The sequence below is a fragment of the Musa acuminata genome, chromosome BXJ1-8 (genome assembly GCF_036884655.1).
Source record: "Musa acuminata AAA Group cultivar baxijiao chromosome BXJ1-8, Cavendish_Baxijiao_AAA, whole genome shotgun sequence".
NCBI lineage: Eukaryota > Viridiplantae > Streptophyta > Magnoliopsida > Zingiberales > Musaceae > Musa > Musa acuminata.
The window spans coordinates 31,764,940-31,837,028 of NC_088334.1; the positions used below are offsets into that span (position 1 = coordinate 31,764,940).

Genomic DNA, 72,089 nt, shown 5'->3' on the forward strand with positions numbered 1-72,089 from the left:
AGTTAAAGCTGATTCTCAGTTGAGGATAAGGTGGTATAAGATGGTTCCAATATATCCAACAAGACTCCAACTGTGCAAATAAGAAAATCGGAGTAATTATCAACCTGAGGTGTAGGAAAATAATCATGCAATATGGTACAGCTTAAAAGGGTTCAGGACTTTAGGCAGGCCTAATTTTAGCTCGATTTTCTAATTTTGTAGATTAAAATTAGATTACCATTATATATACAATGTAATTGGTGTACATGTAGGATTTAATTTTAAAATATTCTCGTGACTTTTTCATTATACTTTTATTGATCAGTTTAAGAGAGTCAAATAAGACGGACACTGATTACACATTTGCAAGGTTTTAGCTGGCGAGAATGATTAGTTGTTTTTTTCCTATTATTGTTTAAGGTTCTAAAGGATCTTTCCTAGTTAGGTAAGAATTTATGCTGGTCTTCGAAATCAACAAATTGTCAACGGTGTTCTTTGTGTTGGTTGATATACATTTTTCTGTTGTTTTTTGCATTCTTCCAAAGAACTTTATTTTTTTCCTTTTCACTTTTGGACATTCCACCAATAACTGTGTCTAATTACTGTCTTTTGGTCACTTGTTAGGTTTTTTTCTCAGTTAACTAGCCGCATATATGATAGCATCAAAAGAGATTTCTTTACTGTCTGTCATTGCAACACATCATAAAACACTGATTTATTAATAATTTGTAAGATTTGATTGTTGATAGACCTGTTTGTTTGTCATGTTGACTTTCCTGCAGTTTGAACAATATCATTTGCCATCTTCTAAGATTTTGATTTCATCCTTATATTGATTGGCTTTAAGTCCTAGACGACCTTGCTCAGCTGTATTTGTTGAATTAGGATCAATAAAGTACTTGAAATTTGTATCTTCATAAAATTTTAGCATGTCTGTCATTTGATCTGAGGCCCATTAGCTGCCTTAGATTACTTAAAATTCTTCCATGTTCCAACCATTTACCCCCCCTAATTCAATCAATATTTATACATATCTACAAATTTTAGGGAAACACTTCTATCTTGTCCATGACTATGTTATCATGCCCGGGTATTACTGTGGTGGTTCATATGGATGTCTCATGTGTATGGTTGTGTATCTATGTTTAAATGTGTGGGAAAAATCTAATCATGCAAACTTGTTAGTCTTTGTCCCTTCGAAGATGTCCTGCATGCTCTGCTGTGATGATTAATACTATACTAGATGAGTATGAACATAACCAAGAAGCTTTGTAGATCTATGATGCTTTTTACTTGCTAAGTTGGCTTGTGGTACATGAGATGTGAAAAATTAAAACTAATGAAGAGGTTTTGATGCTTGACTGGGAAGAGTATATATTATCCCGTCTTCTAAGAGTGTTACTGCTGAAGCTTAGAAGGAAATGAACTTTTACTCATGCAATGCCTGATAAAATTTGTCCAAACCAATCCATTTCATCCATATATACCATGATTTTACCACTGGTCTTCTGATTCTGCAGTGCCTATGAAAAAAGTTCAAACAGATTAATAATCTTGAATTCTTTTTACCTGATATCTAAAATCCTTGTGGTCAAAATTGGTTGAACCTCTCCCTAGTGTTTTCTTACGTCTCTCAGATTATAGACATATATCATGTCATTACTATTTTTGCAATATTAACATTTTTAATGTTTATTTCTGTTTCATGATTTAATCAAGTCTTACTTACCAGTTTCTGCAGTGAGATTTAAATTGTTGTTTGTCTTTCACAGGCTTTCGATGAGGCTATCTCGGAGTTGGACACTCTGAGTGAGGAATCTTACAAGGATAGCACATTGATCATGCAGCTGCTTCGTGACAACTTGACCTTGTGGACCTCCGATATCACTGTCAGTTCTTCTCCTTACTGAGTTTCTTGATTTGCAATTGATCTTGTGATTGTTCAAACACCCTTACAAATGTTTTGGTCGACAGGAGGATGCTGGAGACGAGATCAAAGAACCCTTGGTGCGTGAATCTGGAGGACAGTAAAACTAATCACAAAGCCTGCTTGTGATGGACATTGCCTTGTATTTTTCTTTTGTGGTTTCTTGGTGTGTTTGAAGGTTTCAGGTCTTTCTCCTCGATGCTGTTGTTGGTAGCGAACCTTTTTAGTTTATTTGACCTACAATTTAACGTCTTTTGGAAGATCCAATGTGCTTATACTTGTATCAGGTAAGCTTTTAGCTTTCATGATATCTTTTATATTGGCCTTTTTTTTTGTGTTTTATTCATTTATTATATCTCAAATCCAACATTTGAAGAGCACAATTAGGATCAGTGACAGAAACAGAGCGGGAATATCTCAAATCCATCATCTGTCTTTGTCGGTGGTGTACCAAAATGTCCTCGCTGTCGGCCCTCTACCTCTAAGGTTGGTCGTATGGTGATTTCTCAGCCAATCACTTCGGTGCTTGCATCTTTTGGTTTGTCGGTCTCTTTTGTTCCACCATCGATCTTGTTGAGTTTTCCTCTTGTCTGTTGGTGTCTTCTGTTATAGCATCTTTTTCTTTGTCGATCCAATTACGTTCTGCTCTAAAGGTCGGTCTTTTGCTCGCCTCCCCTGTTTTGCTGAACTCCTATATATCCTTTATTGATCCTTCAGCAATCGATGGGGCTTCATGACGATATGTGACTATCACCGAGGATGGGTTTGCACGACATGTGGTGACGTTGACGAACAACTCTATGTCGATTCTTCTTCCTCCACTTGCACCGATATCAAATTGATTCGTCACTTTTGCCTTGGTCATGCGGATTCTTTCATCGATTAGGATTTCCTCTATAGATATTTCTTCAGGAGGTGTCGTCAATTCAATCGCTTCTTTTGTGCTTGTTGATGTTGTTGCCATTAGTGCTATTGGGTTGATGCATCCTCTACCAACAGCGAGAGGCGTGGTGGCTACTTCTTCCTCGATTGTGCATGTTGCCACGGACATAGTTGGGGTGGGCCTTCCTGCCCCACCGACTACTTTGCCTTCTCTCGTCGTCGTCGTACTCCCATCTTAGGCTGACTTCGATGGTCAGCTTGCATGCTAGTGGTCTCGGGTAGCCTGCACTCCGGTAGCTTTCAAATTTTGATGTTGGTGTCTTCTTCTTCCCTACTGTTGTTGTTTCCATGTCAATGTTTCTTCTATCTAGTCAAAGACTCGTGGATAGCACTCACATTCAAGGTTTCTTGATGTATCAAGAGTTGTCACTGACTCTTTTCCCCCTTGCTGCCACAAGGAGCTCTCTCTTCTCTTAGGCTTCAAAATCCGAGAGGTGCTTTTTATACCATGAATCATCCTTCTTCTCTAGTGATGGTACTCTTAGAATATCAGCCACTATGGAGGATATTTCATGGGGTGAGGAGCACTTGAAAAACTCTTTCATTGGCTACTTTGTGAGCTCTCCCCTATTATTCTTTATTAGTAAGAATAGAGTCTCTATTATGTTGAAACCTACAAGATCCATTAATATATTATCTTTGGATGTGGAGTTTTTTGATCTTTTGATTTAGCGTAAGTGGTGATTTAACTGGAGTATTGTAATATGAGCCATAGTTTATTCAGAACAAGCTCCTCATATTTCATCCTTAGGAAATATGACTTCTAGTTAAAAAAAAAATTGACTTCTTTGTTGTTCTTATCTATAATTTATCTTTATTTACGTGGACACCAAAGTTTATCACCTCTATTGCCATTGGTATTGGGAAACCTCTATTTATGGACCATTTGATTAGTAGAAAAGAATGTAATGAGTTTGCATTGAGTTATTTGCTTCCACTGAACTCCCTGATGTTCTTCAAATTGCTCTCAATGATGCTAAAGACTATGTCACTAGGTTGAAATATGATTGAAAGCCAGTGAGATGCTCATACTATCCTATTTTCGATCACGCAATAAGAAATTGCTTTAAACATGTATCAACTACCAAATGGAATCCTAAGAAGACTAAGGAAATTGTACCCTCAAAGATTAAGGATATTACTCCTTCTAAGTCTAATGTGGCTTCTTATTTTCGTATGACTCAAACTTTATTCCTTGCAAATCTCATGTGCAGTTTACAATGATTAAGAAGCCTTTGCTCAAAATCATGAAATCTTATACAAATAATGTAGCATGATTTACCTAAAAGGCCTGTACCTCTTTATGAGAAATCTATATTGGAACCTCAATCTAATAAGTTTGATGTTCTTAATGAGGATAAGGATGACGATGCCAATGATGTAGAGGAAAATGAACTTGACAATACTATTTTGGCTAACTTATAACTAAGTGTTGAAAGATAACGAGCCTATAAGAGACTTGTAGATATTATTGGGTTAGATTTTTTCTCTCTTTCTTTATAATTAATATCGATATATGGAATGTTGAGGGTCTTAATGTCCCTTTTAAACATGTTATCGTAAGATTTCTTTACACTCTTACTACTTAGATTGTCTTTTTATTTTGGAGTCTTAGGTTCAGGATTTTAATGTTTATTCTATAACCTCTCGCATTTTTAAAGATAAGCAAATCTATACCAAATCAGGCACTAGCACTTATGCCCTGCATTTGGTGTTTATTGAACTCTACTATTGTTGATCTGGTGGTTCACTCTATGATTGATCAAGTTATATTATATGAAATGTTGTATTTCAAGCATTTGGTCAAATCTTTAAATTGTTTGCGACTTTAATATAGTCTTTTACACCCCATGAAAAGACCTTCAAGTATGACTCAAAATTTTGATTCTTTATATAAGCTCTCCTTATCTAATTTTAAATGGAAGGGGCATCATCTTACTTGCTCCAACTCCTCCAATGACCACCACCACCATTGTTTCCCAGCCAGTACCCTCCGCACCCCACCCCCCCCGCCTCATCCCACCTTCCACTGTAGTCATCCTTCCGAGCCTTTATCGGAGACGACGCTGCCAGCATCCTGTTTCGCTGCAGCCCCGCTTCCCGGCCATAGTCCACCGTCACCCGTCGCCTCCCACCCTAGCCACCACCGCTACTAGGAGATGATGCTGTCAGTGTCCCATCCCGTTGTAGCCCCGCTTCCCGATCAGAGTCCACTGTTGCCCGTCGCCTCCCACTCGAGCCACCACCACTGTCAGCCTTCTCCTTAACCGCTCATGATCCTTCGACATCGCCAATGGCTCCTTTTATGGTGCGATAGAAACAAAGCACCTCTATTTCCCCTCTCCACCACCGTAACTCCCTGGCCAACGACAACCGTCGCTCGCCTCCCAACCACGACCCTCGCTGCCTCCTTCTCCACTGCCACCTGCCTCCCCTTGGTTCGTAGTCATAGTCGCTCAACCTTCCCTCCTCGCGGTGACCGAAATAGGGCAACCTTGCATCTTCTGCCGCAGCCGTTGATCACCATATTTTCTCGGCCAGCAACCACCGTCGCCGCTGCTCCTAGCCAACGACCAACCCCTCTTGTTCCGCTGCAACCGCCCTCCAGCAACGCAAGCAACAAGTCCTTGTTTTGCCCTACCTCAACCCCAATAGTGCATGCACCACTAATTCCTCTTCTCAACCCCGGTCGCTTCAACACCACCTCCCCCCCGCCGCTGCTCCCGACAAGTGACCAACCCTCCTCATTCCACTGCAACTGCCCTCCAGCAGCGCATGCAGCAATTGCAGCAAGTCCTTATGCTGCCTTGCCTCAACCCCAGTAGTGCACGCACCATAGATTCCTCTTCTCAAACCTAGTCGCTTTAATGTCGCCTCCCTCTTGCTCAGCATCTTCTACTGCAGCCGTAGGTTGCCATCACTACAGCCTCAACCTGACTGCTCAGCGATTACTCCCTTGGGTCATAGCAATTGCAACCACACCGACACAATCACCTTCCAGCCCTCGATGCTCTCACCCCATGCAGTGACAAAAATAGGGCAACAACTCTTCCTCCTAGCAACAACCGTAGCACTGCCCTCGGTGTTGGCTTTCTCGATAGCTTTGTGTTGACAGTGCTGATGCCCTTAACCAGACATCAGAAATAAGAACTGGGGATTACAGATTTGCAGTCTTACACAATGGCTACCGATAACTCAATGAAATCACAAATGGAAGCATTAAAAATTAGAATTGAGAACCGACTGCAAGAAACACTTAATGGTTTCAAAAAGAGTCTATTGGAGAGTCTCAACAAATTTTAACAAGATGGAGGCTCAAGTTCTACATTAAATCGATCTGGAGATACAATAAAAGAGCCCCAAGAAAGTGACACAAACTACCCATGCATTAAGGTAGAATTTTCTAGATGGAAAGATGGGGATCCTGTTGGGAAATCTTGGGGGCGACATCACATGCGCAGCGGAAGAACAAGAAAACAAAATCCCCGATTCCCAAAGAGATGTTCGTCGTCGTGCGAAGATTGGTGCGCAAAATCCGCGAAACTTAAAACTGCGTATAGAGTAGATTGTGTTACCTAGGGAGATCGTATATCCCTGTTTCCTTGCAGATCTTTAGGAGAGGGTGAAGGAGGTCAAGCGTCCTCCTCTCTAGCGGTGATCCACACAGCAAGGTTGCGACGACGCTCCTCAAACTCCAGGCCTGCTTTGAGATGGAGAGGGAGAGGAGAATAGGAAAGGCAAGCAAATGCTCTAGCCTATGAGGCTCTGAATCCCTCCTATTTATAGAGGTCCCCTATCAAACCCTAATGGGTCCTCCCCTAGTGGGTATTGGATCTGCATCCAATAAGACAAGGGCTCCATCGGATATCTCATATCCGAACCTCTACTCATCGCAATGCCTACCATATGTGTGTGACCCTCTAGGCCCAATATCGAGCTGGCCGTGAGTCATACCTATCAGAACTCCTTCTAACTCAGTGAATTATTATCTCTATAATAATTCACTTGACTCATCGACTACGGACGTACTAGGCCACTACGCCGTAGTCCCCAGACGATACAGGGGAATTCAATCCATTGGACCTGTCTGTCCTCAGTTATCATGTACCTATAGTCCCTCATCCATCTAATATCCCAGAGACCGTATATCGAGCATGGTGTTGTCAGACCCATACGGTTTCTACTCGAGTCTCGCTCTAATCGGATTCTCCTGGAGAACTCTTTCTCTCTCAACCCGAATGACCCTAACTAGGGATTTGTCTTAGCAAGAATACATGAGATATTCCTCTTATGATGCCGAGAGTAGATGATCCTCTATCGACACTCAATAGCCCTCATAAGGTCGACTACCACTCCCAATGACCAGCTGTACTAGATCTGGGACAGCCAAACCTATAAATCTGGTATCAAAGAGTGGAGCACTCATATAGGACATCCTTGGTGTCTCAAGTCTAAGGGCCAGATGCACCACTAGGACTACGGAATCGCTGTATGACAATAAGGCATCATCAACCATCCAGTATTCCATAAGCGGATCAATCAGTGAACTCATTCTCTAATGAGCACCTGTACTGTATCCCTAGTGTCCCTACACGAGCAGCTAAGAGACCAGCTGCATCCATCATATGGACGGGTATACAGCACACCAGTCTGTCCGGTTATCACGATGTCCCTCTCGAGTAACCTGTGACCGGGATTATTTAGGATTTGTGTTTAAAGGTGAATCGATTTCATTATCGTGATCTCATCACGATCCGATTCCCATTGCACAAATCCAAGGACATCACAATATATATATATGCACATATGCAATAGTTTTAAAGTGATATATGCCAAAATGTAATAAGCAAAAAGATTCTGTATCAAGTCACACGTGCCATCACTCACGTGATTAGCTTGCTGGGCACCTATGACTAGCAATCTCCCACTTGACCTAAAGCCAATCACCTATGTGTCTGATCCCCATTAGACCCCTGTGACGCTCAAAGACAATCTAAGACAACGACTTTGTTAGTGGATTTGCAATGTTATCTTCGGACGGAACTCTTTCCACTACTATATCTCCTCGGGTTACGATCTCTCTAATAAGTTGGAACCTCCTCAGAACACTTCTGATGAGACCCGGGTTCCCTTATTTGAGTAATCGTCCCGTTGTTGTCGCAATATAAGGAGATCGGCTCCTCGCTACCCGGCACGACTCCTAAATCTGTGGTGAACTTCTTCACCCAGACTCCCTCCTTTGCTGCATCTGATGCAACAATGTACTCCGCCTTTGTGGTCGAGTCAGCAGTAGTATATTGCTTGGAACTCTTCTAGCACACTGCTCCTCCATTCAAGGTGTACACATACCCTGAATTCGACTTGCTATTATCGACATCAAACTGAAAACTTGAGTCCGTGTAGCCTTCAACCTTAAGGCTATTACCTCCATATACTAGTAAAAGATCCTTAGTCCTTCTCAAGTACTTAAGGATACACTTTATTGCTTTCTAGTGCTCCAAGCCTGGATCCACCTGATACTTACTCGTGACACTCAGAGCATGCGTTATATTAGGCCTAGTACATAGCATGACATACATGATAGACCATATTGCTGAGGCATAAGGTATCATATCCATGTTCGCCCTTTCTTCTGGAGTCTTTGGGGACATACTCGTAGAAAATGATATCCCATATCTCATCGGTATGAGACCTCTCTTGAAATTTTCCATGCCAAACCTTTTGACAATGGTTTCTACGTACTTGGACTGGGACAAGCCAAGCATCCTCTTGGATCTATCTCTATATATTCTAATCCCCAAGATATAGGATGCTTCCCCTAAGTCTTTCATGGAGAAGTGTCTAGATAACCAAGCCTTTACTGTGGATAGTATTCCTACGTCATTCCCAATGATCAGGATGTCATCCACATATAACACCAAAAAGGTGATAGCGCTCCCACTTACCTTCCTATACATACAAGGCTCATCTTCGTTCTTAACGAAGTCATAAGATCTGATTGCCTCATCAAATCTTATGTTCCAACTTCTGGAAGCTTACTTTAGTCCAAAATGGATCTAAGCAACCTACACACCTTATTTGGGCAGTTCTTGGACACGAATCCCTCAAGTTGCATCATATACATCTCCTCCTTGAGGTTCCCATTGAGGAATGCGGTTTTCACATCTATCTGCCAGATCTCATAATCATAGTGTGCTGCAATAGCCAATAGAATTCTGATGGAATTTTAGCATTGCTACGGGTGAGAAGGTTTCGTCGTAGTCAACACCTTGCCTTTGATGATACCCCTTAGCCACTAGCCTTGCTTTTTAGGTCTCTACCTTTCCATCTACTTCGATCTTTTCCTTAAAGATCCACTTGCAATCAATGGGTACAATACCTTCGGGCGCATCAACTAGGTTCCAAACATTGTTGGAGTACATAGAATCCATCTCAGAATTCATGGCTTCTTGCCACTTCCCGGAGTCTATACTCATAATAGCCTCCTCGTAGGTCTGAGGATTAATATCCTCAACATCCTCTCCTCTAATATGTCCCACATATCTCTTAGGAGGATGAGATACTCTATCAGACCTATGTAAAGTTGAAACTTGTATATTAGGTACTTGAACAGACTCGGGCTGTAGAGTGGTGCTTGAGCTTGGTTCTCCAACCTCGCTCAACTCTATCATTCTCCCACTGTCTCCCCCAAGAATGTGTTCCTTCTCAAGGAACACTGCTCTCTTAGCTACAAAGACCTTTTGGTCCTCGAGATGATAGAAATAATACCCACAAGTTTTCTTGGGGTATCCCACAAATTTACATCGCTCTGTCCTTAATTCTAACTTATCGGGGTTGTGTCTTTTAACATGGGTAGGGCAGCCCCAAATCTTAACAACCTTAAGATCAGGCTTCTTCCCTTTCCATATCTCATATGGTATAGACACTACCGACTTAGTTGGAACTCTGTTCAGAAGGTAAGCTGCGGTCTCTAGGGCATATCCCTAGAATAAGATGGGTAGGTCAGCAAAACTCATCTTGGACAATACCATATCTAATAGCATACGATTCCTCCTTCTAGAGACACCATTGAGCTAAGGTGTATAAGGAGGTGTTCATTGGGATAATATCCCATGGTCCTTTAAGAACTGAGTAAACTATGTACTCAAGTACTCACCTCCTCGATCTGATCGAAGAGTTTTAATACTCTTTCCAGTCTGGTTCTCCACCTTATTCTTATACTCCCTGAATTTCTCAAAAGCCTCGGACTTGTACTTCATTAAGTACACATATCCATACCTTGAGAAATCATCAATAAAGGTAATGAAGTAGGAGTAACCACCAATGACATGAGTTGACATGGGTCCACATACATCACTATGTATGAGTTTAAACAACTCAGTAGCTCTCTCTCCAATTCCACTAAATGGAGAGTTGGTCAGTTTTCCACGAAGGCAAGGCTCACCAATTGCATATAACTCATAGTCGAATGGATCTAGATATCCATCATTTAGCAACTTTTGAATCATTCCCTTATGGATGTGACTTAGTCTACAATGCCATAGGTATGCACTGTTCACCTCATCTCGTTTCCTCTTAGACACTTACATTCATGATATGTGGAGTAGTGTCTAGCATAAACAAACCTTTACAATATTTCTCTTGCCAATCTCCCCTCGACTTTGCTAGAATTTACAATAAATTGTAGATGTGATAAGCAATACTGGTATCCAATACCAATGCACTATCATAAAAATCTAACAATTGGAGATTGATCATTATTGTACCTGAAGCTTCTCCAAGCTTCTATTTCGCCCTCTCTACAAGGTACTCTTTGTAGTTCCTCTTCTAGTGCCCATCTTTACCACAGTGGAAGCACTAGCCTTTGTCCTTTGTTGGGTCTTTCTTAACAACCTTTGCTTTACCTGGTTTGCCCTTGCCCTTTCCCTTATTAAGGGACCTTTCTCCTTTCATTTTCTTTTTGTAACATCCCTCAATTTCTGAATTTTTGTATAAGTTTCTAATTGTAATGTAAGTATCTATTTTAAATTTGATAAAAAGTCAAAGTATGAATCTGAGAACTTATTCATAAGAGTTGGAGGATTTGTTAAAAAAAAAAATCTGAGGACCTATATATAACCCCGGAGGACCTAATCGTAAATATAATAAATACAAGGACTAAACTGTAAAATGCACAAAATGACAAATCCCACCGTTTAAGCCTCTCTGCCTTCATTCTTAAGGAAGCAGAGAAGGCAGCTGCATGGATGATCAGGGAAAGAAAGAAAGAAAGAAGAAGAAGAAGAAGAAGTAGAAGAAAAGAAGAAGAAGAAAAGAAGAAGAAGAAAAAATTGGGGCTTTAAGGTTTCTTGATCAAATCTTCTCATTTAGGGTCAAAATTCTCAAAGGCTAGTGTTCTAACCCCATCCTACAGAAGTATTAGTCTATGTTCCTATATTGATTCTGAGAGATTTATGTTTAGAACCTGATATTTCTCTCTTTGGACATAAAACCAATGATCTGAAATTTTTTCGGTAAACTGACCCCTATACACTCTTTCAGCTATAATTTTTAGCACCAAATGTGGATTCAGGCAAGACCTAGCTCGTTTGAAATTAGACTCTTATATCTTTCTTTTGACACTGATTTTGTAGATTTTGGACACCGAATACTTACCCAAACGTCTGTTTCAAATGAGCCTATAGATGCTGCAGAACAGGGATCAAAATTTCTGACCTTTCGATACTAAAATACCTATAAGTCCTTGTTGGAAATTCTGATTTGTACCAAACTGATTTTGTTCGAAACTAGACTTGTAGACCTTTCTTTTGACATATATATTGAAAAATTTGGAATTCAAATGCCTACCCTATTATCTGTTGAATCTGACCCTATGAATTCTGTAAAACAGTGATTTTGTTTTTGACCTTGTGTTACCAAATCAAAGGTAACTCCTTGTTGGAAACCATGATTTGTACGAAACTTGTTTCAACAGAAAATAGATTGATATATCTTTCAGCAGTAGCTTTCCTAAGGGTATTGGAGCATAATTGATAATCTAAAATAATTGTCCAATGTGCCTCTTGATTTCTGCCAGAAATCGAACTTTGATCGATTTCGCATCTCTTGTTTTCATTTGCTTGGGAATAGATTTCATTCAATTCCCTTCACTCAATTGAGGCTTATATTAATGCTTGAATTCTCATTTGCTCTTGTCTATAAACTATTTCCATTCTTGAACATATTGTGTAACTTTTATGCTATATCACACTGACTCGTAAAGGCACATGTACGTTTTGTTGTTCCGCGTGTGCTTCCGATATGTGCTATTTATTGTTCATACTGCCTTTTGTACTCTAGTGTTTATGGGATTATCTGGACCTTTGCCAGAAATGGTAAAGGGTATTTGCATAGAGCCTGAGATGCTCTGCCGGCCCCCCTCTGACTTCACCTAGACGTGGGTGGATGGAGCTCTCAGACGTGGGAGACTTCTGTCTGGTGGTCATTCAGAAATGGATGATTCACATTCTATCTGCGGTCCCACTACACCTTCTGTATGTTTCATATGATATCCAGAGCTTTAGTTATATGTTTCTGTACATGCTTTGGATAAGAATTATATGAATGCAATGTCAAATATGACGTTTGAGCTTCTGTTTGGTATTTGTTATTGATATGCTCCGAAATGTTCCATACGCCGTTGATATGCTTTGGAACATTTTATACGCCATTGATAAGCTCCGAAACGTTTCATTTGTTATTGTTATACTCTGAAACGTTTCATTCGTTGTTGATATGCTCCGAAAGATTTCATCTGTTATTGGCATGCTCCGAAATGTTCCTTATGCCGTTGATATGCTCCGGAACATTTTATACTCTATTGATATGCTCCAATTACTCTATGATCTGTCTGTTAAGAACCAAAAATGTTGATTGAAATGATATGTGTGATTCTACACCTAATGAGATTAGGTTTATGGATTCTTATATTCTGCCTTTCATTATGAAACCTTATTTGTTTGGAAATTTCCCTCTTTTACCATGGATATGTTAGTCACTTGCTGAGCTCTATATGCTCACCCCATTGCTATATAAATTTTTCAGGATAGCCTGTCGCTCGCTTAAATGATTAAGATTGGGCTGTGGCAGTGGAGAGCTAAAAGACTTTGGGCAGATCTTTAATAGTATATATGTTTTTGTTGTATAAGTACACTCTGCATCTAATGAAATGTTGACGATGAATCAAACCTTGTGGATTTTGTATAAGTTTAAAAGACTCCTTTTTATGTCTAGGATTTTGGAATGTTAAGTTTAATTCATGTAATGATATGAACTTATGGTAAATGTTGGTTTTGTGACTGTATAGACTCACATACTGGTGAATTTATGTTGTGGTTATTATTTTGGTGAGTTGGGTTCAGATTTTATGAATCATCGAACGATATGTTGTATGTTTATGAACTGCATAGGGTTATAAATTTGTAGATTATAGAGGTGAAATTTTGATCTGAATGTTTTCTTAGTGACCTCAAATGTGTGATTGGATCCTGGATGGATTGGTTTTTGATGAAAATTTTAAAATCATGGATATTTTTTTGAGGGGCGTGACAGAGGTAGTATCAGAGCATGGTTTGAGGATCACTAAAATATTTGATATGTTGACGTGCAAAATATATTGAGATCAAGTGAACTATAGTGATTGGTGGAAATTTTCTTTGATGCATTTTAGGAATATAGGATGATGAGGCAATTTGGTCCTTCTATTTCAATTATTTTTTTATTAATTAAGTGGGATGAAAGGGTTGATTGGGGATATCAAATTAGAGTCGCACAGCAAAAGCGTTGTGAACCTAATTTCGTTGGTGGCAGAAAAATGGATGTTGCGAATGGAAAAGATATTCGATGTACAAAATTATTTCAATGATTAAAATATTTCTTTTGCCACCTTATATTGGAAGTAGAGGCTGATTATTAATGGCAACAATGAAAAGAATTTTTGAAGATCAGTGGCAAGAATGATAAGGACAAGTTTACCAATAAAACTATGATTGGAAATGAATCAAAAAGTAATAACAAGTGGGTCAAGAAATTTGGATTTGAAAAGGGAAGTCACCACAAAAGACTCAATAATGTGTGAATTATAAGTTAAATTATGAAATAAGTTTATGTTTGTGGGTGACTAGAGTCTATTTTGCTTGTGGAAAGTTGGATCATGAAATAAAAGACTGCCCATTGAACAAGAAGAAAGAGTCACTGCCTCATAAATCATCAGCCCATGTCAGAGTGTATGCTATCACTGAATATGATTCTAAAACTTCTGAATCAGTGGTCAAAGGTATTATGCATGTTTATGAAAGAATGCGAATATTTGTTTGACCATGGGTCCTACCTACGATTTGATTCGTAACATGTTGCTTATCACTTGGGCATTCAACCTAAACCACTGCATTATGTGATATATATAAAATATGATCATTGGAGGTTCTTTGATAATGAACTTGAATCTGGTCCTCTTGTCTGATTTTTATTGGAGAACTTGAACTTTTGCTGATTTAGTTCTCCTAGAGATTTGAAACTTTGATATTATACTTGGTATGGATTGACTATCTTCTTATCATACCAGTATGGATTGGTATATAACAAATGATCACTTTTTGTATATTTGATCAATCGATCTTTTATTTTGAAAGTATTGGACATGATTTATCTTTTTGCCTAATATATCCCAGGATGACTTGCTTGGATTACCTCTAAACGTGACTTTGCTTTTGATTTGGTCCTTGGGACAATCCCAATATCTAAGCCTCCCTACAGAATGGCACCACTCAAGCTAGAGGAATTAGAAAAGCAACTACAAGGACTATTAAATAAGGATTTTATTTGGCTTAATATTTCATCACGGGGTGCTCCGGTGTTAGTTAAAAAGATAGAGGGAACATTGAGGCTTTGTATTGATTATGGACAGTTGAATCAGGTGACCATAAAAAATAAGTATCCTATACCCAGAATTGATGATTTGTTTGATCAACTATAGGGTGCACGAGTATTCTCTAAGATTAACCTGAGGTAAGGTTACTATCAGTTGAAGATCAAGGAGGAGGATATTCCAAAAACAGTTTTCAAAACTCGATATGGTCACTATGAATTCTTGGTGATGTCTTTTGGTTTGACTAATGCCCCTGCAGCTTTTATGGAACTAATGAATAGGATATTCCAACCGCTCTTGGATGGCTATGTAATTGTATTTATTGATGACATATTGGTGTATTCAAGGAGTAATCAGGAGCATGAGAAACACTTGAGAAATGTATTGTCCATACTAAGAGAAAAGAAGTTGTATGCAAAGTTCAGCAAATGTGAATTGTGGTTGAATGAAGTTGCTTTCTTAGGCTATGTGATTTCAGGGAAGGGTATATCTGTTGATCCAAAGAAAATAGAAGTTGTAGTTGAATGGGAAGTACCAATAAATGTAATAGAAATTAGAAGCTTCTTGGGCATGGCAGGTTATTACAGGAGATTTGTGGAGGGATTTTCTTGAATCGCTCAACCTCTCACCAAACTCACTAAAAAGAATGTGAAATTTGTATGGGGTGATGATTGTGAGCAAAGTTTTCAAGAGTTAAAAAGAAGATTGACTAGTGCCCCTATTCTCACTATTCCAAGTGGTAGTGAGGAATTTGTAGTTTATACTGATGCTTCAAGAAAGGGCCTTGGATGTGTTTTGATGCAGGAAGGGAGAGTAATTGCTTATGCTTCTAAGCAACTAAAAGGTTATGAATTGAATTATCCAACTCATGATTTGGAATTGGCAGCAATTATTTTTGCTCTAAAGATTTGGAGACATTATTTGTATGGCCGACAATTTGAAATCTTTACTGATCACAAGAGTTTAAAATATATTTTCACTCAGAAAGAGTTAAACATGAGGCAGCGAAGATGGATAGAACTTCTGAAGGATTATGATTGTGCCATCCGTTATCACCCGGGCAAAGCCAATGTTGTTGCTGATGCACTTAGTAGAAAATCTACAAGTTTTATGGCTAGTCTGGTTGTGAAGCAATGGAAGTTATTAGAAGAAAATTCTGATTTGAAAGCTTTGGGGAAAGAGCAAGGCTCGATGATATTGATGGCCTCCATTCAAGTGTAATCTGATCTTATTCAACAAATTAAGGAAGGACAATTACGAGATCCACGTTTAATCTACTTGAGGAATGAAGTAGAAAAGGGATTGAAGCCAAAATTTCAAGTTTCAAAGGATGGCCTATTGAGATTTGGGGAGAGGGTATGTGTGCCAAATGAGCCAGATATCAAGAATCAAATCCTAAAGGAAAGTCATACTTCAAAGTACACCATGCATCCAGGGAGCACTAAGATATATAGGGATATCCAAAGTCATTATTGGTGGGAAGGCATGAAGAAGGAAATTGCAATGTATGTTTCAAAATGCTTGACTTGTCAGTAAATCAAAGTAGAACACCAAAGACCTGGAGGGTTGTTGCAACCTTTAGATATTCCTGAATGGAAATGGGAATGTATTACCATGGATTTTGTTTCGGGACTACCCAGAACCTATAGGAAGCATGACGTTATTTGGGTTATCATTGATAGGTTAACAAAATCTGCGCATTTCCTACCGATTAATATAACTTATTCGCTTGACAGACTTGCAGATTTATATGTCAATGAAATAGTAAGACTTCATGGTATTCCAAAGGAGATCGTCTCTGATAGAGACTCCAGATTTCTCTCTAGATTCTGGAGAAGATTGCAGGAGATGGGCACTAAAGTTAAGTTTAGTACTGCATATCATCCTCAGACTGATGGTCAGTCAGAAAGAACAATTCAAACACTTGAGGATCTGCTTAGAGCCTATGTTATGGATTGGAAGGGTGAATGGGATAAAGATATTTCACTTATTGAGTTCACTTATAATAATAGTTATCATTCAAGTATTCAAATGGCTCCTTACGAAGCTTTATATGGGCGAAGATGCATAACACCTATATGTTGGGAGGAAGTTGGTGACAGAAAGATGTTAGCACCAGACAAAGTGCAAGATACTACTGAGAAAATTCAAGTTATAAGGAAAAGTTTAAAAACTGCTCAAAGTCGTCAAAAGAGTTATGCTGATAATAGAAGGCGAGATATCGAGTTCGAAATTGGAGATTTTGTGTTTTTAAAGGTTTCCCCTTCCAAAGGCATTATAAGGTTTGGGAAGAAAGGAAAGTTAAGCCCGAGGTTTATTGGACCTTTTGAGGTTCTTGAGAGGGTTGGTTCTGTCACTTATAAGATTGCCCTGCCACCATCCTTGGGCCACATCCATAATATATTCCATGTTTCGATGATTAGAAAGTATATATATGACCCTTCTCACATTATTAAGTATGAGCTGATGGAGATCGATAAAGATTTATCTTATGTGGAAGAGCCTATTCAGATTGTTGATAAGAAAGAAAAAATCCTAAGGAATCGGGTCATCCCACTGGTTCAAGTAATTTGGAGACATCATTTTGGAGAGGAAACAACTTGGGAGCTAGAGGAGGAAATGAAAAAGGTTTATCCCCATCTCTTCATCAAAAGAGCTATAATAAATTTAGAGGACTAAATTTTTCTTTTAAGGGGGGGAGAGTGTAACATCCCTCAATTTCTGAATTTTCGTATAAGTTTCTAATTGTAATGTAAATATCTATTTTAAATTTGATAAAAAGTCAAAGTATGAATCTGAGAACTTATTCATAAGAGTTGGAGGATTTGTTAAAAAAAAAATCTGAGGACCTATATGTAAACCCTAAGGACCTAATCGTAAATATAATAAATATAAGGACTAAACTGCAAAATGCACAAAATGACAAATTCCACCATTTAAGCCTCTCTGCCTTCGTTCTTAAGGAAGCAGAGAAGGCAGCTGCGTGGATGATAAGGGAAAGAAAGAAAGAAAGAAGAAGAAGAAGAAGAAGAAAAGAAGAAGAAGAAAAGAAGAAGAAGAAAAAATTGGGGCTTTAAGGTTTCTTGCTCAAATCTTCTCATTTAGGGTCAAAATTCTCAAAGGCAAGTGTTCTAACCCCATCCTACAGAAGTATTAGTCTATATTCCTATATTGATTCTGAGAGATTTATGTTTAGAACCTGATATTTCTCTCTTTGGACATAAAACCAATGATCTGAAATTTTTTTGGTAAACTGACCCCTATATATTGTTTCAGCTATAATTTTTAGCACCAAACGTGGATTCAGGCAAGACCTAGCTCGTTTGAAATTAGACTCTTATATCTTTCTTTTGACACTGATGTTGTAGATTTTGGACACCGAATACTTACCCAAACGTCTGTTTCAAATGAGCCTATAGATGCTGCAGAACAGGGATCAAAATTTCTGACATTTCGATACTAAAATACCTATAAGTCCCTGTTGGAATTTCTGATTTATACCAAACTGATTTTGTTCGAAACTAGACTTGTAGACCTTTCTTTTGACATATAGATTGAAAAATTTGGAATTCAAATGCCTACCCTATTATCTGTTGAATCCGACCCTATGAATTTTGTAAAACAGTGATTTTGTTTTTGACCTTGTGTTACCAAATCAAAGGTAACTCCTTGTTGGAAACCATGATTTGTACGAAACTTGTTTCAACAGAAAATAGATTGATATATTTTTCAGCAGTAGCTTTCCTAAGGGTATTGGAGCATAACTGATAATCTGAAATAATTGTCCAATGTGCCTCTTGATTTCTGCCAGAAATCGAACTTTGATCGATTTCGCATCTCTAGTTTTCATTCGCTTGGGAATATATTTCATTCAGTTCCCTTCACTCAATTGAGGCTTATATTAATGCTTGAATTCTCATTTGCTCTTGTCTATAAACTATTTCCATTCGTGAACATATTGTGTAACTTTTATGCTATATCACACTGACTCGTAAAGGCACATATACGTTTTGTTGTTCCGCGTGTGCTTCCGATATGTGCTATTTATTGTTCATACTGCCTTTTGTACTCTAGTGTTTGTGGGATTATTTGGACCTTTGCTAGAAATGGTAAAGGGTATGTGCATAGAGCCTGAGAAGCTCTGCCGGCCCCCCTCTGACTTCACCTAGACGTGGGTGGATGGAGCTCCCAAACGTGGGAGACTTCTGTCTGGTGGTCATTCATAAATGGATGATTCACATTCTGTCTGCGGTCCCTCTGCACCTTTTGTATATTTGATATATGATATCCAGAGCTTTGGTTATATGTTTCTGTACATGCTTTGGATAAGAATTATATGAATGCAATGTCAAATACGATATTTGAGCTTCTGTTTGGTATTTGTTATTGATATGCTCCGAAATGTTCCATACGCCATTGATATGCTTCGGAACATTTTATACGCCACTGATAAGCTCCGAAACGTTTCATTTGTTGTTGTTATACTCTGAAACGTTTCATTCGTTGTTGATATGCTCCGAAAGATTTCATCTGTTATTGGCATGCTCCGAAATGTTCCTTATGCCGTTGATATGCTCCGGAACATTTTATACTCTATTGATATGCTCCAATTACTCTATGATCTGTCTGTTAAGAACCAAAAATGTCGATTGAAATGATATGTGTGATTCTACACCTAATGAGATTAGGTTTATGGATTCTTATATTCTGCCTTTCATTATGAAACCTTATTTGTTTGGAAATTTTCCTCTTTTACCATGGATATGTTAGTCACTTGCTAAGCTCTATATGCTCACCCCGTTGCTGTATAAATTTTTCAGGATAGCCTGTCGCTCGCTTAAATGATTAAGATTGGGCTGAGGTAGTGGAGAGCTAAAAGACTTTGGGCAGATCTTTAATAGTATATATGTTTTTGTTGTATAAGTACACTCTGCATCTAATGAAATGTTGACGATGAATCAAACCTTGTGGATTTTGTATAAGTTTAAAAGACTCCTTTTTATGTCTAGGATTTTGGAATGTTAAGTTTAATTCGTGTAATGATATGAACTTATGGTAAATGTTGGTTTTGTGACTGTATAGACTCCCATACTGGTTAATTTATGTTGTGGTTATTATTTTGATGAGTTGGGTTCAGATTTTATGAATCATCGAACGATATGTTGTATGTTTATGAACTGCACAGGGTTATAAATTTGTAGATTATAGAGGTAAAATTTTGATCTGAATGTTTTCTTAGTGACCTCAAATGTGTGATTGGATCCTGGATGGATTGGTTTTTGATGAAAATTTTAAAATCATGGATATTTTTTGAGGGGCGTGACACTTTCTGGTCTCACCAGTATAGAGAACTGGCTTCTCTTTCTTAATAGTACTCTCTACCTCCCTCAATATATTGAGAAGCTCTGGGAGAGTTACCTCAAGCTTGTTTATATTAAAATTCATTATGAACTGTGAAAAGGAATCTGGTAGGGACTAAAACACAATGTCCACATACAAGTTATCCTCTAGGACCATTCCTAGATCTGTGAGTTTCTCTATCCACTCAATCATCTTTTCTTTCTGGTCTCACCAGTATAGAGAACTGGCTTCTCTTTCTTAATAGTACTCTCTACCTCCCTCAACATATTGAGGAGCTCTGGGAGAGTCACCTCAAGCTTGTTCATATTAAAATTCATTATGAACTGTGAAAAGGAATCTGGTAAGGACTGAAACATAATGTCCACACACAAGTTATCCTCTAGGACCATTCCTAGATTTGTGAGTTTCTCTATCCACTCAATCATCTTTAGGACATGGTTCTGAACCGATGTCCCCTCAGTCATCCTAGCGCGGAAGAGGCTCTTGGATATCTCATATCGCTGAGTCCTTCCCTGTTCCTCAAACAATTTGCGGACATGTAGGAGAATGGATTTGGCATCCATCTTTTCATGTTGTCTCTGTAACTCAGGAGTCATAGAGCCTAACATATAGCACTGAGCAAGAGTGGAGTCATCAATGTACTTCACGTAGCGAGCGATCTCATCCTCACTTGCCCCTTCTTCGGGCGTAGGCATCACTATATCAAAGACGTACACGATTTTCTCCGCTGTGAGAACAATTCTCAAGTTCGGAGCCAATCCGTATAATTTGGACCAGTGATACGATTGACATCAAGCATGCCACATAAGGGATTTGAAAGCGACATTCTCTAAAAATAAAGATGCAGCAGAAATGAATAACATGCAGATTTTGCAAGAAATAAACTATCAAGATATGGACTTCTATCTTAATATACTCCCACTATTTTACTAACGAGTCACGCAACACCCTCAGCACATAAAACGGAAGTCTCCGGCAGACTTCTAGTGGGGATCAGGATCCAATCAGCGTCTTAGTGTAACCTCGAGGGACTCGACCAATCACACTAAGCCTAAAAGGTAGGCAACTCTTGCCAATCACAACTCCTTGTGATTCCTGTCCTGTTTGGCCTCCGAATCACCATGGCCTCGAGGGACTCGACCAACCATGATGCTCGGTTAAGTCAACACCTTCGTTACAAGATGAGTCTGATTTGATGATATACCCTCGAGGGACTCAACCAAGCATACCATGCCCTCAGGTCACCGGTGACATCTCTATGTCGTAAGCAAGATAGCGAATCGCGATATAGGTGAGTCTCGAGGAACTCGACCAACTCAACCTACACCGGGAATCGGTTCCTACTTATAACGATGGAAGGCCACGTGGGTCAATCTAATTGCCTCACGTTTACCGACTTAATATTATCGAGAGAGATGTTTCTATGATTTGGTCTCCTAATATGACATGTCGCACATATACATATTTAATATATATCAACATCGCATGCAAATATATATACATATCTAGTATGTGTATAAGCAATCACACCAAATGATCATGGACCACAACCTAATGTGATTAGGCCCGAGCCAGTAGGCTTAATCACTCACATCAAGATCTATGTGTGCAACGGTGCATCTCAATGCCCTGTGATCATCCATCTCATCCTCGTCGGTTCCGTCGACATCTTGATGCATCTTCATGCATCGCGATCGTCCGTCTCGTGGGTCTCGCTATCGCATCCACGCTCCCGCTGCGCCTCATCATGTGATTAAAACTTAATCATAGACACGTAGGCCCAACAATAAACGAGAAATATAATGGAGGCTCGCAAACCACAATAATAATAATCACAAGTACATACATCACACGGTCTATGATCATCCGTCCACACATCATAAATCAAATGTATAAATAATCATCATCATGTACGACTGCTAAATAATGATAAAAAATAATAATCAATTACACATTTTAATTAATTAGTATTTTATGAAATCAAGGACATATAGGGAATTTCTAAATTCATAAGGGTATTTTCATAATTTGGACAAGAGACAGAAACTGGAATTTCTCAAATTTCGAGGGGCAAAACTATCTTTTGCCCAGAAAACCCTAATGCCCTACTCCCCTTTGCTGCTGCCGCCGCCGCCACCCTGCTGGCGGTGGCCTGTGCGGCGGGGCGAGGGCGTTGCCCTCGGCTGCAGGTGGCACGCCCGCTGGCGGCGCTGCCGTTGCAGGTGGGCGCCCCCGCGGGCGGTTCTACCAGCGGGGCAATGCCCGCAGGCGGTGCTGCCCCTGCAGGTTGGCGCCCCTACGCGCGCCGCCGCCTCCGCGGGCAGTTCTGCCCGCGGGGCAACGCCCGTAGGCGGTGCTGTCCCACTGGGCGGCCACCCCTACGGGGGTTTTGCCCGCGGGAGCAGCAACGACAAGCGCCGCTGCCCTACGGCGCCTCACCCCACGAGAGAAGCGGTCGCAGGCCCCTCTGCCCGCGGGCTGCCAGCCCTGCCGGACGCAAGCCTACTACAAGCAGGCCGCCGGCCGGCTGCTGCAGACGCAGCCCCTGTGCTGCCTGCTTGCTGCTGCACTGCACGCACGAAGATCAAGGGCAGCAACTCTCGCTGCCCTTTCTCGATTTTGCGTCAACGATTTTGACGTCAAAAGTTTTTCCTAAACATAACACACGCAGTTCAAAACCAATCATTCGCACGAACAACCTGGCTCTGAAACCACTATTGGGAAATCTTTGGGGTGACATCACATGCGCAGCGGAAGAATAAGAAAACAAAATCCCCGATTCCTAAAGAGATGTTTATCGTCGTGCGAAGATTGGTGCACAAAATCCGCGAAACTTAAAACTGCGTATAAAGTAGATTGTGTTACCTAGGGAGATCGTATATCCCTGTTTCCTTGCAGATCTTTAGGAGAGGGTGAAGAAGGTCAAGCGTCCTCCTCTCTAGCGGTGATCCACACAGCAGGGTTGCGACGACGCTCCTCAAAACTCCAGGCCTGCTCTGAGGTGGAGAGGGAGAGGAGAATAGGAAAGGCAAGCAAATGCTCTAGCCTATGAGGCTCTGAATCCCTCCTATTTATAGAGGTCCCCTGTCAAACCCTAATGGGTCCTCCTCTAGTGGGTATTGGATCTGCATCCAACAAGACAAGGGCTCCGTCGGATATCTCATATCCGAACCTCTACTCATCGCGATGCCTACCATATGTGTGTGACCCTCTAGGCCCAATATCGAGCTGGCCGTGAGTCATACCTATCAGAACTCCTTCTAACTCAGTGAATTATTATCTCTATAATAATTCACTTGACTCATCGACTATGGACGTATTAGGCCACTACGCCGTAGTCCCCAGACGATACAGGGGAATCCAATCCATTGGACCTGTCTGTCCTCAGTTACCATGTACCTATAGTCTCTCATCCATCTAATATCCCAGAGACCGTATATCGAGCATGGTGTTGTCATACCCATACGGTTTCTACTCGAGTCTCGCTCTAATCGGATTCTCCCGGAGAACTCTTTCTCTCTCAACCCGAATGACCCTGGCCAGGGATTTGTCTGAGCAAGAATACATGAGATATTCCTCTCATGATGCCGAGAGTAGATGATCCTCTATCGACAGTCAATAGCCCTCGTAAGATCGATTACCACTCCCAATGACCAGCTGTACTAGATCTGGGACAGCCAAACCTATAAGTCTGGTATCAAAGAGTGGAGCAGTCATACAGGACATCCTTGGTGTCTCAAGTCTAAGGACCAGATACACCACTAGGACTACGTAATCGCTGTCTGACAATAAGGCATCATCAACCATCCAGCATTCCATAAGCGGATCAATCAGTGAACTCATTCTCTAATGAGCACCTGTATTGTATCCCTAGTGTCCCTACACGAGCAACTATGAGACCAGCTACATCCATCATATGGACGGGTATACAGCACACCAGTCTGTCCGGTTATCACGATGTCCCTCTCGAGTAACCTGTGACCGGGATTATTTAGGATCTGTGTTTAAAGGTGAATCGATCTCATTATCGTGATCTCATCACGATGCGATTCTCATTACACAAATCCAAGGACATCACAATATATATATGGACATATGCAATAGTTATAAAGTGATATACGCCAAAATGTAATAAGAAAAAAGATTCTGTATCAAGTCACACGTGTCATCACTCACGTGATTGACTTGCTGGGCACCTATGACTAGCAGATCCGACTAGTTGGATCTCTAGGGCAGAAAATTTTTTTCACTTTCACAGGATCCCAAAAGAATCCAAGGTAGAAATAGCCATAATCCAGTTAGACGGAGATACAATCCAGTGGTATGATTGGTATGAAAATTACCACGGAGTTCCTTCATGGGAGCAGTTCAAGAGAGGGCTTCTTGTTCGTTTTGGCCCATCTGAATACGAGAATATTGATGGACAGCTCACCAAAATTCGTCAAACTTCTACAGTATTAGAATATCAGAGCAAGTTTGAAAGATTATCAAATCAAGCTAAAGATTGGTCTGAACGATAACTAGTGGGCACATTTATCAAGGATTTAATCTAGATAGTCGATGTGAAGTCAAAGCTCATCAACCCCGCACAATGATCGCTGCGATATCATTTGCAAGTTTACATAAGGAAAAAATCAGTAGGGAAAATTGTTAAAATAAAAGTGATAACAAATAGATGATCAACAAGTCACCTGCCCCATCTATTCCTAATTGGAACCCTAACACCTAAAGACTAATTCGAGAAGTACTCAAGGAAAGATCAACGAAGGGTTTGTGCTGGCACTATGATGAAAAGTTGAGTAGGGAGCATCGATGTAAACAATGGCAACTTCTTATGATTGAACCAATTGAGGAGGAATCGAAAGCTAACAATGTAGACTCCGATCATGAATGTATAGATTCTGATGATGATCTTGGACCTATCATACATAAAGTGCATGCATTAACCGGCCACTCTAACCCACAAACTATGAAAGTTGGAGGAACTTTGGAATATCAATATGTTACAGTTTTGATTGATACTGGTAGCATTAACAATTTTATGGATAGTAAGATTGCCGACCGATTGGCCTACCACATGGAAGACTATATAACAAATTCAAAGTAAAGGTCATTGATGGATGGATTTTAACTTGTGATAGCAAGTACTCAAAGATTAAATTGACTTTATAGGGCCAAGAGTTGCTTGTGGACTTATTTTTGCTTCCATTGGAAGACTTCGAAGTGGGGCTTGGAATTGAATGACTATCAACCTTGAGTGATGTTTCGTTAAATTTTTCTAAATTAATCATGAATTTTTTTATTAATGGAAAGTATGTGATCATAAAGGAAAGACGTGGAAGTAAGGTCACAATTACCACTAGCCTTTGGATAGAGAGGATTTTTCAAAAGACTACAATACCAAAAGGCCAACCTATTGCTGACACTATTAAGAAGTGGAGATCGAATTTACTCAATCAACAGGTTATGATGTGCCGCAAATACCTTGTGACTGAAGTGCTGAAAGAGAAACTCCCCAAGTTTGATGCTGCTTAGTCTTGAGGACAAGGCTGATTTAAAGAGGGAGGAATTGTTAGGACCCTTTTATTTTATGAACTTTTGAATAATGTTTATTGAGCATATTTAGTTCAGTTAGAATCAGGTAGAGGTTTATTTAATATTTATTTATTATTAAGAGTCCAAGTATTGATGGACTCTAGGTGGAACTCTATAAATAACGATGTAATCGTTTCTTTTCGGTAGAGAATAAAATATTAGTCAGTTTTTAGACTAATCCTAGGAGGTCGAATCCCTCGAAGTGATCAAGGAGACCGATCCCCTGGAAGTGATCATTTCTTTTCCCTTCTTTCTTCTATGATAAAATCCTAGGGTCTTATTAGAATGATAGTCATATCAAATGTATAATTGTATTATGCTACTCTTTCATATGTTAGAAAGGAGTTATAGAATATTCAGAATTTCATCGTGGTTAATACTTCTAACTAGTCTCTTCACATGTTAGAATTTAATATGTTAGAAAGGAGTTATAGAATTTCATCATGAATATTCAGAATATTCATAATTTCATATGTTAGAAAGGAGTTATAGAATATTACTAGATAAAGAAAAATATATTTTAAGATAAAAGTCTAGAGACTTATGACTTTCCTTGGGTGATTCTAACTATACTGATTTTCAAAGGTCTCTTAATACTGGATGGAACAAAAATAATATTTTATCTATTCTTAATGAAAAAAAAAATAGTATTCTAACTACTACTGCTATTCGTGATAATCTGGCTAAGTTTACTTACAATTCATAGCTTCATATAAGTTCACAAAAATATAATATTTTCTTTGCATGTTGCTCTAATAAGTGGCAGCATTTCATTTCAAAAATTTTTCAGAACCGCTTACATTTTATTAATTCTATAGTATCATGAATCTAAAATTGGACTTTTAGAGTTCTTTCTTGAGTGGGATATATAGAATTCCTTCTTTCTATATTTCTTATATGGGACTTTTAAAGTTGGACTTAGAACTTATCAAGACTATTCTACTTGGCAAGAATATATAGCATTCATTCTTTCTACTTTCTTAGATATATTGAATTGGCTTTAACAACTTATGACTCGATTTCCATAACATGTCTTATGAAACTATATGTCATTATAAAGAGGAGGAGAGTTTTGGCATCCATAGCACACATTCCTTTAATCGTGCTTATCTTATAAGATATTTATCGATCATTACTTCCAAGAAAGATTCATTATAGGTTAAGTGGATTTCTAGTCAATGCTTAGGGAGATAATCAATATGGACTTTAAAAGCATTCTCCGTGTTCTAACATATTATTGAAGATGGAACATCTATATTACTATAGTTAGACACTTGGTATCCCAAAATTGTTCTTTATCTTGCTCTTAGAGAAAGTATATTTTTTGAATTCAAATCCAATTCGATGGCTTATGTTTTTGATATTACCCGTTGTGGGCAATGGAAAGCTGGTATTGTCCTACATATATGGGATGAACCGAAGGTTATTGAGTGCTTGATGATTTTGGAGATTACATGTTGTAAATCATCTACTTTGGGATTCTTTACTCCTAAATCTACCTGTCTCGCTGGCTTTCAAAGTAGCACCGACTGGTATGGTTCGAAGGCCCCATTCCCAAATTCTCATTTATTGCATGGCTTGTTTTCATTAACAGGCTATCTATATTTGATGAGCATTGTGAACTAGAGTGAGTGCTGATAAGCAGATAAGATTTCCCGAAGGCAGTTGAAGAAATCTCTAAGCAGTTGAGAAAAATCTTTCTATAATCTCCCTACTGAGTGTATATAAATAGCTATCGAGAGCTAATGAATAAGACAATTACATCTTATACATTTCATAGTTTCTTCTATAATTTCTATCTTTCTATATTCTTTGTTTAATTTCTATCATGGTATCAGAGCCTTCTTCCTTGCGGATGTAGGCATCTTTGCCGAAGCCTTCTACTGCTCCTCTTTTCTGTTCAATTGGAAAGGACAGTGCTGCTGCTTACCTCTCCTCCGGTGTCGCTGCTTCCTGTTCCGGAGTCGGAGACTGCTCGGCCACCTCCTACCCTCATAAGAACCTCGCATACACTACCGTGGTGGCCGCCATCCTTGCAACCGCTCCTCGGCCAGCGACCTCTCCTCCTCGTTCCCACATCTCACTCGAGCGAGAAGTGCTACTACCGCCATCCTTACCGCCACAGCCATCACTGCCTTCCTGCGGCAATAGGAACGATTGCATTTTTTACAGCTTTCATCTGCAGCTGCTTCCCTCTGCCGCAGCAATTTCTCTGCAACTGTAACTGCTGCAGATTTTTTTTTTCTTTCTTTTCACCTAATCGCTGTAGATTTTTTGCTCATTGCTGCAGCTTCCTCGCCCATCACTGTAGCCTCCTCTATAGTGCATTGTTGCAGACTCCTCTATAGTGCATCGTTGCAGCCTCCTCTATAGTGCATCGCTGCAGCCTCCTCTGTAGTGCATCGTTGTAGCCTCCTCTGCAGTTCATCGTTGCAGCCTCCTCTGCAGTTCATCGTTGCAGCCTCCTTTGCAACGCATCGATCTGCTTTTCTCCTCCTCCCTCCCTCCTATATCTTTACATATTTTGTAAAGATCACTCAAACCGCCACAAAATATCTAGGATGTCTTCATTTTTCTCTTCCGATATTTCTATCCCTATTTATGCAGGGACTCTAAGCTCTTTTCAAAGTCTTATCACCATCAATGCTGCAACACTTATTCCCTTCAAATTATCCAAAGGCGGTAACTATGCATCTTGGCGGGCACAACTTTCTAATCTTTTATTTGGCTATGATCTCCTAGGTTACGTTGATGGCTCTCTCTAATGTCCACCTGAAATGATCAACATCCTAGGTGAACCTAGTCCAGTGCCAAATCCAGCTCACAAACAATGGTTACATCAAGATCGCCTCATCCTCCAAGCTATTCAAGCTTCCGTTGCTAGATCCATTGCCCCATTAATATCCTCATGTACGACTATTGCAGAAGCATGGTGCAAGTTACAAACAATTTTGGCAAATCACTCGCGTACTCGTATGCTCGGACTTCTCTCCAATCTGATGAAAATGAAACAAGAGGGAAGTACTATTGCTGATTATCTATAACATATCAAAATTATCATCGATGATTTAACTTTGATAGGTCATTCTCTTAGTGATGAAGAAGTCCTAATCCATATCCTCAATGACCTAGGAGGCGAGTACAAAGAACTGACAATAGCATTTCGGGCACGCGACTCACCAATATCATTCGAAGAACGTTATGATAAGTTGATCGACTATGAGACGTACTTAAAGCGTGATGATAGGTTGCCCAGACCACCTATTACAGCTCAGGCCAATCAAAAATCCAAGAGGAAGAGCAACCAGTACAATAAGTACATCAACAACGATTTGGCTAAGTTGCCTCCCAGCCCTATGGGGCCCAGACCAAACCCCCCTTATCCATATCTATAATATCCCTCACTTTTGAAAATTATTAATAAGGATTTATATGTAAATTGGAGGGCTTATATGTAAATATAGAAATTTCAAGGACTAAACTGTTAAGTTGCAAAAAGAAAAAAATAAAGAAAATCGAAAATTTTGGTTTTATCCCATCGCCTCCCACGTTCTCTGTTCCCGAAACAGAGAGATGAGCTGAGAGAGGAGCTGTGGGGCGTGCGGAGAAGAAGAAGAGAAGTAGAGGAAGAAGAGGGAGAAGAGAAGAAGAAGAAGAAGAAGAAGAAGAAGAAGAAGAAGAGAGGAGGATAGCTGCGGCAAGGCTGCAGCGAGGAGGTGTGTGGCATTGGGGAGGAAAAGGGAAGAGGAGAAGAAGAGAAGGACAAGAAGAGGGAAAAGAGAGGGAAGAGGGAGAGGAGCGAGTGGTGGCAGTAGCTAGGGTTGCAGCACCTCTGTTTCCTGCAGATGGAAACAGAGGAGAGGTGTGGGGCGTTCGAAGAGGAGAATAAGAAGAAGAGGAAGAGAAGAAGAAGAGGAAGCAGGAGAAGAGGTTGTGATACCTCTGTTTCCTACAGAGGAAATAGAGGAGAGGGTGTGTGTGACGTCGGGGAGGAGAAGGGAAGAAGAAGAAGAGAAGAAGAGAAGGGAAAGGAGGAGCTGCGACTGCGGCGGTGGCAGCTGCAATTGGAAGAGAAGGTGAGGAAAAAGAGAAGAAGAAGAAAGGAAGGAGAAGGAAGAAGGAGAAGAAGAGGGAAAAGAGAGGGAAGAGCGAGAGGTGGCAGCAGCTAGGGCTGTAGCACCTCTATTTCCACAGGTGGAAACACAGGAGAGGTGTGGGGCATTTGAAGAGGAGAAGAAGAAGAAGAGGAAGAGAAGAAGAAGAGGAAGCAGGAGAAAAGGTTTTGATACCTCTGTTTCCTGCAGAGGAAACAGAGGAGAGGGTGTGTGTGACGCCGAGGAGGAGGAGGGAAGAAGAAGAGGAGAAGAAGAGAAGGGAAAGGAGGAGCTGCGGTTGCGGCGGTGGCAGCTGCAGCTGGAAGAGAAGGAGAGGAAGAGAAGGTGAGGAAGAAGAGAAGAAGAAGAAAGGAAGGAGAAGGAAGAGGAGAAGGGAAAGAAGCAGCTGCGGCTGTGGCAGCTGCAACTATGGCAGGGAAAGAGAAAGAGGAAGGAAGAAGGGAAGGAGAGGAAGAAGAGAAAGGGAAGAAGGGGCTGCGCAAGCGGCGATGGTAGCTATAGTTGGAAGAGAAGAAGGAGAGGAAGATGAGCAGGGGAGGAAGAAGAGGCAGCGACAGTGCAGCTGGGAAAGAAGAGAAGGAAAGGAAGAAGAAGAGAAAGGAAAAGGGAAGAAGAGAGGAAGAGGAGAAGGGGAGGCAGCTGCGGCAGTGGCAGCTGCAGCTGGAAGAGAAGGAGAGGAAATAGAGCAGGGGAGGAAGAAGCGGCTACGGTCATGGCTACGACTGTGGTAGTGGCAGCGGCGATGGCTGCGACAGCTGTGTTTGAAAAAGAAAACATAGGAATGAGAGTAAGAGAGAGCAGGTAACTATGCCTCTATGTTCTGCATGAGCTACAGTTGTGGAGGAAAAAGAGAAGACATGTAGAAAACAAAACAGGGAGAGGACAGGGAGGAAAAGTAGAAGGATTTGGGCTGACACCTTCTTTGGATCTTCAGATCAAAATCTTTGAAAGGCAAGTTTCCCAATCATTTCTCCTGTTATTGTTCTAATCTTTCCTATTGCAAGTGTCCTGATCTTTCCTTATTGCAATTTTATCTCTACATTTGCTTTGAATATGAGGAACATTGAATTGTTCTAGCCTTGAATTTGATATATCTCTTGTTTGGACGTAACGATTCGAATCTGTGCAACTTCTGAGATTCTGACCTTTCTACCTTGTTATGGTTATAACTTCATGGATTGACCTCTGATTTGAACAAAACTTATTTGATCAGAATATAGACTCATAAACCTTTCTTTTGATAGCTTTCTTGAGTATATTGGAGCACAATTGATGGTTTGAATTATTTGTTCAATGTGCCTCTTGAATTCTACTAGAAATCGAGCTTTGGTCGATTTCACATATTCTGGTTTCATTCCTTTAGAAATTAATTTGTATCGTAATGTTTCATAAAGGCATATGTACATTTCGTTGTTTCGCATGTGCTTCTAATATGTCCCAATTTATTGTTCACAATACCCTTTTGTACTCTGGTGTTTGTGGGATTATTTGGACCTTTGCCAGAAATGGCAAAGGGTATGTGCTTAGAGCCCGCGATGCTCTAGATTATGTTTGGTGGTCATTCAGAAATGAATAGACCATATTATGTTTGGAATCCCACTTCACCTTCTATCTGTTTGATATGAAATTCAGAGCCGACCTAGCACTTGGGTAGGGTGAGAGGGCTCGAGTAGGAAAGGGCTACCCGTGGATGGGGTCGAGAACTCATCACGGCGTGGAGCCACCTCTGAGTTAAACCTCACATGCACTATGTTAGGGTACGACGTCTGAACTTCTATTTCGTATTCGTTCTTTGATATGCTTCGAAATAGTCCATATGCCATTGATATGTTCCGAAATGTTTCATTTGTCATTGATATGCTCCGAAACATTTCATACGCCTTTGATATGCTCCGAAATGTTTCATTTGTTATTGTTACGCTTCGAAATGTTCCATATGTCATTGATATGCTCCGGAACATTTCATACGCTATTGATATGCTCCAATTACTCTGTGCTCCATTTGCTATGAATTGATATATTCTGAAATGTCCTATTTGCCATTAATATGCTCAGGATCATCTCGTACGCTATTGATATGCTCCAATTACTCTATGCTCCATTTGTTATGAACCAAATATGTTATGAATGAAATGATATTTGTTATTCTGTATCTAATAAGATGATATCTTTGAATCTCTTGGATTCTGTCTTGCATTGTGATATCTTGTTTGTTTGAAACTGTCCCTTCTCGTGCTATATATGCTTTGTTACTTGCTGAACTGTTTTTAGCTCACTCCGTTGTTATATAAATCTTTCAGGTCAGCTTGTCACTCTTTGAGATGTTTGAATTGGGCTGAGCAGTGGAGAGCTATTCTGAATTATGGGCAAGTCTTGTTGGGTATTATTTTATTATTGTATAAGCATATTTTGTATGTAATGAAATATTGTCGATGAACCGAAATGGATATACCTTGTAAAAGTGTTAGAAGATCTCTCTTATTTGGAATTTCGGAATGTTAAGTCGTGATATGAACTTGTGGTAAATGGTTGGAGTTCTGATTGTGTAAATTACTTAGCTTGTGGATTTATAAATATTGTTCATGTTTGTTAAGTTGGCTTGGGTTGTCATAAATGTGAATTATCGAGTTATATGATATATGATTATAAACTGCACAGGTTTTATAGATGTGAATTTGATAGAATGTTTTTCAATATCCTCAAATGTGATTTTGGATCCTGGATTGGTTTGTGTTAAAAATTTTAATATCATGGATATTTTGAGGGGCGTGACAGAGGTGGTATCAGAGCATGATTTGAGGATCACTGAAATATTTAATATGTTGACGTGCAAAATATATTGAGGTCTAGTGAACTATTGTGATTGGTGAAAATTTTCTTTGATGTATTTTAGGAATCAAGGATGATGAGGTAATTTGGTCCTCCTACTTCATCTGGTTTTGATTAATTAAGTGGGATGAAAGGGGTAATCGGGGATATTGAATCAGAGTGGCGCAGTAGAAGCATGGTGCACTAATTTCATTGGTGGTAGAAAAAGGGATGATGCAAACAGAGAAGATATTTGATGTACAAAATTATTCTGATGATTGAAAGATTTCTTTTGCCACCTTATATTGGAAGTAGAGGCTGATCATTAATGGGAACAATGAAAAGAATTTTTGAAGAGCAATGGCAAGAATGATAAGGACAAGTTTACCAATAAAAATATGATTGAAAATGAATCAGAAAGTAATAACAAGAGGATCAAGACATTTGGATTTGAAATGGGAAGTCACCATAAAAGACTCAATCACGTGTGAATTGCAAGTTAAATTATGACACAAGTTTGTGTTTTCGGGTGACTAGAGTCTATTTTGCTTGTGGAAAGTTGGATCATGAAATAAAAGACTGCCCATTGAACAAGAAGAAAGAGTCACTGCCTCTTAAATCATCAACCCATATCAGAGTGTATGCTATCACTCAATATGATTCTAAAACTTCTGAATTAGTGATCGAAGGTATTATGCATGTTTTTGAAAGAATGCAAATATTTGTTTGACCATGGGTCCTATCTACGATTTGATTCGTAACATGTTGCTTATCACTTGGGCATTCAACCTAGACCACTGCATTATATGATATATATAAAATACGATCATTGGAGATTCTTTGATAATGAACTTGAATCTGGTCCTCTTGTCTGATTTTTATTGGAGAACTTGAACTTTTGCTGATTTAGTTCTCCTAGAGATTTAGAACTTTGATATTATACTTGGTATGGATTGACTATCTTCTTATCATACCAGTATGGATTGTTATATAACAAATGATCACTTTTTACATATTTGATCAGCTGATCTTTTATTTTGAGAGTATTGGATATGATTTATCTCATTGCCTAATGTATCCCAGGATGAATTGCACGAATTACCTCCAAAACGTGACTTTGCTTTTGATTTGGTCCTTGGGACAATCCCAATATCTAAGCCTCTCTACGGAATGACATCATTTGAGTAAATGGAATTAGAAAAAGCAACTACAAGGACTATTAAATAAGGATTTTATTTGGTTTAATATTTCATCATGGGGTGTTCCGGGGTTTGTTAAAAAGAAGGATGGAACATTAAAGCTTTGTATTGATTATAGATAGTTGAATCAAGTGACTATAAAAAATGAGTATTTTCTGAAGTAACGACTTGCTTGATAAACTGCAGGGTGCGCAAGTATTTTTAGAAATTGATTGAAGGTCGGGTTACCGTCTATTGAGGATCAAGGAGGAGAATATTTCGGTCATTCTTGGATAATTGTATCATTATATTGTATTGATGAAATTATTTGAGAGCAGGAGGAGGAAATAAAGATATCATAATCCTCATCTTTTCATCAATTGAGCTATGATCAATTTAGAGGACTAAATTTTCTTTTAAGGAGGGAAGAGTATAATATCCCTCACTTTTGAAAATTATTAATAAGGATTTATATGTAAATTGGAGGACCTATATGTAAATATAGAAATTTCAAGGACTAAACTGTTAAGTTGCAAAAAGAAAAAAAATAAAGAAAACAAAAAATTTCGGTTTTATCCCACCGCCTCCCACGTTCTCTGTTCCCGAAACAAAGAGATGAGCTGAGAGAGGAGCTGTGGGGCATGCGGAGAAGAAGAAGAGAAGTAGAGGAAGAAGAGGGAGAAGAGAAGAAGAAGAAGAAGAAGAAGAGAGGAGAATAGCTGCGGCAAGGCTGCAGCGAGGAGGTGTGTGGCGTTGGGGAGGAAAAGGGAAGAGGAGAAGAAGAGAAGGAGAAGAAGAGGGAAAAGAGAGGGAAGAGGGAAAAGAGAGGGAAGAGGGAGAGGAGCGAGAGGTGGCAGCAGCTAGGGCTGCAGTACCTCTGTTTCCTGCAGACGGAAACAGAGGAGAGGTGTGGGGCGTTGGAAGAGGAGAAGAAGAAGAAGAGGAAGTAGGAGAAGAGTTTGTGATACCTCTGTTTCCGGCAGAGGAAACATAGGAGAGGGTGTGTGTGACGTCGGGGAGGAGAAGGGAAGAAGAAGAGGAGAAGAAGAGAAGGGAAAGGAGGAGCTGCGGCTGCGGCGGTGGCAGCTACAACTGGAAGAGAAGGTGAGGAAAAAGAGAAGAAGAAGAAAGGAAGGAGAAGGAAGAAGGAGAAGAAGAGGGAAAAGAGAGGGAAGAGGGAGAGGAGCGAGAGGTGGCAGCAGCTAGGGCTGCAGCACCTCTATTTCCACAGGTGGAAATAGAGGAGAGGTGTGGGGCATTCGAAGAGGAGAAGAAGAAGAAGAAGAGGAAGAGAAGAAGAAGAGGAAGCAGGGGAACAGGTTTTCATACCTCTATTTCCTGCAGAGGAAACAGAGGAGAGGGTGTGTGTGACGCTGGGGAGGAGGAGGGAAGAAGAAGAGGAGAAGAAGAGAAGGGAAAGGAGGAGCTGCGGCTGCGGCAGTGGCAGCTGCAGCTGGAAGAGAAGGAGAGGAAGAGAAGGTGAGGAAGAAGAGAAGAAGAAGAAAGGAAGGAGAAGGAAGAGGAGAAGGGAAAGAAGCAGCTGCGGCTGTGGCAGCTGCAACTATGGCAGGGAAAGAGAAAGAGGAAGGAAGAAGGGAAGGAGAGGAAGAAGAGAAAGGGAAGAAGGGGCTGCGGAAGCGGCGATGGTAGCTATAGTTGGAAGAGAAGAAGGAGAGGAAGATGAGCAGGGGAGGAAGAAGAGGCAGCGGCAGTGCAGCTGGGAAAGAAGAGAAGGAAAGGAAGAAGAAGAGAAAGGAAAAGGGAAGAAGAGAGGAAGAGGAGAAGGGGAGGCAGCTGCGGTAGTGGCAGCTGCAGTTGGAAGAGGAGAGGAAACAGAGCAGGGGAGGAAGAAGAGGCTGCGGTCGTGGCTACGACTGTGGTAGTGGCAGCGGCGATGGCTGCGACAGCTGTGTTTGAAAAAGAAAACATAGGAATGAGAGTAAGAGAGAGCAAGTGACTATGCCTCTATATTCTGCATGAGCTGCAGTTGTGGAGGAAAAAGAGAAGACATGTAGAAAACAAAACAGGGAGAGGACATGGAGGAAAAGTAGAAGGATTTGGGCTAACACCTTCTTTGGATCTTCAGATCAAAATCTTTGAAAGGCATGTTTCCCAATCGTTTCTCCTGTTATTGTTCTAATCTTTCCTATTGCAAGTGTCCTGATCTTTCCTTACTGCAATTTTATCTCTACATTTGCTTTGAATATGAGGAACATTAAATTGTTCTATCCTTGCATTTGATATATCTCTTGTTTAGACGTAACGATTCGAATCTGTGCAACTTCTGAGATTCTGACCTTTCTACCTTGTTATGGTTATAACTTCATGTATTGACCTCTGATTTGAACAAAACTTATTTGATCAGAATATAGACTCATAAACCTATCTTTTGATAGCTTTCTTGAGTATATTGGAGCACAATTGATGGTTTGAATTATTTGTTCAATGTGCCTCTTGAATTCTACTAGAAATCGAGCTTTAGTCGATTTCACATATTCTGGTTTCATTCCTTTGGAAATTAATTTGTATCGTAATGTTTTATAAAGGCACATGTACATTTCATTGTTCCGCATGTGCTTCCGATATGTCCCAATTTATTGTTCACAATACTCTTTTGTACTCTGGTGTTTGTGGGATTATTTGGACCTTTGCTAGAAATGGTAAAGGGTATGTGCTTAGAGCCCGCGATGCTCTAGATTATGTTTGGTGGTCATTCAGAAATGAATAGACCATATTATGTTTGGAATCCCACTTCACCTTCTATCTGTTTGATATGAAATTCAGAGCCGACCTAGCACTTGGGTAGGGTGAGAGGGCTCGAGTAGAAAAGGGCTACCCGTGGATGGGGTCGAGAACTCATCACGGCGTGGAGCCACCACTGAGTTAAACCTCACATGCACTATGCTAGGGTACGACGTCTAAGCTTCTATTTCGTATTCGTTCTTTGATATGCTTCGAAATGGTCCATATGCCATTGATATGTTCCGAAATGTTTCATTTGTCATTGATATGTTCCGAAACATTTCATACGCCTTTGATATGCTCCGAAATGTTTCATTTGTTATTGTTACGCTTCGAAATGTTCCATATGTCATTGATATGCTCCGGAACATTTCATACGCTATTGATATGCTCCAATTACTCTGTGCTCCATTTGGTATGAACTGATATATTCTGAAATGTCCTATTTGCCATTAATATGCTCCGGATCATCTCGTGCACTATTGATATGCTCCAATTACTCTATGCTCCATTTGTTATGAACCAAATATGTTATGAATGAAATGACATTTGCGATTCTGTATCTAATGAGATGATATCTTTGAATCTCTTATATTCTGTCTTGCATTGTGATATTTTGTTTGTTTGAAACTGTCCCTTCTCGTGCTATATATGCTTTGTTACTTGCTAAGCTATTTTTAGCTCATTCTGTTGTTATATAAATCTTTCAGGTCAGCTTGTCACTCTTTGAGATGTTTGAATTGGGTTGAGGCAGTGGAGAGCTATTCTGAATTATGGGCAAGTCTTGTTGGGTATTATGTTATTGTTGTATAAGCATATTTTGTATGTAATGAAATGTTGTCGATGAACCGAAATGGATATACCTTGTAAAAGTGTTAGAAGATCTCTCTTATTTGGAATTTCGGAATGTTAAGTCTAGTTTACGATGATATGAACTTGTGGTAAATGGTTGGAGTTCTGATTGTATAAATTACTTAGCTTGTGGTTTTATAAATGTTGTTCATGTTTGTTAAGTTGGCTTGGGTTGTCATAAATGTGAATTATCGAGTGATGTGATATATGATTATAAACTGCACAGGTTTTATAGATGTGAATTTGATAGAATGTTTTTTAGTGTCCTCAAATGTGAGTTTGGATCCTGAATTGGTTTGTGTTGAAAATTTTAATATCATGGATATTTTGAGGGGCATGATAATATCAAGGTGGTAACTTTCATAATCCTCAGCCGTCATGTCCAGACTTCATAAGCCACCAACGAGTCATTTGCTAACTATGTGATAAAGTCGGACACTCCGCGAAAGTCTATCGATCTTGCCCCAGGCTCCCTACTCCATCACAGTGGCCTCAAGCGAATTTCATGGCTACTCCAACTCCTACCCAACCTAATTGGATTGTGGACTCAGGCGCCTCTCATCACATCACCTCTGATCTTCAAAACTTGTCGATCCACAACAACTATGACGGAAATGAAGATATCATCATCGGTGACGGTAAAAGAATTCCTATTACTCATTCTGGTTCCTCAATGCTTAGTTCACTTATCACAACTTTTACACTCGATGATGTTCTGTGTGCACCTAACATTAAAAGAAACCTCATTTCTGTTTCTCAATTCTGTAAACAAAATAATATCTCAATTGAATTCTTTCCTAACTTTTTTCTTGTCAAGGATTTGAGCACGGGGGCATCCTTGGTCTAGTGCCAGAACAAAGACAACATTTATGAGTGGCCATCCGCTTTGCAAATTACCCTTCCAACTGCTCACTCTTTAGTCACAACTCTGGTTGATGTATGGCATCATCGTCTTGGTCATCCCTCCCCTTTTATCCAGCAAAAATTACTTTCTCGTTATTCTCTTCCTACCTTGAAAATCAATAGCACTGTCAATCATTGCAATGCTTGTCTTTGCAATAAAAGTCATAAACTGCCTTTTGGGATAACCTCCATTTCTTACTCTAAACCATTTGAAATCATTTATACCGACGTGTGAGGCCTTGCCCCAATTCCTTCTTTTGACAAGTTTCGATTTTATGTCATTTTTGTAGACTATTTTACTAAGTACACATGGTTATATCCTCTCCACCATAAGTCTGATGTTTCCACAGTATTTACCAACTTTCGAAAGTTGGTCGAGAATTTTTTTCAATCTTCCATTAAAACAGTTTACTCTGATGATAGAGGCGAATATCAAGCCCTCGCATCCTGTCTCTCTACTTATGGTATACAACACCTCAAGTCACCCCCACATACTCCCCAATTGGTTGGCTCTGCCAAACGCAAACATCGACATATCGTTGAAAATGGTCTCTCCCTTCTACATCAAGCATCCATGGCATCACCTTTTTGGTCAGTAACTTTTTAAACTGCAGTTTATCTCATTAATTGTATGCTCACTCCAGTCTTACAATACCAGTCACCATTTGAAAAATTATTCCACAAGCTTTCAAACCTTCATAAACTCAAAGTTTTTGGATGTTTATGTTATCTATGGCTCCGTCCCTATGCGTCACATAAGCTAACACCACGATCTAAGCATTGCACTTTTATAGGCTACTCTCTTGAACATAATGCTTTTCGATGCTATGAACCCCAAACTAAAAAAGTTTTTATATCACGTCATGTTATTTTTGAGGAGTCTGTCTTTCCTTTTCAAAATAATCCTACCATGCAAGCTACTCCAATAAACATGCATCACTGGAATATCCCTCCGATCTTATCACACGAACCTCCAATGACACCATCCAGTCCTTACCCTCAAGATCCGCATACTACTATTACTCCATTTCAATAGCTTCTCACTCCCTCTATTTCTCCACTCCCTTCCTCACAAGTTTCCCCTATTAATAAAGCAATACCCTCAGCAACATTGCCACTAGCTTTACCTTCTCCTAGACCTAGTGACATTGTCGTGCTCACGGTTGGCCCAGTCCATGATAGTGACTTGCCCTCGGCTATACCACCAACACAATCTACCACTTCTATCCCCCCTAGACATCCAATGACAACACGCTCCAAAAGTGGTATTGTCAAACCACGTCAAGTCCTTGACTTACATGCTACAACAAGTTCCTCCACTGAGGCCAGTGAACCCACTACAATCACTCAAGCTCAAAAATCTTCTCACTAGCGTAAAGTTATGTGTGATGAATATAATGCTCTCCTCCATTACTCTACATGGACCTTAGTACCCTTTCATCAAACACAAAATATCATCGGGTGTAAATGGGTCTTTCGAATTAAGCGGAACCCAAACGGATCCATTGCCAGATATAAAGCATGTCTAGTTGCCAAAGGGTTTCATCAACGACCTGGTGTCGACTTCACAGAGACATTTAGTCCCGTTGTTAAACCTACAACAATCCGTCTTATCCTGAGTTTGGTCATCTCAAAGGGCTGGCACATACGACAATTGGATGTTAACAATGCTTTTTTACAGGGGACACTTACTGAAGATGTCTTTATGCAACCCCTGGTTTCGTTCATCCTCAATATCCGAGGCATGTCTGCAAACTTCAAAAAGCTATTTATGGACTTCGTCAAGCTCCAAGGGCTTGGTATAACGAGCTTGGCTCGTTTTTGACCTCAATTGGCTTCATCAATTCCAAGTCGATACCTCGTTATTCATTTACTAGCACAATGAAAACATAATATATCTTTTAGTATATGTGGATAATATTATTGTCAGAGGAAATGATCCTTTGAAGACTCAGGCATTTCTAAAGCACTTGGCCGATCGATTCTCCCTCAAAGATCTAGGAACTTTAAGCTACTTTTTGGGAGTGGAAGCAACATTTACACCTTCAGGTCTCTTCCTATCACAAAGAAAGTATATTCAAGATTTATTATCAAAGACAAACATGCAGGATGCGAAAGAGATTACAACTCCTCTCTCTACTAGTGAATCATTTAAATTATGTGATGGAAGTTCGGCTACAGATTCGACTCAATATCGACAAGTCCTTAGCTCCTTACAATACTTGGCTCTCACCCGTCCAGATATTTCATTTGCCATCAATAAATTATCGCAATTCATGCATTGACCATCTACTACACATTGGTCTGCGGTCAAACGAATTTTACGGTATCTTAAAGGGACTCTTAATCATGGCATTTTTCTTCGCAAAAATACTTTACTCCATCTCCATGCCTTTGGGAACTTTGATGATAGAACATCCGTCAGGATACATTGTCTTCCTTGGAGCTACTCCAATCAATTGGAGTTCTAAAAAACAAAAGACGGTTGCACGATCTACAACTGAAGCTGAATATCGTGCCATCGCCACCGTCGCTGCTGAACTCAGTTGGGTCACAAATCTGCCCAAGGAACTCAACGTCAACTCCACAATTATTCCTACAATATATTGTGATAATATTGGAGCTACCTACTTATGTGCTAATCCAGTGTTCCATTTCCGCATGAAACGCATAGCCATTGACTTCCACTTCGTGCGAGATCAAGTTGTCAGACATCAACTCCATGTTTCTCACGTATATACAGCTGATCAACTAGCATACTCACTCACAAAGTCTCTCACCCGTAAAATTTTTTTATCTCATCAGTCCAAGATCGGCATCCTTGATGGAAGCTCAATCTTGCGAGGGCATGATAAGCAGATAAGATTTCCTCAAGGCAGTTGAGAAAAATCCTTCATGCTGAATATGTATAACCTCCCTGAATGTATATAAATAGCTATCAAGAGCTAATGAACAAGACAATTACATCTTATACATTTCATAGTTTCTTCTACAATTTCTATCTTTCTATATTCTTCGTTTAATGTCTATCAAGTGCTTCTTATGTCATGGACCGGAGAAACTAACTATACATCATTTGTTCTTTGAACGTACTTACTCATTAGAGACTTGGAGAGCATCAACTATTTCACACTTGTCTTGGTTGGGATCAAGAAAAAGTATATGGTCAAGTCTCTCGTTTTCAGCAGGATTCCATATTGGGTATGACCATGAAGCTTGCTTTTAATACCATTATTTATCACCAATTGAGATGGATCATTAGTCTTTCCGTAACGTTAACGTCGATAAACTAATTGATACTATTTTTGCTTATATATTGATTGATATTCGTTGCATGTTATTATCCACTGTCAAAATAATATAAAAATAGTCTTGAGAACTGTGTTGTGGATCATATATAAGAAGTATATCTTTCTTTCACCGATATGCAGTTGGTGTCATTAGTGCCTCTGAACATAATTGGATTGCTATTAATGTTGATGCATTACTATGTCATGACTTTATAGGTTTACGATGCATCCTTCGCAATCATGGTATTATGGAGGCTAAGCTTATATTGTTTATGCTTATCCATGTTTGATTTAACTCTAAAGTTATAATCAATATAAATAGAGGTGGCATGGAAATGATGAGCCATAGTAACTAATATCATAAGTCTCAGCAGTTATTTTCGTGAAGCTAACAAGCCTATTAATTTCTTTCACACATTTTTGTAGTCTTTACGGGAACTAAGCATGTCTTTTTTCCCTCAACTGCGAAGGTTGATATAACTATCAATTATGTCCAAAGTGACCAAAGCAAGAATATAGCGTTATCGTGAGGCCAATATATATTGTCATCGGATAACTACTTGTGAGATTTTTGAATTTGCTTTTTGTCTCTTTTAGTGGCATTAACCTCTAAACTATTTGTATTTTTAACCTTTGGTACCGTCTTTTCATTGCCGCTAGTGTCCGATATGCATATATTGTAAGGTGTCTTTCTCTCTCTCTCTCTCTCTCTCTCTCTCTCTCTCTATATATATATATATATATATATATATATATATATATATATATATACTTTTACAGAATGTATATATATAAATATATACTTCCTCTATATATATATAACCGTTGGTCATGACAGTGAATGATGTTCGTCCATTATGCTTTGCGATTCGTGCTACGAAATGATGGGCGCTTTCGACGGTGGGATGCCCCTCTGGGTTGTACCGGTGCGGAGGGGACGTATCTTCCTCCCCCAACCATGACACAACCAGCTATAAAACCTTCGATCGCGCCCGTTAGAGTTTTGCTCCCCTCCTCCTCCTCTCTCAGAACGAAGTAATCGAAGAAGAAGATGGCGGCTGGCGGCGGGCTTATGTCGTTCCTGATGATCATGGCGCGGGCGACGACCTGGCTGGGAGCCGGCACCACGCTGCTGAACTCTCGTTCCTGTACACGATGGACGGTGGGCAGCCGGCGGTGCTCTTCAACCGGTTCCGGGGCGTGCTCCCGGAGACAGTGGGAAAGGGCACCCACTTCCTCGTCCCCTGGCTGTAGAAGCCCTTCATCTTCGACATCCGCACCCGTCCCTACACCTTCGCTTCCAACTCCGGCACCAAAGACCTGCATATCGTCAACCTCACCCTCCACCTCCTCTCCCGCCCCGACGTCGCCCACCTCCCCACCAACTTCACCTCCATCGGCACCAAGTACGACGACAAGGTCCTTCCTTCCATCGGCAACGAGGTCCTAGGTCCTCAAGTCCGTCGTCGCCCAGTTCAATGCCCATCAACTGCTCACCAAACGGCCCCAGGTCTCCGCCCTCGTCCACGATGCCCTCATCCGCCGCGCCCGCGACTTCCACATCGTCGTCGACAACGTCGCCATCACCAACCTCTCCTACAACTTCGAGTTCGCCAACGCCATCGAGAAGAAGCAGGTCGCGCAGCAAGAAGCCGAGCGCTCCAAGTTCCTATAGTCGCCCGTGCCGAGGGTGAGAGGATTTTAAAATTCTTTTAGAATATGATTCTAACTCGTTGTACACTTCAGCCTCCTATGGACACATGTCGAAGAGAAAGTTTCAATGCCTAGCAACATACTGAAAAGGGAAAAATTATATCAAAATGGGTTCCTCATCAAAATATTGGGAAAAAACCTGTTAAAGCGGAATATTCTTTTCCCTCTTTGTGTATCAAAATGGGTTCCTCATCAAAATACCAATTTGATATCCAAATGAAAATATCAACCAGCATAGTATAATCAATAGAGCAAAAAATCAATCACACAGTGAGACCAAATCTTTTAACGTGGAAAACGCAATGTGGGAAAAACCACGGGACCGTAGTCCACCTCAAACTTCATTATCAATTGTAATGATAACAGATTTACAATAGATCTTCTCTAGAATAACTAGAGAATCACAATAACATCAATATCATAGATCTTGGCTCAAGAATAGCATATCTTCATCACATTAGATAGATCTCCTCATAAGAGAATTCTAGGTCTCACAAAGTGAATATAGCAGGAAAGTACCTTAGAGAGGGTAAAATGTAGATCAATTCTAGTAGGATTGTAGAGCTTACTGCAAGAATTCTCCACATAAAATTTGGACTAAAACTGATAACGTTTGACAACCGATTATCAAGCAGAAATCTCAAAAACCTTACTTTCTCTCTCTTCTTTTCTCTGCACGCCACCACACACGTTCACTGTGCCGCTGCACGCTGCACGCTTGCGGTGTTCTCACGCTGCACACCATCACAACCCTATCTCTCTCTCTTTTTAATTTCTTTGATTTGGGCTCAAACGGCCCAATTTGTCAAAGCCCACATATGGGCTGGACCCAACAATTCTCTCCCTCCAGCTCATATGGTGGGCTATACCAAGCCCGTTCTTTGCCTTCATGCTTCAAGCTTCTCCTTAGGCAAAGACTTTGTCAACATATCTGAATCATTGTCATTGGTATGTACTTTTTCCAATTGTAATTCTTTCATCTCAAGCACATCACGAATCCAATGATATCTCACATCAATATGCTTAGATCTAGAATGGTATATTAAATTCTTGGAGAGGTGAATGACACTCTGACTGTCATAGTAAACAGTATATCCTTCCTGTTTCAAGCCCAATTCCTGTAAAAACCTTTTCATCCATAAAGCTTCTTTGCAGGCTTCAGTAATTGCTATGTATTTTGCTTCTGTGGTTGATAGAGCAACACACTTCTGTAACTTAGACTGCCAAGAGACTGCTTCTCCTACAAATGTCATCAAGAATCCTGAAGTGGACTTCTTGGAATCAGTATCACATGTCATGTCTATATCTGTGTACCCTTCTAACACAGGTTCATTATTACCAAAACATAAACATAACCTAAAAGTACCTCTTAGATATCTTAATATCCATTTCACTACTGCCCAATGTTCCTTTCCAGGATTAGAGAGAAATTGGCTGATAACTCCAACTGCATGAGCTATATCTGGCCTAGTACAAACCATAGGATACATCAAACTGCCTACTGCAGATGAGTAAGGCACTCTGGACATCTTTTTTTTTTCTTTCTCGCTTGTAGGACATTATTTCGAACTAAGCTTGAAATGACCTACGAGTGGAGAACAAACTGCTTTGGCTTTACTCATATCGAATATTTTAAGAACCTTTTCAATGTAAGTCTCCTAATATAGCCAAATCTTCCTTTTCTTTATATCACGAAGAATCTTCATGCCAAGTATTTGTTTCACCGATCCCAAGTCTTTCATGGCAAAAAACTTACTTAGCTCTCTTTTAAGCTTTCTAATTTTTCCAACATCATGGCCAACAATCAACATATCATCAACATATAGTAGTAAAATAATAAAATCATCATCTGAAAATTTCTTCATAAACACACAATGATCAGATGTGGTTCTATCATACCCTTGGCTCATTATAAAGGAATCAAACTTCTTATACCACTGTCTAGGTGCCTGTTTAAGTCTATATAAGCTTTTCCTAAGCTTACACACCATATTTTCTTTTCCCTTGACTTTAAAACTTTCTGGTTGCTCTATGTAAATTTCTTCTTCTAAGCCACCATGAAGTAATGCTGTTTTTACATCAAGTTGCTCAACTTCTAAATTCAAGCGGGCAGCCAAACCAAGAACAACTCGGATAGAGGACATTTTCACAACTGGAGAAAATATTTCTTCAAAGTCAATACCTTTCTTTTGACTGAATCCTTTCACAACTAGTCGTGCCTTGTATTTTTGTTGTGAGCTATTGTTTTCAATCTTTAATTTGTAAACCCACTTATTCTTGAGAGCTTTCTTCTCTTTAGGCAATTTTACCAAGTCATAGGTGTGGTTCTCAAGCAAGGATCTCATTTCTTCTTGCATGGCTTTAGCCCACTCACTCTTATTCTCATGTAGAATAGCTTCTTGGCAAGTTTCTGGCTCTCCCCCATCAATAAGCATAACATACTCATGTGGAGGATATCTGGTAGAGGGTTGTCGCTCTCTAGTAGATCTTCTTAATGGAATCTCAATTGGTGGTGGAGGTGCTTGTTCAATTGGTTCAGCATCATCAACTGTAGGTGTACCATCATTGGTATTCTCACCACAATCTTCTTGTTCATCTCCCCCATGATCATCATGAACTACAAGTGAAGGAACTTGACCCAAACTCCAAGGAATATAAACAGAGGTTTCTGGCTTCTCAATATTATCACCATCATTAAACAATTGGTCTTCAAGAAACACAACATCTCTGCTTCTAATAATCTTCTTGTTCATTGGATCCCATAATCTGTACTCAAACTCTTCATGACCATATCCCAAGAAGATACATGCTTTTGCTTTACTATCAAGCTTGGACCTCTCATCTTTGGGAATATGAACAAATGCTTTACACCCAAAGACTCTTAAGTGATTATAATATATATCATTTCCTCTCCATACTCTCTCTGGAATATCACCTTTCAGAGGAACTGATGGAGAAAGATTTATCAGATCAACTGTAGTTCTCATAGCCTCCCCCAAAATGACTTTGGTAACTTGGCATGGGAAAGCATACACCTAATCCTTTCTTCAATGATTCTGTTCATCCTTTCTGCCACACCGTTCTGTTGAGGAGTTTTAGAAATTATTTTCTTAAGCCTGATACCATAGAACCTGCAATAATTCTCAAAAGGACCCCTGTACTCGCCACTATTATCTGATCGAATACACTTTAGTTTTCTGCCAGTTTCTCTTTCAACACTAACATGAAACTCTTTGAAAACATCGAGTACCTGGTCTTTAGATTTCTAGTTTGCATAGTACAAACATCAATATGAACTAAATCAATAACATCTGATCTTCTAGATGATGGATATGTATGAAATGCAACTCTATGTGTTTTTCCAACTAAGCAATAATCATAAGATTTAAGAGATGTACCTTGTAACTCTGGTAAGAACTGCTTTCTAGCAAGAGTTTGTAGTCCCTTCTCGTTGATATGTCTAAGCCTCTTATGCCAAAGATCTATACTTTCACCTTTTTGAATTGCATTAATCTCTCCTTTGTGTAGCTTAGCTTCCATGACATAAAAAGAGTTAAGTTTCTTTCCTCTTGCCACAATCAGAGAACCTTTAGTGAGTTTCCATTTGCTTTCACCAAAATAGTTGTGCAAAGCCCTCGTCATCAAGTCTACTTGTAGATATCAAATTAAGAAGAATATTTGGAACATGCCTTACATCTTTGAGTATCAATTTGCTCCCAATACTGGTCTCCAAGCAAATATCTCCAATACCCACAATCTTAGATATACCACTATTTCCCATTCTAACATTACCAAAATCACCAGCAGTGTAAGATCTAAAGAAATCACCATGAGAAGTAACACGAAATGAAGCACCAGAGTCAATTACCCAATTACTGTCCTGAGCTACAAGACTAACACAACCTTCATCACAGACAATAGTGATATTACCTTTAGCAGCAACTATATTGGTCTCTTTCTCATTTTTCTTCATTTCATTCTGTTCTCGCTTCCAAAACCTACACTCTTTCTTCATGTGACCTAGCTTGTTATAGTGAAAATATTTAATATCTCTTCTAGACTTGGATCTTCCTCTATATCCATGTGGATTTCTGCTATGACTTCTTCCACATCTTTCTTGTTTTTCAATAACAAATGCCCCAAAAGAAGATTCACCATGTTCTTTTCTTCTAGCATCTTCATTTAGCAAACTATCTTTAACCATATCTATAGTTAGAGTTCCCTCTGACGTGGAGTTGTAAATAGTTACCACATACGTTTCCCAACTTTCTGGTAAAGAGCTGAGAAGTAATAATCCTTGCATCTCATCATCTATATTCATTTTCATAGCAACCAACTTGTTTGCAAGACTCTAAAATAGGCTTATGTGCTCAACAATATTATCACCATCTTTATACTTCAAATCTACAGGTCTTAAGAGTAGAGAAATTCTATTTCCCACTGTCTTTTTCGCAAAGAGATTTTCTAACCTTTGCCAAACAACATCAGCTCTGGTTTTATCAGAAATATGCTCATGCAAGTTTATATCCATCCATCTTCTAATATAGGCAATAACTTTTCTATGTTGAACTTTCCATTCTTCATCGTCCATAATAGAAGGTTTATCTTTAACCTTGATGGGCTTATACAAATCTTTGCAATAGAGCAAATCTTCCATTAGACGCCTCCAAGTGGAATAATTTGATGAGTTCAATTTAATCATACAATTTGACTACTCCATTTCAATCACACAAGAAAAACTAGCACCAAACAACCTGTTGCTCTGATACCACTTGTTGGGAAAAAACCTGTTAAAGCGGAATATTCTTTTCCCTCTTTATGTATCAATATGGGTTCCTCATCAAAATACCAACTTGATATCCAAATGAAAATATCAACCAGCATAGCATAATCAATAGAGCAAAAAATCAATCACATAGTGAGATCAAATCTTTTAACGTGGAAAACCCAATATGGGAAAAGCCACGGGACCGTAGTCCACCTCAAACTTCTACTATCAATTGTAATGATAACATGTTTACAATAGATCTTCTCTAGAATAACTAGAGGATCACAATAACATCAAGATAATATATCTTGGCTCAAGAATATCATATCTTCATCACATACGATAGATCTCCTCATAAGAGAATTCTAGGTCTCACAAAGTGGATATAACAGGAAAGTACCTCAGAGAGAATAAAATATAGATCAACACCATTAGAATTGTAGAGCTTACTACAAGAATTCTCCACATAAAATTTGGATCAAAACGGATAACGTTTGACCACTTATCGTAAAGCAGAAATATCAAAAATCTTACTTTCTCTCTCATCTTTTCTATGCATAGAGCTGCACACGTTCACTGCACCGCTGGCAATCCTATCTCTCTCTCTCTTTAATTTCTTTGAGTTAGACTCAAACAGTCCAATTTGTCCAAGCCCACTTATCGTCAACCTCACCCTCCACCTCCTCTCCCGCCCCGACGTCGCCCACCTCCCCACCAACTTTACCTCCATCGGCACCAAGTACGATGACAAGGTCCTTCCTTCCATCGGCAATGAGGTACTAGGTCCTCAAGTCCGTCGTCGCCCAGTTCAATGCCGATCAACTGCTCACCAAACAGCCCTAGGTCTCCGCCCTCGTCCGCGACGCCCTCATTCGTCACGCCCGCGACTTCCACATTGTCGTCAACAATGTCGCCATCACCAACCTCTCCTACGGCTTCGAGTTCTCCAGCGCCATCGAGAAGAAGCAGGTCGCGCAGCAGGAAGCCGAGCGCTCCAAGTTCCTATAGTCGCCCGCGCCGAGGGTGAGAGGATTTTAAAATTCTTTTAGAATATGATTCTAACAAAGATTGCAATAGTTAGTCTATTTTATGATGAATTTAAAATTATTTTATATAAAAGCTAGTATATATTAATAGATTCTATGGAGTATATTTTTTAGTCTAACAGAAGTTTTTCGAGGTAAATTGTGAGAAGGAGGTGGAGGAGGAGAAGGGAAGGGAGAGGGAGACAGTAGAAAAAGATAAATGAGAAGGAGGCAAAGATACAAAAAGAGGGATAGGGGAGATGAAGGAGAAGGCAGAGTGAGAGGAAGGAGAAGAGGGAGAGGTTGAGGAGGAGGAAGAAGCTGAGTAGTGGTGGATGTTGACTTTCTGCACAACTTCAGGGAAGAAAGAGTAGTAAATAATAGATAGAATTTCTTTGAGGAGAAATCTCTGGTCAATGGACTCATCTATTAGTACCTATTTAGTACCTCCTTAATTTCAAAAGGTTCTAACTTTAAGTTATCTTTGAAAAAAATATTTTTTTTTAATAAAATTTAGTAAAGAGGTTGATAAGATGATATTTGATATTGCAATAGTCTATTTGAATTTCTCCTTTATCCACTAATACACAACGTCGAACTTCCATATGTTTGTTGCACCCATACAAGACAGAATTTTTTGTTATTATAATAGTAGACTAATTATTTCAACCCAAATTGTTTGATATATTGTGTTAGTAACCACTATATGTTATAATTTTAGTGACACTAATTAGTATAATAATATTTTAAATCAATTTTAAAACTTAACTGATAAATCAATACGTTTTGAAAACTCAATCGATCAAGTTAAAGTTTTTAGTAAAGAAAATAAAACTAAGTCATAAGTAAAGAGAAATTAAAGAAAGGTAAACTATTTTATAGTGATTCAATCTTCCTGACTTACTGTCACGAACGGTCGTCGCGCACTCGTAAGAACTTTGTTCAACGAATCGTTCATCGCTTTTGCGTGCTTGAACAGAGACATGATAGCCTGTTTTGCCTTAATTTTGTGTATTTTTGCTCACAAAAATACATGTTCAAACAGGTTGCAGTGTATAGTACGACTGCTCATCGTATTAGGCCAAAAAGCCCCAAAATGACTTCGTTTTCGCGTGCCACCTGCTATTTTCTACAGCTCGCTGTAGCGCGCGAAATGTCAGCCATCTCAGCACCCTGGAATCCCCCGGGTGGCATAGGGCTGGATGGGGCTTCAGTATATTATCGGGTGTTGAAAAATCTTCACAAGTTCGCATGTTGACTTGATGGGAACTTACCTTCGTGCCCGGCACCCGATGAGGAATTGTTTGTGGACTTACAACTGTTCATTCTACCTTCTAAAGTCCTTGTTTTCCTCCTCTTTCTCTCTTTTCTCCTGTGCACACAAGGTGTTTGCTGAATTACTTGTAAAGCTTCCCTCTTTACGAGATGTCAGGACTTGTCTATCGCTCATTTTCAATCTAATCAATTTTCTGTTTTACAGGTCCTTCGAGACTTGTACGAGGTTATAATAGGCCGAACCTTTGTGGATGCACATGTCCTAAGGATGCCAAAGACTTAGGCAATCCCAACTAAATCTAAGAAGTTGGCGCAAGGGTGCATCGTGACTTAGGCAACTTAAGCTAAGTTTGCGTCTTGTCCATAAGGGTGCCTCACGACTTAGATAATTCCAGCTAAGTCCGTGACATTGTGGTATCAGAGCGGGTAAGCAATTCGAGCAAGCAGTGAAGGAACTTCACAATTTTGCCATGGCAAAATATCATAGCGAATCAAGCAAGGCGGGACAAGCCGGACCTTTGCCCCAAGTAGTTAGTCGTAGGTGGGCTGCAAGTGCAAATTCGCTCTCATGTCATTGGAGTCACTTTGGAGGATCATGGCAGTGAACATGATGAGCGAGAAATTGGCTACTCTCCGCGAGCAGAGGAGGCGCAATCTGGAGCGCCAACCGGGGAGAAGAGCCATAAGGAGAGACTCACAACGGTAGAAATCCGCTTGGATGTTCTTGAAGTGAGCTTGGAGGAACTCTGCGGCTTCGTGGGGTAGAGAGCTCACAAGAAGAAGCTAAATCCTAAATTGACAAGGTTGAGACCTTAGTCGATCGATTGACATATGATACTAAAGACTCTGTGCAACATTTGCACGAAGCCGTGGCAGAACTCACTTCTAAAGTGACAGCACTCACAAGGGCACTAAATGCGAGAGAGAGCAACACTCTCGTTACACCACCATAAAATTTGAGGGCACCTGAGCCTCATTACTATGGAGGTGCCAGAGATGCAAAAGAGCTTGAGAATTTCTTGTTTAACATGGAACAATACTTTTGAGCTACAAAGCTTGATTCTGAAGATACCAAAGTTTCAATAGCAACTATGTATCTGATCGGGGATGCAAAACTTAGGTAGCAAACCCATTGGGAGGAGATCCAACAAGGTCGGTGTCGAGTGGACACATGGGAGGGCTTAAAGCGGGAATTGAGAACTCAGTTTCTACCTAAGAACATAGAGTTCGTCGCAAGGAGGAAACTAAGACAACTCCGCCAAAGTACTTCCATTAGAGACTACGTGATGCAATTTTCTGCACTAATGTTGGACATATAGGACATGCCCAAAAAGGATAAGTTGTTCAGCTTCCTCGATGGTTTGAAGCCTTGGGCTCAACAAGAACTGCATCGAAAGAATGTCACTGATGTGATCGGGGCTATTGCTGTCATATAAAGGCTCATCGACTTTGTTATCTCTAAGAACCCAGGAAAAAGGAAACAATCTTCAGGAAATCACCCTCTAAAATATTCTCGAGGGAAGGAGCCCGGGGGCGAACAAAGGAAGAAGAGTTCCCATAAAGGGCCAAGCTCAAAAGGAAAGGCCTCGAAGACTGGCAGATGCTTCTTGTGCGGAGGGCCGCACATGGTGAGGGAGTGCCCATATAAACAGACACTCAATGCTTTAACAACTTCCATCCATCCCCCCAAATTAGACAAGGGCAAAGCCATCACCCTTAGTTCAAGTAGTTCATAATCTAGCAATGACGATGAGGAGTTTAGGGTCCCCGAATAGGAGCAATGCGTTTGTTAAATGCATTACGGGGTCAAGTGGGGGAGAACATAAAGGCAAGGCCATTGAAAGCAGGAAGTAGCAAGCTGATGTATGTGGACATTAAGCTTAATGGCCAAACAACTTGTGCAATGGTGGATACGGGCGCTACCCATAACTTTATTGCCGATCGAGAAGCAAAGCGACTTAGGCTGCTCTTGGAGAAGAACCCAAGTCGAATAAAGGCGATGAACTCGGAGACCAAGCGAATCTCCGAGTTGGTAAAGGGAGTTCCCATCAAGATCAAAACGTGGAGCGGGAGTACTAACATGATAGCGGTGCCACTAGACGACTTCCAAGTGATTCTTGTAATGGAATTCATGCAGGTAGCAAAGTCGGTGCCAATGTCATTCCTAAACTCCTTATGTATGATGGGAGGTGACAATCCTTATGTGGTTCCTGTCTCTCGGAGGGGAACTAGGGAACCCTAACAGATATCGACATTACAACTAAAGAAAGGGGTACGAAAAGGAGAATTAACATTCGTGGTTGCTATGAAGCTAGAGCCACTCGATGAGAAGGTCATTCATGAACCTGCTATGGTAGCTAACGTGTTGAATAAGTTCACAGATGTTATGCCACCTAAGTTGCCGAAGACTCTACCGCCATGCAAAGGCATGGATTATCATATCGAGTTGGAACCAGGAGTGAAGCCTCTAGTGAGAACACCATATCGTATGCCCCCTCTTGAGTTGGCAGAACTCAGAAAGCAGTTAGATGAACTGCTAAGCGGTGGTCTTATCCGCAGTTCTAAAGCACCATTCGGAGCTCCAGTTCTCTCCTAAAAGAAATAAGATGGGAGCCTCCGACTATGCATTGATTATTGAGCCCTCAATAAAGTGACGGTGAAAAACAAGTATCCAATCTCACTCATTGCGGACTTATTCGACCAATTGGGCAAGGCCAAGTATTTCTCCAAACTCAACCTCCGATCGGGATACTAGCAAGTGCGCATTGCTGAAGGCGACGAAGTGAAGACTACTAGTCATAGGTGCCCAGCAAGCCAATCATGTGAGTGATGGCACGTGTGACTTGATACAGAATATTTTTACTTATTATATTTTGGCATATATCACTTTATAACTATTGCATATATGCATATATATATTGTGATGTCCTTGGATTTGTGCAATGGGAATCAAATCGTGATGAGATCATGAAAATGAGATCGATTCACCTTTAAACACATATCCTAAATAATCCCGGTCATAGGTTACTCGAGAGGGACATTGTGATAACCGGACAGACTAGTGTGCTATATACCCGTCCATATGATGGATGCAGCGAGTCTCATAGTTGCTCGTGTAGGGACACTAGGGATACAGTACAGGTGCTCATTGGAGAATGAGTTCACTGATTGATCCGCTTACGGAATGTTGGATGGTTGATAATGCCTTATTGTCAGACAGCGATTCCGTAGTCCTAATGGTATATCTGGTCCTTAGACTTGAGATACCAAGGATGTCCTATATGAGTACTCCACTCTTTGATACCAGACTTATAGGTTTGGCTGTCTCAGATCTAGTATAGCTGGTCATTGGGAGTGGTAGTCGACCTTACGAGGGCTATTGAGTGTCGATAGAGGATCATCCACTCTCGGTGTTATAAGAGGAATATCCCATGTGTTCTTACTCAGACAAATCCCTGGCCAGGGTCATTCGGGTTGAGAGAGAAAGAGTTCTTCGGGAGAATCCTATTAGAGCGAGACTCGAGTAAAAACCGTATGGGTCTGACAGCACCATGCTCGATATACGGTCTCTGGGATATTAGATGGATGAGGGACTATAGGTACACGGTAACTGAGGACAGACAGGTCCAATGGATTGGATTCCCCTGTATCGTTTGGGGACTACGGCGTAGTGGCCTAGTACGTCCGTAGTCGATAAGTCAAGTGAATTATTACAAAGATAATAATTTACTGAGTTAGAAGGAGTTTTGAGAGGTATAACTCATGGCCAGCTCGATATTAAGCCTAGAGGGTCACACACATATGATATGCATTGCGATGAGTAGAAGTTCGGATATGAGATATCCGACGGAGCCCTTGTCTTATTGGATATCCAATAAGCCCATGAATTATTGGATCCCATGGACGAGATCCAATAAAAGCCCATGAGAGATTATTGGATAGAGATCCACTAATCTAAAAGGCTTGGGTTATTGGATGCAGATCCAATACCCACTAGGCGAGGATCCATTAGGGTTTGATAGGGGACCTCTATAAATAGGAGGGATTCAGAGCCTCATAGGCTAGAGCCTTTGCTTGCCTCTCCTATTCTCCTTCCCCTCTCTACCTCAGAGCAGGCTTGGAGATTTGAGGAGCGTTGTCGCAACCCTACTGTGTGGATCACCGCTAGAGAGGAGGATGCTTGAATTCCTTCACCCTCTCCTAAGGATTTGTAAAGAAACAGGGAAATACGATCTCCCTAGGTAACACAATTTATTCTATACGCAATTTTTTCAGTTTTACGAATTTTGCGCACCAATCTTCACACGATGATGAATATCCCTTTGGGAATCATGGATTTTATTTTCTTGTTCTTCCACTACGCATGTGATGTCGCCACAAAGATTTTCCCAATAGTGGTATCAGAGCTAGGTTGTTCATGCGATAGATTAGTTTTGAACTATGTGTGTTGTGTTTTGGAGAAGCTTTTGACGTCAAAATCGTTGACGCAAAAGTGAAAATGGGCAGCAACTGTTGCTGCCCTCGCTGCCGTCACAGATGGCAGCACTGCCATCTGCGTGCAGGCAGGCAGCCTACAACAGCAGTCGTAAGGCCGCGCGCATGCAGTCAGCCCCCTACGACGGCGCCCGCAAGTAGGGCCGGAGGCACGGTGGCCACCTGCGCGAGCACTGCGCCCACGCGCAAGGGCAGCGGTGACTGCGGCCGCTGCTCTCGCGTGGTGACGCGCCGCAGGGTAGCGGCGCTTGTGGCCGCTGCTCCCGTGGGCAAAAACCCTGCAGGGGTGGCCACCCGGCGAGGCAGCACCGCCTGCAGGCGCTGCCTCGCGGGCAAAACTGCCCGTGGAGGGGGCGGCGCCCACAGGGGCGCCCGCCCGTGAGGGCGCCCAATTGCAGGGGCAGTGCCACCAGCGGGCGTGCCGCTTGCAGGCGAGGGCAGCGACCCTGCCCTCCGCCACATAGCATGCCCCTGGCAGGATGGCGGTGGTGGCGGCAGTGACAGCAGTAGGGGAGGATGAGGGCCTTAGGGTTTTTAGGCAAAAAAGATAGTTTTGCCCTTGTGAATTTATGAAATTTCAATTTATGTCTTTTGTCCAAATTATGAAAATACCCCTATGAATTCAGAAATTACCTACATGTTCCTGATTTCATAAAATACTAATTAATTAAAAGGTTTAGTTGATTATTATTTTTATCATTATTTAGTAGTCCTACATGATGATAATTATTTATACATGTAATGTATGATATGTGGACGGATGATCATGGACCGTATGATGTGTGTACTTGTGATTATTATTATTGGGGTCTGCGAGCCTCCATTATATTTCTCGTTTATTGTCGGGCCTGCGTGCCTATGATTAAGTTGTAATCACATGAGGAGGCGCAGTGGGAGCGTGGATGCGATAGCGGGACCCACGAGACGGATGATCGTGATGCATGAAGATGCATCGAGATGTCGACGGAACCGACGAGGATGAGATGGACGATCACAGGGCATGGAGATGCACCGTTGCACACATAGATCTTGATGTGAGTGATTAGGCCTACTGGCTCGGGCCTAATCACATTAGGTTGTGGTCCATGATCATCTGGTGTGATTGCTTATACACATACTAGATATGTATATATATTTGCATGCAATGTAGATATATATTAAATATGTATATGTGTGACATATCATATTAGGAGACCAAATCATAGAAACATCTCTCTCGATAATATTAAGTCGGTAAACGTGAGGCAATTAGATTGACCCACGTGGCCTTCCATCGTTATAAGTAGGAACCAATTCCCGGTGTAGGTTGAGTTAGTCGAGTCCCTCGAGACTCACCTATATCGCGATTCGCTATCTTGCTTACGACATAGAGATGTCACCGGTGACCCAAGGACATGGTTTGCTTGGTCGAGTCCCTCGAGGGTATATCATCAAATCATACTCATCTTGTAACGAAGGTGTTGACTTAACCGAGCATCATGGTTGGTCGAGTCCCTCGAGACCATGGTGATTCGGAGGCCGAACAGGATGGAAATCACAAGGAGTTGTGATCGGCAAGAGTTGCCTACTTTTTAGGTTTAGTATGATTGAGTCCCTCGAGGTTACACTAAGACGCTGATTGGATCCTGATCCCCACTAGAAGTCTGCCGGAGACTTCTATTTCACATGCTGAGGGTGTCGCATGACTCATTAGTAAAATAGTGGGAGCATATTAAGATAGAAGTCCATATCTTGATAGTTTATTTCTTACAAAATCTACATGTTATTCATTTCTGCTGCATCTTTATTTTCAGAAAATGTCACTTTCAAATCCCTTACGTAGCATACTTGATGTCAACCGCCTCACTGGTCCAAATTATACGGATTGGCTTCGTAGCTTGAGAATTATTCTCATGGCGGAAAAAATTGTGTACGTCCTTGATACAATGATGCCTACGCCCGAAGAAGGGGCAAGCAAGGATGAGATCGCTCGTGACGTGAAGTACATTGATGACTCCACTCTTGCTTAGTGCTATATGTTGGGCTCTATGACTCCTGAGTTACAAAGACAACATGAAAAGATGGATGCCAGATCCATTCTCCTATATGTCCGTAAATTGTTTGAGGAACAGGGAAGGACTCAGCGATATGAGATATCCAAGAGCCTCTTCCGCGCTAGGATGACTGAGGGGATACCGGTTCAGAACCATGTCCTAAAGATGATTGAGTGGATAGAAAAACTCATAGGTCTAGGAATGGTCCTAAAGGATAACTTGTGTGTGGACATTGTGCTTCAGTCCCTACCAGATTCCTTTTCACAGTTCATAATGAATTTTAATATGAATAAGCTTGAGGTGACTCTCCCAGAGCTCCTCAATATATTGAGGGAGGTAGAGAGTACTATTAAGAAATAGAAGCCAGTTCTCTACACTAGTGAGACTAGGAAGAAAAGGAAAGCAGAAAGGTCCCTTAAGAAGGGAAAGGGCAAGGGCAGGCCAGGTAAAGCAAAGGTTGCTAAGAAAGACCCAGCAAAGGACAAAGGCCAATGCTTCCACTGTGGTAAAAATGGGCACTGGAAGAGGAACTGCAAAGAGTACCTTGCAGAAAGGGCAAAACAAAAGCTTGATGAAGCTTTAGGTACATATCATGAATGTAAATGTGTCCAAGAGGAAACGAGATGAGATGAACAGTGCATACCTGTGGCATTGTTGGCTAGGTCACATCCATGAAAGAAGGATTCAAAAGTTGCTAAATAATGGATATCTAGATCCATTCGACTATGTGTTATATGCAACTTGCGAGCCTTGCCATCGTGGAAAACTGACCAACTCTCCATTTAGTGGAATTGGAGAGAGAGCCACTGAGCTGTTGGAACTCATATATAGTGATGTATGTGGACCCATGTCAACTCAGGTCATTGGTGGATAATCCTACTTCATTATCTTTATTGATAATTTCTCAAGGTATGGATATGTGTACTTAATGAAGTACAAGTCCGAGGCCTTTGAGAAATTCAGAGAGTATAAGAATGAGGTGGAGAACCAGATTGGAAATGTTAAATCTCGTATTTTGATGATGAAACTACTTGATATATGTTTATGATTTAATCTGCGTTTTGAGTGACGCAGGATGCTTCGATCAGGAAGAGACAATTAAAGCAGGAAAATCATGTTGTGCCGGAGGAACATGTCAGAAGATTGGACGACGGGCCGGTGGATCGGTCGATGTATCGACAGAAGGCTTCGGGCCGTGGACTCGGGCATCGGGCCAAGAAGAGCGGGTATTGTGCCAAGGATATCGGAGTTGCGGAGTCAACTAGCCGATTGGGAAATAGGCTACAGGAGAGGACGATACGCCGAAGAATCGGATGAAGCGTCGAGGGACCAATGACATGCCAGACAACTTGGTTAATTACTTAGGATTAATTGTCTCGATCGAAGTTTTGTTTTAAGTGTGCAGGATTAACTACGATGGAAGAAAGACATGCAGCAGGAGTTGCGCCGGAGTCAAGACAATGATCATGTTGGGAGTTCGAGAGTTCGACGGAAGTTCGGACAATCGTCGGAGGTTCTGTAGGAACAAATCCGAGAAGTCTATGAGCTTGCCAAAGAAGCTTGTCGGAACTCGCCAAGTGGATCGTCGCAAGTCCAGGAGTTTGCCGGAAGTCCGTAGGAGCATCACCGAGGGTTCATCGGATGATCGACGGAAGTTCGCTGGAAGCTCGCCGGAAGAAGTGATTGACGCACCGGAGCAAGTTACAGTAAATGTCTTAGGAAATATCGTAGTTAGCACAATGATTAAGTTAGAAATGGGAGGTGATCCCATTAACTTAATCTTCGGGCAATTGGGCCCCTGAAAAACCCAAATTGGGCCGAATGGATCAACCCATTCGGACCCTGATTTCTGTCAGGCGGTTGAACCGCCCAAGACAAGAGGTGGCAGCGCCTGGGCTAAGTCTCCGAGCGAGACTGGGCAGTGCAACCACCCTAGCTAGGAGGTGGCACCGCCTGGGCTCAGTCTCCGAGTGAGACTGGGCGGTGCAACCTCTCCGACAGGAGGTGGCACCGCCTGAGCGCGGTCTTCGAGCTCTGGCAGGAGGTGCAACCGCCTTAGTCAGGCGGTGGCACCGCCTGAGCTCGGTCTTCGAGCTCTGGCAGGAGGTGCAACCACCCCTGACAGGAGGTGGCACCGCCTAGAGGCTCAGTCTTCGAGCTCTACTAGGCAGTGCAACCGCCTTAATCAGGAGGTGCAACCGCTAGATCCCAGAATTCCGGGAATTGACAGTTTTGAGCTCCAAATTCAAACTGGGTTGGGGCCTATAAATACCCCACCCATTTAGTACTGAAAGGGCACTTAACAAACACCGAAATCCTGATCTTGTTCTGTGATTTTTAGAGCTCAAAATTGTTGTAAAGGCCAAAAGTTCTTCTCCCTCTTTTCTTCCAAGTTCTGAGCTTTAAATAGAGGAGAGAAAATTCTGTAAGGGTTGTCTCCTAAGCCCTTCAAAAGGAGTGAAACTGTAAAAGGGTGGTTGGCCTTCGCCTATTGAAGGAAGGCCTCTAGTTGACGTCGGTGACCTCATCGGTGGAGGAAGCCAAAAGTTGAGTAGGTCAAGATTGACCGAACCACTCTAAATCTCGGTTTGCATTTACTTTGAGCATCTTATTCTTACTGCAAATCTCCTCAAAAGCTTAATGCTTTCTGCCCATATATGATCGGGTTTCAAGCTTTGCACTTTCCGAATCAGCGTTTAGATGTAAATCAGTTTTATCGTACGATCATCATATTTTAGTTCACGTTTACGTTTTGATTTTTATCATAACTGCAAACTGCCTTTATATCCTTGCTTTAACTGCATCTCGCTTAATCAAGTGATTTACAAATCAGCATTTAGACGTAAATCAGTTTTTTTCGTACGAATATCATATTTCAGTTTGCGCCTACTATCTGATTTGAACCATAACTGCAAACTACACTTATATCTTTGCTGCATCTCGCTTATTCAAAAGTTAGAGTGATTTACGAATCGACTTTCCTACCGAAATCACTTTTATCGAACAAACGCCATTTTTATCGTAGAAGGTTTTCCGCTGCACTAATTCACCCCCCCCCCCCTCTTAGTGCTCTTGATCTTAACAATTGGTATCAGAGCGGGGTTAACTCTCAAACGGATTAAAACCCAAGAGAGATGGCATACACCGAAAACCAAGAGGGCCATTCTATTACACGTCCACCCATGTTCAATGGGACGGACTACACTTATTGAAAAACTCGAATGAGAGTTTTCTTGATTTATATGAATTTGGATTTATGTAATATCATTGAAAATGGTTTTCAACTTCCCTCTAAACCGATGAACGAATGGTCGGATTTGGAGAAGAGATATTTTTCTTTAAACGCAAAGGCTATGAATGTCTTATTTTGCGCTTTGGACAAAAATGAGTTCAATCGGATTTCTACGTGCGAAACGACTTTTGACATTTGGCAAACACTTGAAATCACGCACGAGGGAACTAGTAGAGTCAAAGACTCAAAAGTTAACATTTTATTGCATGATTTTGAGCTTTTTCGAATGCAACCAAGCGAGACTATAGGCGACATGTACACCTATTTCACGGATGTCGTCAATAGTTTAAGAGCTCTTGAAAAATGTTTTTCGAATTTTGAACTCGTAAACAAGATTTTGCGTTCTCTTTCTAAGAAGTGGGATTCAAAAATAACTGCAATACAAGAAGCTAAAAACCTAAACAACTTACCACTTGAAGAACTAATTGGTTCATTGATGACATATGAAATGGTGCACAATGCACATGATGAACATGATGAACAAAATCACCTTCCAAAGAACAGGAAGGATTTGGAACTCCGGACAAATGAATACCACTTGAGCGATGACTCAAGTGATGAGGACAATGATGAACTTGAACTTCGAACACTAAATCTTAATGAGTTTATTAAACAAAAATCTAAAATAAACAATAAACTTGAACGAAGGAAGAGGCCAAAGAAGAAGAACACAAAGTGGGATGAATCGAGCTCCTCCGAAGAGGAGGAGAAAATCAAGAAAGGCGAGGTGGCAAACTACGCCTTAACCACTTTCAATGATGAGGTAATCGAAATCCCCCTAATTTATTTTGAAATTACTTGATGCTTTCATGATGTATTTTCTTTTTTAGTTTAGAATTAATTTTCTTAAAAATTACATGTTTAAAAAAAATTATGATCATGCTAAGTAATTTCGAAAATGATAATATTGTATATTTTATGATAAACAAATAAAAAGATCTTGATTGAAAATATGAAATCATGGTTAAGAAGTAATAATGTGTATTACGTTGATTTCCATTGTTATTTCTCGATTTTGATTAAAAAAATCATGTTTGATTTGAATAAATGCATAATGATATTTTGATTAACAATTTTATGCATGAGATTTTAAGCTATATATGATGATAAGCATGTGTTATTTTCATGAGTGTATTTGAAAAACTATGGCAAAAATGTGCCCGAATACATTCAATGTTCAAATCACTTAATTGCCATGATGATTTTACACTATTACATGCCTTAATAACATGTTGGAAATTATGTGTTTTGGATACAAAATTTTTATGATCATGAGCATGTTTTATCTTCATGATTGAACTTGAAAATCTATAGCAAAATCTTGTCCGAATGCATGAAAGTGTTAATTTCATTTTCAGATTCGCTTAACAATTGGTATCCTAACAATCGAATTTTCTCATACACTTATTATAAAATATTTTTCTGAAATGGATTTGATGAAATGATTCCTGCTTATAAATTTCATCTTGAAATATGGATGATAGTGTTTTTACTTGCAAAGATTTGTTTCACATACATATCTTGATCCTAACAATACAATGAGATTTCTTATGCAAAAATAAAGTGCTTTTGTGATTCTTTGCTAAAGAAAATAATTATTAAAATCATGATCTTGATAATTATAACATGAAGTTCTTTATAAATCAAGATCGTTCATTATGCTCCCTACATTTATCAAAAAAGAATTCTTTAAATGAAGTGTAACTTGTCTTTTGATTTCTCAAAATCCAATGAAGTGTCATATTGATATCTTGATACTTGGAATATTTTAAAATGTGATCTTGATAAGAATGTTTCAAGTTGCTCTTTGTGCTATATCTTTTCAAATGAATCATGAGCCTTGATATCATATATTTCATAATATAGAAATAACAAGATTTCTTTGCCTTGTATGTCTTGTGTGATGATTGTATAACAATTTACTTTATTATGAATTATATGAATCTTGATCGTGAACTTGTTAAGAAGAATTTTAATGAACCATGAATCATATCTTTGGTATTCACGAATTGATCCTAACAATTGATCCTCATTGATATCTTTCATTGATATGATAAATTATCATCTCATGATATATCGCATAATTATATCATGCTTTGCGATTGTATCATGTGATCATTGCTGAATTTTCACATTGATATTCTTCACGACATGATTTCTTTGCATTGTTGTCTTGTATGCTTCATGTGATAATATGAATACATGAAACACTTATGATATGATTTTTATGCAATTCCTTGTATTCATGAAATGTTTATCTCATCACCTAATAATTCTTCTTGATATTCCTTATGTGATTGACATGATTTCTTTGCATTGTTGTCTTGTATGCTTCATGTGATAATATGAATACATGAAACACTTATGATATGATTTTTATGCAATTCCTTGTATTCATGAAATGTTTATCTCATCACCTAATAATTCTTCTTGATATTCCTTATGTGATGATAAGAATACATGAAATATTCATTAATTTGTTTTGATGTATACAAATAAGAAGTTTCGATCATGTATGGTAGGATGTAATTTGACAAATTTAGTACCATCATGTTGCAAAATAAATGATGATTAGGAATCATGCATTAATGATGATTGTATATTTTATGATTTGGCATGATGCATGCAATGATGAAATATTCATGAATTTGAAATGATGCATGCAATACTTATGACAATGATGTACATGATGTATTGCATATGATATGTATCATGAATGCTTTAAATGATGAATGTTTGGTATCATGATCAACATATTGATAAATGCTTAAAAATTTTAATGTTTGAGTATCATGTATGATATACCCATTAATGATGATTGATTTTTCAGTATCGTGCATGAAAAATAAGGTTTTTGAAATTGTGTATGTTTTAATTTGAATATATAATGATGCACAAATAAAATTGATACTTACCTTTGTCATAATCTGAAAATTAAAAAAAAAGGGGTCTTCCCTTCTTTTTGACAATGACAAAGGGGGAGCAAGAATTTCTAGCGTGGGCATCATGAAAAGAGGCAAACTAGCTAGCTTACACAATTCAAGATGAAAGCAAAAAATTACACTCCTCTAAAGAGAAGATGCAAATGTAACACTTGCCAAATTGTTTGCTTGCCTCATGTAAAACATTATCTCTTGCTAGTTTGGCATTTTGCTAGCTTGCACTTTGCAAAGAAAGCAAAAATGACACTTCTCAAAAGAGAATAAAGAGCTTGTTATCTTGAACATCACAAGCTTGCCAAACAAAAATTGCAAAAGTGCTATCTTGCCTATCTCAAGAAGCAAAACTTGCAACTTGCACATTGCAATAGGAAGCAAGAATCATAAGCTTACACAAGAAAGCTATCTTGCATTTGCTTTCGAAATTTTTGCTAGCTTATATGTAGTAAAACTTGCATATCATAAAAATTGCTAGCTTGTAGTATAAAGAGAAGCAAATAGTTGCTATCTCAAGAAAATTAAATATGCTAAACTTACACCTTGCAATGGAAGCAAAATTGCGAGCTCAAACATTGCAAAGGAAGCAAAAATTCGCTAGCTTGCAACTTGCATATTTCAAGAAGCAAGAGTTACCTTCTTGAACATCTCTAAATTGCTAGCTTGCAAGTTCTAAAATGTTGTAACTTTGCTAGCTTGCATGTTCTAAAAGTGCTATGTTGTATGCTGTAAAACTTGCATATCTAAAACTTGATAGCTTGAATGTTCTAAGCATGATGTAACATTTGCTGAATTTTCTGGCTTCAAAACCGCATGATGATAAAACTTGATATTATGTTTTTCATGCAATAAGTTAAACTAATATTCCAAACACAAGAATAGTTGGACTTCTCCTTTTTGTTGATGACAAAGGGGGAGAAGTATGATGTTATGCATAAGTTTATGCATAAGTTCATGATGACGTGTTGCAAGTATTCATGATGAATATTGCAATGACTTGAACTTAGTTTGAATTCAAGGTTCTATCAATATAGCATATTGATAGGGGGAGTTTGTTTAAACTCCGGGAGCTAAGTTTAACTCCGTCATCAAGTGGTTGTCATCATAAAAAAGGGGGAGATTGTTGAATCTCATATTTTGATGATGAAACTACTTGATATATGTTTATGATTTAATTTGCGTTTTGAGTGACGCAAGATGCTTCGATCAGGATGAGACAATTAAAGCAAGAAAATCATGTTGTGCCGGAGGAACATGTCAGAAGATTGGACGACGGGCCGGTGGATCGGTCGACGTATTGATAGAAGGCTTCGGGCCGTGGACTCGGGCATCGGGCCAAGAAAAGCGAGTATTGTGCCAAGGATATCGGGGTTGCGGAGTCAACTGGCCGATTGGGCAATAGGCTGCAGGAGAGGACGATGCGTCGAAGAATCGGACGAAGCGTCGAGGGACCAATGACATGCCAGACAACTTGGTTAATTGCTTAGGATTAATTGTCTCGATTGAAGTTTTGTTTTAAGTGTGCAGGATTAACTACGATGGAAGAAAGACATGCAGTAGGAGTTGCGCTGGAGTCAGGACAATGATTACGTTGGGAGTTCGAGAGTTCGACGGAAGTTCGGACAATCGTCGGAGGTTCTGCGGGAACAAATCTGAGAAGTCCATGAGCTTGCCAAAGAAGCTCGTTGGAACTCGCCAAGTGGATTGTCGCAAGTCCAGGAGTTTGCCGGAAGTCCGCAGGAGCATCACCGAGGGTTCATCGGATGATCAACGAAAGTTCGCCGGAAGCTCGCCGGAAGAAGCAATTGACGCACCAGAGCAAGTTACAGTAAATGTCTTAGGAAATATCGTAGTTAGCATAATGATTAAGTTGGAAATGGGAGGTGATCCCATTAACTTAATCTTGGGACAATTGGGCCCTTGAAAAACCCAAATTGGGCCGAATGGATCAACCCATTCGGACCCTGATTTCTGCTAGGCGGTTGAACCGCCCAAGCCAAGATGTGGCACCGCTTGGGCTAAGTCCCCGAGCGAGATTGGATGGTGCAACTGCCCCAGCCAGGAGGTGGCACCGCCTGGGCTCAGTCTCCGAGCGAGACTAGGCGGTGCAACCTCCCCTGATAGGAGGTGGCACCGCCTGAGCTCGGTCTTCGAGCTCTGGCAGGAGGTGCAACCGCCCTTGATAGGAGGTGGCACTGCCCAGAGGCTCAGTCTTCGAGCTTTGCCAAGCGGTGCAACCGCCTCAGTCATGAGGTGCAACCGCTAGATCCTAGAATTCTGAGAATTGATAGTTTTGAGCTCCAAATTCAAATTGGGTTGGGGCCTATAAATACCCTACCCATTCAGCACTGAAAGGGCACTTAACATACACCCAAATCTTGATCTTGTTCTGTGATTTTTAGAGCTCAAAATTGTTGTAAAGGCCAAAAGTTCTTCTCCCTCTTTTCTTCCAAGTTCTGAGCTTTAAAGAGAGGAGAGAAAATTCTGTAAGGGTTGTCTCCTAAGCCCGTCAAAAGGAGTGAAACTGTAAAAGGGTGGTTGGCCTTCGCCTATTGAAGGAAGGCCTCTAGTTGACGTCGGTGACCTCATCGGTGGAGGAAGCCAAAAGTGGAGTAGGTCAAGATTGACCGAACCACTCTAAATCTCGGTTTGTATTTACTTTGAGCATCTTATTCTTACTACAAATCTCCTCAAAAGCTTACTGCTTTCTGCACATATACGATCGGGTTTCAAGCTTTGCACTTTCCGAATCGGCGTTTAGACGTAAATCAGTTTTATCGTACGATCATCATATTTCAGTTTGCGTTTATGTTTTGATTTCTATCATAACTGCAAACTGCCTTTATATCCTTGCTTTAACTGCATCTCGCTTAATCAAGTGATTTACGAATCAGCATTTAGACGTAAATTAGTTTTTTTTGTACGAATATCATATTTCAGTTTGCGCCTACTATCTGATTTGAACCATAACTGCAAACTTCACTTATATCTTTGCTGCATCTCACTTATTCAAAAGTTAAAGTGATTTATGAATCGACTTTCCTACCGAAATCACTTTTATCGAACAAACGCGATTTTTATCGTAGAAGGTTTTCCGCTGCACTAATTCACCCCCCCCCCCCCCTCTTAGTGCTCTTGATCCTAACAGGAAATAGTATCAAAACTCTTCGATCAGATCGAGGAGGTGAGTACTTAAATACAAAGTTTACTCAGTTCCTCAAGGACCATAGGATATTATCCCAATGGACACCTCCTTATACACCTTAGCTCAATGGTGTCTCTGAAAGGAGAAATCGTATGCTATTAGATATGGTACGGTCCATGATGAGTTTCGCTTACCAACACATCTCATTCTAGGGATATGCCCTAGAAACCCCAACTTACCTTCTGAATAGAGTTCCAACTAAGTCGGTAGTGTCTACACCATATGAGATATGGAAAGAGAAGAAGCTTGATCTTAAGGTTGTTAAGATTTGGGGCTGCCTTGCCCACGTTAAACGACACAACCCCGATAAGTTAGAATCAATGACAGAGCGATACAAATTTATGGGATACCCTAAGGAAACTTGTGGGTATTATTTCTATCATCTCGAGGACCAAAAGGTCTTTGTAGCTAAGAAAGCAGTATTCCTTGAAAAGGAACACATTCTTGGCGGAGATAGTGGAAGAATGATAGAGTTGAGCGAGGTTGGAGAACCAAGCTCAAGCACCACTCTACAGCCCGAGTCTGTTTAGGTACCTAATACACAAGTTTCAACTTTACGTAGGTATGATAGAGTATCCCATCCTCGTGAGAGATATGTAGGACATATTAGAGGAGAGGATGTTGAGGATATTGATCCTCAAACCTACGAGGAGGCTATTATGAGTATAGACTCCGGGAAGTGGCAAGAAGCCATGAATTCTGAGATGGATTCTATGTACTCCAATAAGGTTTGGAACCTAGTTGATGCGCCTGAAGGTATTGTACCCATCGATTGCAAGTGGATCTTTAAGAAAAAGATCAGAGTAGATGGAAAGGTAGAGACCTATTAAGCAAGGCTAGTGGCTAAGGGGTATCGTCAAAGGCAAAGTGTTGACTACGACGAAACCTTCTCACCCGTAGCAATGCTAAAATCCATCAGAATTCTATTGGCTATTGCAGTACACTATGATTATGAGATCTGGCAGATGGATGTGAAAACTGTATTCCTCAATGGGAACCTCGAGGAGGAGGTGTATATGATGCAACCTGAGATATTCGTGTCCAAGAACTGCCCAGATAAGGTGTGTAGGTTGCTTAGATCCATTTATGGACTAAAACAAGCTTCCCGAAGTTGAAACATAAGATTTGATAAGGCAATCAGATCTTATGACTTCGTTAAGAACGAAAATGAGCCTTGTGTGTATAGGAAGGTAAGTGGGAGCGCTATCACCTTTTTAGTGTTATATGTGGATGACATCCTGATCATTGGGAATGATGTAGGAATGCTATCCACAGTAAAGGCTTGGTTATCTAGACACTTCTCCATGAAGGACTTAGGGGAAGCATCCTATATCTTGGGGATTAGAATCTATAGAGATAGATCCAAGATGATGCTTGGCTTGTCCCAGTCCAGATACATATAAACTATCGTCAAAAGTTTTGGTATAGAAAATTCCAAGAGAGGTCTCATACTGATGAGACATGGGATATCGCTTTCTACGAGTATGTCCCCAAATACTCCAGAAGAAAGGGTGAACATGGATATGATACCTTATGCCCCAGCAATAGGGTCTATTATGTATGCCATGCTATGTACTAGGCTTGATATAGTGCATGCTCTGAGTGTCACGAGCAGGTATCAGGCGGATCCAGGCTTGGAGCATTGGAAAGTAGTAAAGTGTATCCTTAAGTACTTGAGAAGAACTAAGGATCTTTTACTAGTATATGGAGGTAGTAGCCTTAAGGTTGAAGGCTACACAGACTTAAGTTTTCAATCTGATGTCAATGATAGTAAGTCGAATTCGGGGTACGTGTACACCTTGAATGGAGGAGCAGTGTGCTAGAAGAGTTCCAAGCAAGATACTACTGCTGACTCGACCACAGAGGCGGAGTACATTGCTGCATCAATTGCAGCAAAGGAGGGAGTCTAGGTGAAGAAGTTCATCACAGATTTGGGAGTCGTGCCAGGCAGCGAGGAGCCAATCTCCTTATATTGCGACAACAACGAGGCGATTGCTCAAGCGAAGGAACCTAGGTCTCATCAGAAATCTAATTATGTTCTGAGGAGGTTCCACCTTATCAGAGAGATCGTAACCCGAGGAGATGTAGCAGTGGAAAGAGTTCCATCCGAAGATAACATTGCAGATCCACTAACAAAGTCGTTGTCTCAGATTGTCTTCGAGCGACATAGGGGTCTGATGGGGATCAGACACATAAGTGATTGGCTTTAGGTCAATTGGGAGATTGCTAGTTATAAGTGCCCAACAAGCCAATCATGTAAGTGATGGCACATGTGACTTGATACAGAATCTTTTTGCTTATTATATTTTGGCATATATCACTTTATAACTATATATATATATATATATATATATATATATATATATATTGTGATGTCCTTCAATTTGTGCATTGGGAATCAGATTGTTATAAGATCAAGAAAATGAGATCGATTCACCTTTAAACACATATCCTAAATAATCCCGGTCATAAGTTACTTGAGAGGGACATCGTGATAACCAGACAGACTGGTGTGCTGTATACCCATCCATATAATGGATGCAGCGGGTCTCATAGCTGCTCACGTAGGGACACTAGGGATACAGTACAAGTGCTCATTAGAGAATGAGTTCACTGATTGATCCGCTTACGGAATGCTGGATGGTTGATGATGCCTTATTGTCAGACAGCGATTCCGTAGTCCTAGTGGTATATCTGGTCCTTAGACTTGAGACACCAAGGATGTCCTATATGAGTGTTCCACTCTTTGATACCAGACTTATAGGTTTGGTTGTCCCAGATCTAGTACAATTGGTCATTGGGAGTGGTAGTCAATCTTACAAGGGCAATTGAGTGTCGATAGAGGATCATCCACTCTCGGCATCATGAGAGGAATATCCCATATGTTCTTGCTCAGACAAATCCCTGGCCCGGGTTATTCGGGTTGAGAGAGAAAGAGTTCTCCGGGAGAATCCGATTAGAGCGAGGCTCGAGTAGAAACCGTATGGGTCTGACAGCACCATGCTCGATATACGGTCTCTAAGATATTAGATGGATGAGAGACTATAGGTACACGGTAACTTAGGACAGACAGGTCCAATGGATTGGATTCCCCTGTATCGTTTGGGGACTACGGCGTAGTGGCATAGTACGTCCGTAGTCGATAAGTCAAGTGAATTATTACAGAGATAATAATTCACTGAGTTAGAAGGAGTTCTGACAGGTATGACTCACGGCCAGCTCGATATTGGGCCTAGAGGGTCACACACATATGGTAGGCATTGTGATGAGTAGAGGTTCGGATATAAGATATCCGACGGAGTCCTTATCTTATTGGATATCCAATAAGCCCCTGAATTATTAGATCCCATAGACGAGATCCAATAAGAGCCCATGAGAGATTATTGGATAGAGATCCACTAATCTTAAAGGCTTGGGTTATTGGATGCAGATCCAATACCCATTAGGCGAGGATCCATTAGGGTTTGATAGGGGATCTCTATAAATAGGAGGGATTCAGAGCCTCATAGGATAGAGCCTTTGCTTGCCTCTCATATTCTCCTTCCCCTCTCCACCTTAGAGCAGACTTGGAGTTTTGAGGAGCATCGTCGCAGCCCTATTATGTGGATCACCACTAGAGAGGAGGACGCTTGACCTCCTTCACCCTCTCCTAAGGATCTGCAAGGAAATAGGGATATACGATCTCCCTAGGTAACACAATCTATTCTATACGTAATTTTTTCAATTTCGCAGATTTTGTGCACCAATCTTCGCACGACGACGAACATCTCTTTGGGAATCGGGGATTTTGTTTTCTTGTTCTTCCGCTGCGCATGTGATATCGCCTCAAAGATTTTCCCAACAAAGACTACCTATGTGACCAGGTATGGAGTGCTTGAGTTCTTGATGATGCCTTTCGACTTAACGAACGCTCTGACAACGTTCTGCACTCTTCTGAACCAATTATTCAAAGAGTATTTGGATAAGTTTATGGTTGTCTACTTGGACGATATCATCATCTACAGCCAAATGATTGAGGAGTATATCAAGCAACTTCGAACAATTTTCTAGGTTCTCAAGGAGACCACTTTGTTCGTGAAGAGGGAGAAGTGCTATTTTATTCAAACAGAGATCTTATTTTTGGGGCAGCGAATTAGTGATAGCTCCACTCGGATGGACCAATCAAAGGTGCAAGCGGTTGTAGAATGGAGAACTCCAAAGAAGGTGCCAGAGTTTATATCCTTCCTTGGTTTCATCAACTACTATCGACACTTCATAGCGGGGTATTCGAAGTGTGCAAGTCCACTGACGAAGTTACTAAAGAAGGAGCAGCCTTGGAGGTGGTATGACAAATGTGAAGTTGTATTCCTAGATATGAAGGTTGTTGTGTTGGAAGAACTGATGCTCAAATTGTCGGACTATGGGGAGCCCTTCGAAGTCCATACAGATGCTTCTGACTTCGCTATTGGGGAGTACTCATGCAGGAGGGTCATCCGGTGGCCTATGAGAGCCACAAGCTCAACAAGACCGAGCGACAATATCCAGTGCACGAGAAGGAGATGATAGCGGTGGTTCACTATCTACAAGTTTGGCGACACTACCTTCTTAGATCACGATTTGTGCTGAGGACAAACAACATCGCTTTAAGCTATTTCCAAACTCAGAAGAAACTCTCCCTAAAGTAAGCACGATGGTAGGACTTTCTAACTGAGTTTGATTTAATAATAGAGTACAAGCCTGAAAAAGTAAATGTTGTGGCCGTTGCATTGAGCCGGAAGGTAGAGCGAGTGAACGCCATACAGTTGGAGGGCAGAGGCTAAGCAAGTTAGTTGCACTCTAACTTCCTTTTCAAGATCAGGGATGGACTGTATAGTGATCCCCAAGTAGTAACTCTGATGCAGCTCATCAAAGAAGGTAAGACACAATGATTTTGAGTCCAAGAGGGACTTGTTTACACAAAAGGAAATATGGTTTATGCTCCTCGAGTGGACAATTTGAGGCGTGAACTCTTAAGAGAGTGTCACGATTCCCTTTGGGTTAGACATCTAGGCATTCATAGAACAATGGCTCTCGTGGAAAGGGCCTTCTGCTAGCCGAAGATGGGGACTAATGTAGAGGAGTATGTTTAAACGTGCCTCACTTGCCAATAAGACAAGGTGGATGATAAGACCCTAAAGTCTTATCGTAGGCTCTGATACCAAATGATAAGACCTTAAAGGTCTTATCGTCGCTTTGATACCAAATGATAAGACCCTAAGGTCTTATCGTGGAAGAAATGAGAGAAAAGGGAATGATAATGATCACTTCGAGGGGATCGGCCCTCCTTGATCGCTTCGAGGGGATCGGCCCTCCTTGATCACTACGAGGGGATCGGCCTCCTAGGGTTTGTCCAAAGATAATAGTATTTTTCATAGATTACTGAAAAGAGGAGTTACATCCCTATTTATAGAGTTTCACCCAGAGTCCATCAGGACTTGAACTCTAATAATAAATAAATATTAAATAAACCTCTACTTGACTCTAACTGAACCAAACCGATTCAATAAACAACTGGACTAAACAGACTCAATAAACATTATTCAAAAGCTCATAAAAAGGTTCCTAACAGTTCCTCCCTCTTCAAATCAGCCTTGTCCTCAAGGCTGAGCAGCATCAATCACGGGGAGCTTCTCTTTCAGCACTTTAGCCATAGACTATCAGCAACGCATCACAACCCGTTGATCAAGTAAGTATGGTCTCCACTTTTTGATAGTGTAAGCAACAGGTCGGTCT

General features: G+C 40.4%; 1 protein-coding gene, 2 long non-coding RNA genes and 1 pseudogene across 5 annotated transcripts in view; all 4 read left to right on the forward strand.

The window, feature by feature from the left end:
- Nucleotides 1-2,223, forward strand: part of LOC135587719 (14-3-3-like protein) — a 5,714-nt gene extending 3,491 nt beyond the window's left edge. For all 3 annotated transcript variants that reach the window (XM_065079424.1, XM_065079426.1, XM_065079425.1), the window contains exons 5-6: nucleotides 1,752-1,868; nucleotides 1,954-2,223. In XM_065079424.1, the coding sequence (XP_064935496.1) occupies nucleotides 1,752-1,868; nucleotides 1,954-2,010 (174 nt within the window). In that variant the 3' untranslated portion in view covers nucleotides 2,011-2,223. The remainder of the gene's footprint in view (nucleotides 1-1,751; nucleotides 1,869-1,953) is intronic.
- Nucleotides 2,224-17,604: 15,381 nt separating this feature from the next.
- LOC135589060 (uncharacterized) lies at nucleotides 17,605-19,876 on the forward strand. The gene is made up of 2 exons (XR_010476583.1): nucleotides 17,605-17,875; nucleotides 19,574-19,876. It is a non-coding gene; the product is annotated as an uncharacterized LOC135589060 (long non-coding RNA).
- A 9,434-nt stretch (nucleotides 19,877-29,310) lies between these two features.
- Nucleotides 29,311-37,650, forward strand: LOC135587720 (uncharacterized). Its single transcript, XR_010475959.1, has 3 exons — nucleotides 29,311-30,775; nucleotides 32,125-35,913; nucleotides 37,263-37,650. It is a non-coding gene; the product is annotated as an uncharacterized LOC135587720 (long non-coding RNA).
- Nucleotides 37,651-42,648: 4,998 nt separating this feature from the next.
- On the forward strand, nucleotides 42,649-43,313 carry LOC135680316 (prohibitin-4, mitochondrial-like; annotated as a pseudogene).
- Nucleotides 43,314-72,089: the final 28,776 nt, after the last annotated feature.